The 72,089-nt window shown below is 36.9% G+C and overlaps 6 protein-coding genes across 6 annotated transcripts; 4 read left to right on the forward strand and 2 right to left on the reverse strand.

Annotated features, from left to right (window-relative positions):
* Positions 1-14,273: 14,273 nt before the first annotated feature.
* LOC113349467 (vacuolar-processing enzyme-like) lies at positions 14,274-17,923 on the forward strand. The gene is made up of 9 exons (XM_026593441.1): positions 14,274-14,613; positions 15,422-15,586; positions 15,685-15,841; positions 15,976-16,061; positions 16,165-16,364; positions 16,484-16,532; positions 16,642-16,851; positions 16,965-17,171; positions 17,426-17,923. Exons 1-9 carry the CDS (start codon positions 14,404-14,406, stop codon positions 17,606-17,608), a joined length of 1,467 nt encoding a protein of 488 aa, XP_026449226.1. The 5' UTR covers positions 14,274-14,403; the 3' UTR covers positions 17,609-17,923.
* Positions 17,924-18,909: 986 nt separating this feature from the next.
* Positions 18,910-19,741, reverse strand: LOC113354133. The gene has a single exon (XM_026597559.1). The coding sequence runs from the start codon at positions 19,523-19,525 to the stop codon at positions 19,055-19,057; it is 471 nt and encodes a 156-aa protein (XP_026453344.1). The 5' UTR covers positions 19,526-19,741; the 3' UTR covers positions 18,910-19,054.
* Positions 19,742-24,179: 4,438 nt separating this feature from the next.
* Positions 24,180-25,694, forward strand: LOC113349470 (purine permease 3-like). Its single transcript, XM_026593444.1, has 2 exons — positions 24,180-24,983; positions 25,174-25,694. Exons 1-2 carry the CDS (start codon positions 24,210-24,212, stop codon positions 25,549-25,551), a joined length of 1,152 nt encoding a protein of 383 aa, XP_026449229.1. The 5' UTR covers positions 24,180-24,209; the 3' UTR covers positions 25,552-25,694.
* Positions 25,695-25,910: 216 nt separating this feature from the next.
* LOC113349469 lies at positions 25,911-31,226 on the reverse strand. The gene is made up of 8 exons (XM_026593443.1): positions 31,111-31,226; positions 29,108-29,368; positions 27,735-27,813; positions 27,554-27,582; positions 27,114-27,207; positions 26,914-27,003; positions 26,632-26,809; positions 25,911-26,428 (listed from the first exon to the last, which is right to left on the reverse strand). The coding sequence occupies exons 2-8, from the start codon at positions 29,362-29,364 to the stop codon at positions 25,995-25,997; spliced, it is 1,161 nt and encodes a 386-aa protein (XP_026449228.1). The 5' UTR covers positions 29,365-29,368; positions 31,111-31,226; the 3' UTR covers positions 25,911-25,994.
* A 203-nt stretch (positions 31,227-31,429) lies between these two features.
* On the forward strand, positions 31,430-34,318 carry LOC113349468 (IAA-amino acid hydrolase ILR1-like 4). Its single transcript, XM_026593442.1, has 5 exons — positions 31,430-31,845; positions 31,936-32,061; positions 32,781-33,095; positions 33,380-33,508; positions 33,601-34,318. The coding sequence occupies exons 1-5, from the start codon at positions 31,492-31,494 to the stop codon at positions 34,003-34,005; spliced, it is 1,329 nt and encodes a 442-aa protein (XP_026449227.1). The 5' UTR covers positions 31,430-31,491; the 3' UTR covers positions 34,006-34,318.
* Positions 34,319-37,459: 3,141 nt separating this feature from the next.
* LOC113349471 (IAA-amino acid hydrolase ILR1-like 4) lies at positions 37,460-40,769 on the forward strand. Its single transcript, XM_026593445.1, has 5 exons — positions 37,460-37,920; positions 38,033-38,158; positions 39,163-39,477; positions 39,927-40,055; positions 40,130-40,769. Exons 1-5 carry the CDS (start codon positions 37,564-37,566, stop codon positions 40,535-40,537), a joined length of 1,335 nt encoding a protein of 444 aa, XP_026449230.1. The 5' UTR covers positions 37,460-37,563; the 3' UTR covers positions 40,538-40,769.
* The last annotated feature ends 31,320 nt before the right edge of the window (positions 40,770-72,089 follow it).

Genomic DNA, 72,089 nt, shown 5'->3' on the forward strand with positions numbered 1-72,089 from the left:
GAGAAGAAATGTTATTGCTCGACATAACGGCAAGGAGGTAGGATCAAAACTTCTCTGCACGATGAAACTGACTCAGGAATGGAAGAAATATTTGCATGAATCATAGATTTGGAATCTTGAAGATATATATATCAGGCGATAGTCATCACTCGCGAATAGTCAACTCAGTTACGAGTTTCACTGAAACCCTAGGCTTCAAAGATCGATACTGAAGACGCGGAGGAAAATAAGGCACTGGGGCCTGAACATCACGGGTCAAAGGATAGGCCACGCGGCCTTGTACACGTCAGCCGTGTGTTATTTTACTTCTCATGAAAATCGACAAGCCATGATGAATTTGGATGTATGGACATTGGTCCATGTCATGGATTAGAAGAAATCGGCATTAACAAAATGTTCATCATTCAGAAGAAAAGTCTAATTGAAGTAAAGTCATTTAAACAGTCAAAATAAAGATATCCACTATGAAGACTAAAGGGGAATGCTATAACGTCTAAAAAAGATGGAAGTAAAACTACTCGTCGGACTCATCCGAATTGTCAGATTCATCGTCACTATCCTTCTCGGAATCATCTTCTTCAGAGTCACTGTCAGAATCATTGGTGAAGTCCGGTGGACGGAAGATAACATCATCATCATCTGAATCCGAGTCATCTTCTGCTGCAGCTTCAGCTTCAATTTTCTTCATCATCCTCTGATGCTCTCTTTCATATCGATCAGGCTTGATGTAACGCTCGGATGGTTCCCATGTGATCTCTTCTTCAGAAGCATCAGCATCAGAATCAGAAGGAACTCCATCCAAGAATCGACGCTTCTCCTCAACCCTCTGTCTCTTACGCCGGGTGCGATCTTTCTCACGTTGACGAGCATCCTCCTTTTTGTCTTCAGCTCCTCTTTTCTTGAGTTCAGCAAAAGAGACTCTTCGCTCACCCAAGGTAACATTAGGCTTATCCCCTTCATGGGTAACCCTAGCCTTTGATTTCGCTACAGGAGCGTCGGAATCCTCATCAGAAGAGCCAGAGGAAGAAGAGAAATACCAGTAATCGTAATTGCTGTTATTGTTGGTCGACATTTTCTGGAACCGGAAGATCAAAGATTACTATTATGTAAACAAACCAACATCAGAAAAAAATCATGAAGAACCCATGATACTCATTGACATCAGCAAAAAAAAAAAATGCACGCAACAGGTCGGCCGGAAGTTGGCCGGCGGCAACGGCGACTGGCGACGACGGCGACGGCGATCAGGTGGCATCGGAACTTCAAGCTGCTGGCATGAAGGAGGAGAGGTGATGGAGAGCTGGACGTGAAAAAATTAAAAAAAAAAAAAAAAGAGGATTAATTCCTTTTATACAATTTTTTATTTCCAAAACCTAATTTTCCAAGGATTTCCTTATTGGGCCCGACCCGCAAATCCTAAACGACCAAGGTTCCATCGTCCAAACCAGCGGTTCACACCAATTTATGCTCATCAAATGATGCTCTAATCATGACACTGAAGCCTTCATCAAGTCATGGTTTGCTCATATTCTTGAAATTCGGTAATGTCCTAACTTACGACTAAGTTCAATTACTTGTATAATTTATGGCCGGAAAATCACCATTTAATGCTGACTGAGGAACATGGATTTCCTCAATAAGCAGGGGACTTAATGTAGATGGTGGATTTTCAACAAGGGCTAAAATCGTAAACTCGTGATTATACGAGCCTCTGATACAGCAATCAGACATGAGTATCGAGGCACGGGTCTCTCATGAATTCTCAACGGAGAGTACTTTCTCTCAGAGTACATGTAGATATGTAGTCTCACGGCCGGACAACGACATATCTCATGAATACTGAACACTTTCAGTGATTATTTCTATATAGTATCACGAGATGGACGGCTCCTAGACAGCTTGCTCTGCTAGTATAGAGCGACAACGTCTTCAGGAACAAACAACGAGTTTACCCTGACTATACAAAGGATATGACTTACCGACAAGCTCATATCGGGATAATTAATGCTCCTAGACAGCTTGCTCTGCTAGTATAGAGCCACAAAGTTAATTATTCCTAATTAAGATTAATTTTGTCGTGACATTCACTACTGAATTCCCAGAATAATCTATTATTGCTCCTATTTTATGGTCGAATCCACGACTGGTCCCATGGAATGGCAATAAAAATTGCTCCTATTCCATGGTCGAATCCACGACTGGTCCCATGGAATGGCAATAAACAATTTTTCTGATTCTATGATCGAATCCACGACTTGATCTCATAGAATAGCAATAACTATATTATCTCATTACTCCGATTTCATGATCGAATCCACAATTGTTCTTATAAATGGTAATAGATAAATCTTAATTACTCTGATTCTATGGTCGAATCTACGATCCCATGGAATGGTAATGCTCACTTTATTATTGTGAATTCGTAGTCGAATCCTCAGCTAATCCTATGAATTAATAATAAACATCTTATTACTCAGTTTTGTGAATTATTCTCCACTGAATTCCACAATTAGTAATAAATAATCAACAACCGGGCGTCTGAGCTACCTCTAAGTAAGCCCCGATTTATATGGTGAAAGTGTATTCAACGACGATGCACTAACAGTCACCGCACGAACGAGTATTTCAAAATACGACGAAACGATTAACCTATTACAAAATAGGAAGAAAATAATAAATAATCAAAATATTGACCAAGGAGCCACGGGATTGGACTCTGGACGATCGTGCCATGACCAATCCCACGCCAGTTTTATATTTTATCATATTTTTATTATTTTCCTTCATCTGATGAAAATCCTTTCATTTGAACAAATTTCCTTCGTCTCGAGGAAACTCCTCGACTTCATGGTGTTTTCATAAACTCATGAAAATAATATAAAATTAAGGAAAAATAGTGTGGGGCGTGACCATTGGCCAACCGGCCATGCCTTGGTCCCAGCCGGCCCCACACCTTATGGTTCCTCATTATTTTATTATTTCTCTAATTTCATTAAAAAACTCCTTGATTTCATGGTATTTTGCAAAAAATAGGAAATAAATAATATAAAATTATGAAAAACTTGTGGGACCGGGCCCTAGCCGCCCGGCCATGCCCTAGTCGGTCCCACACGCCCCTTTATTTTATTATTATTTATTTTATTTTCCTTGAATTTATCAAATTCCTTGATTTCATGGTATTTCTCTCAAATTAGGAAAAATTCCCTCAAATCATGAAAAATACATTAAAAAATATATAAAATTAAGAAACTTGTGGGATCGGGCCCTAGCCGGCCGGCCATGCCTCCCACGGCCCACACGCCCTTGTTTTTATTATTTTAATATTTTTGCTTCCTTGAACTCATGAAAACTCATTCACTTCAGGGAAACTCCCTAAATTCATCAAAACTCTTTAAATCCATGATATTTTCATAAAATCATGAAAAATATTATAAAATTAAGGGAAAGGCACCACGGGACCGTGGTCACGACTGGCCGACCATAGCTTGGTTTCACGGTCCCACGCCTCCTCATTCCTTTATTTTATAATTATTCTCCATCATCTCATGGTGTTTTCCTCAGTTTCATCGAAACCCTAATTTTGGCATATTTTCTCGAATGGACGCTCAACTGCACGTCAGAAAATATCAAAATTCTCAGAACTGAGACACAGACGTCTTGGGGACACGAGCATGTTATCTTGATCGACCAAGATTGGATCTTTGGCTTACAGAAGCCGGTCCCATCGATTTTCACGGTTTTGACCTAATTTGCACAATTGCACGTATTAGGTCCAAAACTCTTCCAAACACTTTGGATTTTCATGAAGTGTCATTCAATCCCGTGACCACCTAGGGCCGGTTTCATGACCGCTTGGTCGGTCCCTCACCTCTTCATAATTAATTAGTTTTTTTCACCTAAGGCTCAGACGAGCATTTTTGAATAAATGATTAAACCAACATTTGATCATCTCTTCACCAACTCTTCAGGAGTTCTTTGTATTTGCTCACGTGAGCATATGGACACTACATGGTTGATCCATGGTCCCATGTAGTCGCTCCCTCCTTCGTCCCATGGTTAAAATTCTGACGAACCATGAATTGATCATCAATTGATCAAATTAGGGTTTCTGAATCCAAGGATCATCATTCCAGATTCCAACCTTAATAATTTTACGACGACCTCATGGTCATTAATTTTATTAATTATGCTCGGTTCAACGACCAGTATTCTAATTAATATTTTTGGTACGCTGCCAATAATCCATCAGATGAGCAACACATGCTCAGACGATCAAATATTCAACAATTCATCACATGAGCAATAATTGCTCAGATGATAAATATTTGCTCAAACCAAGGAATATTGGTTCAACAATCAATATTCAATGATCCATTGAATGAGCAATACTTGCTCACTTCGTCGTAAGAACTATACCTCTGTCTCATGACATGTTTAACTCATGAGTTTCATAACATCATGTTCAACTCAACAACTACATGGACTCATCGTCCCATCAAACCACGAAGTCATCAATTGACTAACATACCAAGAGACGTCAATCGTGTCACATTGGGGGGATATCACTTAAGGTTTTGGTCTGGCGGTCTACGGCACGTGTGTTCGAACACACGATGGAATGTGAGCAAGTCGTGCAATCAGTTGAAGGAATTCACGAGGTAGTGGGTGGAAAATCGACCAAGTCTCCACACGTTGATCAACTGGTTTCAAACACGATCTCCACTTCCCCACTCCTTGATTCCATCAACTGTCACACTTCATGGGGTCATGGTGTCTAAAATTCCAGCAATATAAATAAGTCTCTGAATCATGATTGAATCATCATCATCAACAGTATCATCAATCTCACGTCTCATCGACAACACGAGATCATCAACTCATCAATTGAGCAACTAATCTCAATTGAGCAATTTCAATCATTCAGAGCTTATCATATTCAGAATTCATACACCCACAATCTTTGATTACCATTGATTCCACACATTTTCCTGCTTTCCTCCTACAGATCAACCCATCCTCTCTTGTGACCGAATTTACTCTAGAACGGTCATTGTCTTGATTTAGGTCGGAGTACTACAGATTGATCTCTCGAATCTAACGCACCCCCTTTGCAGCGGTGCATCCGTGTGAGGTTTAACATTTCGCTCGGTTCAAGGAGTCTCCTCCGTACGGTCGTCTCCTCAATTCCTTAAAAACCAGCAAATCGTTTTACCCCATCTACACCTACTTTCTTCAGAATGTTGTAAACTTGCAATAATTAATGAAATTTTTCTTTCCTAGCAAAAAAAAGTGTTATCATTTGATTTTTATAACAAAAATTATCATTCAAAGTGTGAGATACAGTGAAAATAGGAGTGTGAAGGGATCTTCCCTCATAAATAAAATTGAATAAGGATGATTAAAGTTACTTGCACTATGTAATTTGGTGGAGGTTATTAATCCAAGATGCGTTCATTTTTCTGCCTTATTTGCATATTGTGTTTCTGCTTTTATCTATGAAGCACGGACACTTCAAAACCGGTGACGTATCTGTGTCGGACGTCGTATCAGTGTTGGACACTTGGGGATACGTATCAGACACCCCATTTAAAGTGTCCCTTTTTATTAATTATGAAAAGGGTAGGGGATACTTCTGGGATGCTTCTCGGATACTCTAGAGGGATACTTCTTATAGTATAAGATATATATATATAATATTGCCAAATATTTATATACACTAGTAATGCCACATGTGTGATGCACATGCTTGAATTTTGCTCTTTTAACAATACCGAATTTGATAACAATGGTATTTTTTCGTAAAATAAAATTTAATATTCTTATTTGTACTCATTACGTATGTATTTCAAAGATCTTTCCAAATATGTTAATTTTACAACAATCCGATGTGTATTTCGAAAGATATCAAGCTTTTTAAAAAATTAATGTATTTTTATAACAATGACATTTATGTGAATATGTGAATATATAAGGTTGTGTATATATGTATTAATTCAATGTACACTTTCACCCTTGAATACATATGTATAATAGTGGTTGATATTTAAGGTCATATTGGTAATATCAAGGTTACACCAAGCTATTTTGTCATTTTGTGACCAACCAAAATACGTCTTTTCTTTATATTAGTATAAGATAATATGTTAAATATTTTTAGATATGTAATGTATTCGTATTTATCAAAAATTATTCTATAGAAGCAGTATATAAATCTTTCACGTGACGAGCCATAACTAGAAGCGATGTTCTTTGATGAAGACAATATTGATGAGTGATGGGTGAGCGAGAGTTTAGATAGTTTTTATCTATTTATTTTTTTAATATTCCAGATAGTATTTAAGAATTTTCTTATTTTATGTGATTCTTTTCACTATTAACAAATTAAATATTTTTTAATTAATACACGTACCCCAACGTATCCCGTATCCCCATTTTTGGAAAATTGACCAATTCTCGTATCAGTATCACCGTATCCGTATCCCCGTATAAGTATTTGTGCTTCATAGGTTTCTATCATATTTGTGTGCAGCGTGCAAAAGTGCTTGAGAATATTGTTCCTCCAAAAAATTGCTTGATTTGCTTAGGACAAATATGCATCAAATGAATACATGTACCTCAAACAGCGACCAAGACCCAATTTGAAGGAATACCATAATATGATTTGGATTTCTTGGGACGATTTTTCATTTTTGTAGGCACACGTACATACAATACATTTAAACAACTTTCCGTTAAAAGTCTTAAAGAGTAAAATACAAAATTCTATCTGGATCGTTCTTCATTTGATCCATTCGGTCGACATAAAAAGCTAACAGACATCCGGGTTAAGAACTCGAATATGTTTGATCAATTAAGATTATCACCGCTAATATGTTTAATTAAAATGATGCCAAATTTCTTTCATATAGTGCGCTGAAGGTGAAGCTTGTGTGATTGGTGTGGCCCATGCCAATTGTTGTGGTAGAGGCTTTGAGTGCACCGGTTTTTTTTGTTATTTTGTGACAATATTGTAAAAAAGTTCTGAAAGTCAGTTGGCTATGGGTGCAACTGAACCACTTGTCCACAATTGGTTTTGTCTGGCCTAATATCACGATATCCATTACCAACAAGTAAAAATACTTACAACACTAAAATATAAGTCACACTTTTTCCCACCCCTATAGATTCATTAATCGAAGTGTTTAGTTTGTTGGACACATATTTTACGCCACTAAATGAATTAGATATGATTCATGAAACAATAAAAACTGAAATCTTAGCCTAATGTATAGGTTTTTTTAATAGAAACTTCATCGAGGTGTTTTCTTTTCTTATTTGACACAGTAATGGTTTTGAAGACAAGAAATAAGGTTAGGAATTGTGATGTTGGTTTACAGGGAAGAAAAATGAGACATCGGTGAAAATTGAGTTATGCTTAATGCATCAAATTGAAAATATGGAGACAAATTCAGAATAACGACATTGTTTGATGTGCTTGACATGGCTAGTCCTTGATCTGCAACAATCTTGGTCATACAAAGTATTTAATTTGTATATATCTACCACCAAAAGCAATTCCAGAAGTAGCAACCATACAAGTCTGAATAATTGTATTTGTTTGCATACTGAAAAGTTGGCTCAAAAAACCAAATTGGTGGTGCCACATATATCCATAACTTGATAAAGAAAACCCAAATGAACTAGCAGCAACATTCGAAGAGGTTGTGTTAAAAAAAATCAGAGAATGTATTATTCCAATAGTAAAATTGAGCTTCATCACAATGAAGATTGTGATATATGAAAAAATCTACTCATCCATATTTATGTAAAGCAACTAAACTTTTCCATGTTGAGCTTCTTATTTGTTTGTTGTTGTAACTTTTAGGTAGAAAATTGAATCAAAGATTTAGAGTGGCGGATATTATACTCCTTTCGACAGAATTATATTAAACGAAGAAGAGATGTTTGCTTGTCCAACAAGATAACCGAAACTCTAATTTCCATGTGGTTTTTTCGATGAATACTCATATTTATGATTTATGGTAGGGATATCACCACAGTTAACTTATGTTTCTAGTAGTAGGGATACAACAACGGGTAAAACAAAAGAATAGATAGATTTATATAAAACATAAGATTTTTTTGATTTTCCACTTCTATATTGGACAGAGGGAGTATGTTAGAGTGATTTAATCCCATGTATTGTTTGTCCCATGAGTTTTATATATGAAAAAAATATTGTAATGTAATCAGAATATTGTGTTTCTGACTTCTACTTCTGGTATCTCATCAAACTTTGATAGTTTTTCTTATCAATAAGTAACTTCTGGAAGCAAAAGGTCAATTTATTTTAGAAACGTAACTTCAGAATGACTTTTAGAAGGAAAAAAGTTAACTTTCTTTGAAGCAAAAATATTGTGCTTCTGTCTTTTAGTTTTGACTTCTGCACCTGGTATCGACATCAAACTTTGATTGTTTTTCTTATCTGTAAGACGAATTTCAATATCATCAAATTCAAATTACATGTACAGTAATTCAACTTTGTTTACTTCGGTCTTGAGTCACCGACAGAGTCTTAAGCCATTTGGATTTTAATCCAAAAATCGCAATTCTGATATACAAAATTCATGATATAACCTTTCTTTGTCATATTGTGCCAAGAGTCTTGGGCTAAAATAATCCTTTTCTTAGTCATCTTCATTGTTGAATTCTACAAGTAGGGGGAATATTTGAAATATTCATTAGGTGGGTTGATGTAGCATCTATCCCCAAAAATCCCTTGATATTTTTGTTTTTGCATTTCCCTTTTGATATCATGTAAAAAAAATTATCACACTAATGTGCTTAACTTGCAGTTTAGTTAGTTGTCCACATCGTCGATATCTTAAATATTCATATCTTTTCAATCAAACAAAATTTGTCCATCTGATCTCATATGCATGCTTATAATTGTTGACTTTGGTTCATTCGAGAAATTATGAAACAATAACTTTTGAAGGGAACATTAGCAGCATTAATGTGACGCACCTAAAACGATCAGTGCTCACGTCAGATTTGTGTCCGACATTTGAAAGCGTACTCTTCGCGTCAGACACATTGGTAAAATCACATGCATATATCACATGGTATTTAAACTTAAATTTCTACTAAAAACGCCCCATTCCTTTTTCTTCTATATGTATTATTGTTTCATTGGCATTTATGCTTATTTTTGCGCAAATTTGTTATTTAAGATAGATCTATTATCATTCTTGAGAAATTATGTTTATCTTTTCGTTGGAAATATTACTTATTTCATAACGTGTCCGCGTCCTAATCTTTTTAAGAATTGGTCGTATTTGCGCCCGTATTGCATCGTGTCCGCATCGGTGCGGTCCATATTAAAAAGTTGTTTGGATGCACCTTTAGTCGAAATGTCAAAAATAATTTGGCTAAAAGTAATAAATGTAACTTTTTATGGAACAACTTCTTTTTGTTGAATAAAAAGTAACAGTTTCGACTTATAGAAGCAAAAAGGTAGAAGTTAGAAGGAAAAAAAAAATAAGAACGAAAATGATATGTTTTTCGAGAGAAAATCCTGAAACACATCCCATATGAGAAAGAGATAACGTGACCATATTCACAATCCAAAAGGTATTGTCGCTGCATGAGAGCCCTTGATTTTTTTCTTCTGGATATTTCACGGGATTGAACACGGTATATGTAAAATCATCGACTTGAGAATGGTTTTCATAAATAAAAAAACTTAACGATTAACACTTTGTGAAGCAAAACGTTTTATTTATGACAGCTGTTTCTAAGCACTTGTACTTCCGGTATTCAAACATCCTCTTACGCTTCTAGTACTTTTATTTTTATATTGTGATAAAAAATTCTTTAAAAATTAGGTTAAAGTAACCTTTTGTTCTTCTCCAGACATGTGGTAAGAAAATTCCGGGGGAAATCAAACCATTCACGGTGACTAATATTCTTTTCCTTTATTTTAACAACGGTGTAAGACAAAATATCAATGTTTTGTAGTTCAAAAAAACCACACCATTTATGGTGCAAGACCAAATATCAATATTTTGTAGCTTAAAAAGACATTCCTGACCATTTAACTATTCCTAGATAACCATCACTATTGAGGTGATATTTAAATTGTCGCCCTCCAAATGAATTGCTTCAGTTAAATACCTGCAAGAATAAAACATGATATGAGTCACACTTCATTTCCTACTTCTTGAGATTCATTATTCAAGTGTTTAGTTTGGTCGATACATATGTTATGCCATTAGATGGTTACCTATGAGTCATGAAATAGCAAACTGAAATTAAACCTAGTATATATAGTGGTTTAATGAAAGCAATAAATAAACTGTCTCACAATTGATCACTCTGCTCAACTAGGCTTTTTTTTATTATTATTATTTGGCGTTGTTACGGTGTTGTAGATAAGAAAAAATGATTATGAATTTTACGATGTTGCTTTAGGGGAAAAAATTGATTGGTGGAAATTGAGTTATGCTTAAGTCTTTCAGATTGTAGTCTATGAAGAAATCTAGTCATCCAACTTTATGCAAACACATCAAGATTAATGAGCTTTTCATTTGTTTGTTGGTGGAACTTTTAGGCAGAAATTCTTTGCAAAAATCAGGCTCATGAGAATTGGTGTTGTACTTTCTAATTTCCATGAATTTTGAAAAGAAAAATAAAGTTAGAATCTCCTAACCATTTTTCCAATAAACATTATTCTTAGGGCTTGAATTACCCAATACTGTAATTCAGTTATTTAACCCTAAATAAATTAGGTATTATTCATTTTTAACGGATCGACTTGTTAATGTATGTAATATACGTATGTCGGCATGTAATACTACACGCTAATAATGTACTTTTACTTAATCTAATATAAATACTTGTCCTAATACCCTATCTAGGGTTAAGGGAATCAATTCTTTCATGGTATCAGAGCAGCACAAGAAGCTGCCGCACAAACCAATCAATTCTCCCTTGATCTTTCATCAAGATTATCCATTTATCCTCCATCAAGGCTAGCTGCAGCTCGGCTACTTGGTCGATGAGTAACAACCTTGTTTAATTCATCTAGTAGTTTCGTTTCGAGTCACCAACTGAGTCTTGGACATTCGTATTTTAATCGACATATCACAATTCTGGTATACAAAATTCACATTATAATCTTTCATTGTCATATTTGTGCCAAGAGTCTTGGGCCATGATAATCCCTTTCATAGTCGTCTTCAATGTTGAATTCTACAAGTTGGAGGAATCTCTGAAAATGTTCATTAAGGGGGTGGTGTAGCATCTAGCCAAAAAAACTCCTTTGATATAATTTTTTTTTATCTTTCCCTTTATTTTTCAAAATCAAGTTAAGAAAATTAGCTTATTAATGGGCTTATGGGCACATCAACTATTTGTCCATATTGCCAATATCTTATAATATATTCTTATCTTTTCAATCATCCAAAACTAGACATTTGATAAGATTCTGACATGTATTATTGTACCGACTGAATTTGGGTCGTTGGAGGATTTTGAGCTCGACTTGTTAGTGAAATAAGAGGCGGTTTGGATACATCGAGAAGTTGCTTTTTGACTTTTGGAACAAAAAAGTCAGAAGTTAGTTTGGGTACAAGATTTCAGAATGATTTCTAGCTAGAAGCAAAAATGTTCACTTTTTGTGAAGCAAAATGTTTCTGCTTCTTACTTCTGCTCCTGGTATCCGATCGCGCTATAAGTTAGATGTTGCCATCTGAAAGAAGAAACATACACCGTTGATTAACATTCCCAATAAGTGGAGGAAGTAATAGATTTAACATCTTGTTTATTTGGGTCTGACTCACGATCTGGGTTTAACTCGGCATCTGATTCGGTCAGGGTTAGATGTCATATTTTATTTCTTTTATTCTTCTGATGTCTGGCTCGAGAACTGACTCGGCTACAACATCTCACTCGAAACTATTTGAATCAGGTATTATTTTGTACATGATTCGCCGGGCATATATCTGAATAAATTAAAAAAAAAAGTTATATAATTTAATAATTTTTGAATCAGATATAACAACTTATATTCAGATGTAGTGAGTTGGATCTTGATAATTCAAACCCAGACGAGTCAGTTGCTTAAGAAAAAACCAAACAACTTGTAGCTGGTTGCACCAAATAGCTAGAGAATCGACTTGGTCTAACTTAGAAGCGTTATTTTAGCCTCCTATTGTAAGTGTTGGAAGTGGACTTATATGTTTGCAAGACACATGAATGCCTTTTTTGGTAAGATGCGAATTCCTATACTTTTATAGTAGTGCAAACACAAAATTCTGTAAAAATGGTTGTGATTTTAGATCCACGTAATTTCGCAGTAACTTTTCACCCAACAATTTTTGAAGGAAACATTAGTAGTGTCTATACATTTAGAATTTACTTTTTAACTCAACTAAGTCGAAAAAATAAAAAAATTATTTAGTAATACATTTAAAGAATGACTTCAAGAAGTAAATTTATTTATTTTGAAACAAAATTTTACTTCTGACTTCTGTTTAAGAAGCATTTTTTGGACTTCTAGTAACAAAAAGGACAAAAGTTAAGATTGAGAACAAAATTTGAGAATGAAAATGATATGATTACCGAATGAAAATCACGAAACATTCCTGATCCTTGAGGTAGAGTAGATGTGTAACTGCCCTTCTTTCCCTCTTCAGGAGATTTCACATGATTAACCCCGTATGTGCAAAATCGTTAATTTGAAAATTACTTTTAGAAATAAAAAGGTGGACTGTAAACCTTTTGTGAAGCAAATTTTATTTTATGTCTTCTACTTCTGGAAAAATATAAATATTTGTCTTTTTTCGTATCCAAACCTCCACTAATGCTTCTGGTGTCCATTTGTTTTTTTTCGTACGCGAACGTCCTCTTATGAGTCCAAATTTGTTCACACTCCTCTAACGAGTCTGATTGGTTGATTATTTAACTGATGACCCCATTATCCTCCATGTTTAGAACCACGACCCTCGTTACATGACTCTCTAAATTAAATCAAGGATAGAGATTGAAATATTACGTGCACACTCATTAAGAGGTGTGCACAAATTCAGACTCTCATCTTATGCTTCTAGTTTCCAAATATGTTGTAAACTTAGACTAAGTCTTATGGGGTGCTAGTCTAGCAGCTAGATTAGCAGTCAGGACTACCTCCAAGTCTTATGGGAGTGCTAATCTAGCAGCTAGATTAGCAGTCCATGTCAGTCCAGCGCTGAACCATTCAGCGCCCAGCGCTGAATCATTCAGCGTAACTATCTAACATGCTAGTTCACATTCTAACAACTGGTAGGAGAGATAACTAGTGTTAACTTTTTTGCCACTCTTTTTTTTTTAATTACAACACTTAAGTGCTAATCTAACACCTCCAATCTAGCCCATAAGACTAAGTCTTAAGGAGTGACGTGCCTCTACGAATCTTTCCAAGTAAGGTCTTAGAAATCGATTCCAAATACACTTGGATTTCCACATAAGAACTGGACTCATAATCACCATTGGAGTACAAATTAGGGGTGTCAACGGGTCCGGGTCCTCCCGCGTATCACTAGACCCGGACCCGGACCCGGACCCTACTTATAAAGGTCAGATCCGGGTCCGGTTCCTACACTTATGGACAGAACCGGACCCGTTTAAATATCCGGGTACCCGCCGGTCCCCGATACCCATTGGGTCTTAAGAAAACTATTAAAAAAACCTCAAAAACTTAATATTTGTCTATTTTTGGCTTGGATTTAAATAACTTTTATAAAATTTATTATTATTTCTTATTAATGTACTAAATAAAGATTAAATGTAAGAGAAAAATTTAAAACGAGTAAAATATCAAAGTTAAAACTAGCAAAAACATGAATAAAAGTATGAATAAACGGGTACCCGATACCCGCAGGTACCCAACGGGTATTACCCTTTTGGACCCGTTTAGATTCGGATCCAATCGGGTAATTACCCGTCGGGTCTTAAATTGCTAATGGGTCCAATTTTAAGACCCGGAACTGGATCCAAATCTACCGGATCCGGTTCCGGATAATGGGTACCCATTGACTAGTCTTGTTGCCCATAAAAGCCTCGCTATGATTTTTGACATCAGCGGACCGAATCTTCGCTATAGAATTTTCGAAAAATAATCAAAAAAATCCACTAATAATTCCCCAAAAATATTAAAGAAGGAAGAATAAAAATCTTGGGTCCCATTTAAAATCCAATCCGAAACAAGAACGGTCTACCTATCGGCCACGAATCATAGCAATTCACTAATTAAAGTCAAAAAGAAGTTTCTTTTGTTTTTCTATAAAACACAAAACAATTCTCTCTTCTGTAGATTCCTTCCTTGCACTGATTTAACAGCACACAAAATCTAAACCTAAAAAATCAAAATTGAAAGGGAAAAAAATGGTGAAATTCTTGTTTTCAGTGATAATTCTGTTCTTTCTATTATCGGTATGTTCTGGTAGGAATATTGAAGAAGATGGTGTAATTAGATTACCTTCTGAAGTCAAAGAATTTATTAATGGTAAAAACATCGATGATGATTCTGTCGGTGGAACTAGATGGGCTGTTTTAATTGCTGGTTCTAGTGGGTATTGGAATTACAGACATCAGGTGATCATCTCTTAATTTTCTTTAAATTTGTTTCACTATTTTATTTTATTTTTTGAGATTTTTTATGCAATTGATTTTAGGTTTTTTTCGAAACTTTTGAGTGAATTATGCTAAATTTTTGTTTTATTTGTATGGGTTTGGGTTTTTAGACATGCGATTTAGGTTTAATCTGAAGTGGAATATGCATGAATTTTTTTGGTAACAATGCCAATTACAATCACTTTAAACACAGATTAAAGCAAAATCCAGTATAGAACAGCTTAAATTAGAGCTTATTTGAAGTGGGTTTCGGATGGTTTGTTTTCTTCACTTTTTGGAGGTGATTTATTGAAGAATTCGGTTTCATTGAGGTTTATAGCAGCATACTTTTACTTGATATAAGCTTTTCAGGAAGTTTTTTAGCTTCAATTATAGCTTAACTAAGATGATTTGGGTTTACAAGGCAAGATGGATTGAAAATGAGTTAGAATAGTCGGCGGGTAGTTTTTCCCTTTGTTGGGGGTTTAATGGATCCTATTAGATGGATGATTTTCTGTGTTTGATTGTAGATTACTTGAATTAAGAAGAGGTTACTTATATTGAGTAGTGGGCTATGTATTTGGTGTGTTTGACTTGTTTTCGGCATCCATGTTTTTGTTAGTATGAACTGGGAACTAAACGAAGCTAATATGTGTTCATGAATAAAACATATTTGAAAGTCCATATTTTAACAGTTTTAATATCGCGTAGCTTGCATGGTGGTTGTTAGTTGCTATAGGATTTCTTGAGTACATATGGTACTTATCATGTGAATTTCGAAAATGTGTAGGCGGATGTCTGTCATGCTTATCAAGTCCTGAAAAGAGGTGGAGTAAAAGAGGAAAACATTGTTGTTTTTATGTATGATGACATCGCGCTCAACGAGGAAAACCCTAGGCCTGGTGTCATTATTAACCACCCTAAAGGTGAAGACGTTTATGCTGGAGTGCCGAAGGTTTGTTTCTGTTTTCCCTTCATCATTCAAGTTTAGTATGTTCTATTCTAATATTGTTAAGCTGACATTTTACTAACTTGGTGATCTTGATGTTGCAGGATTATACAGGGCGCGATGTTACTGCTCACAACTTTTACTCAGTTCTCCTTGGAAATAAAACTGCTGTTAAAGGGGGTAGTGGCAAGGTTATTGATAGTGGTCCGAACGATCACATCTTTATCTATTACAGTGATCATGGTGGTCCTGGGGTGCTTGGTTAGTAGCTTCGTTACATGTTTTTGTCTTAGTTAGATTTGTTTTTTCTTGGTCTCATTGAGATACGCTGATGCATCTTTCTATATGTTGTGGGGAAGTAAATTAATTTGTTGTTCACATTTTTTCGAATGCAGGGATGCCAACCTATCCTTACCTTTACGCAGATGATCTGGTTAATGTATTGAAGCAAAAGCATTCATTAGGAGCATATAAAAGCTTGGTAACTTCCTAAAGTTTCTAATATTTGTGTTTTGTCATCTTTAGGGAGTTTCTTAACATTACAGTAATATATGTTGCATACTAACTTCTCATGATTTTGGTAGGTGTTCTATCTCGAAGCTTGTGAATCTGGAAGTATTTTTGAGGGTATTCTTCCTAATGGGTTAAATATTTATGCAACCACAGCATCAAATGCAGAAGAGAGCAGCTGGGGAACCTACTGTCCTGGAGAGTTCCCTAGTCCTCCTTCAGAATATGAGACCTGTCTGGGAGATTTGTACAGTGTTGCTTGGATGGAAGACAGGTTTGTTATTGTCCCCTCAATTAGTGAACTTAAACGGATTACATTTACGACCTTGACTGGCTTGTTCCTTAATTATATCTCGGATGTTAACTTGTGTTGCACTGTGAATCCATGACCAGTGACGTACATAATTTGCGAAGTGAAACTCTGAAGCAGCAATATCATCTGGTAAAAAGCTTAAGCTCTTTTTCCCATTTTAGATAAAAAGTAATAAGAATGTTTCCTGGTATCTCCAATAAATATGCTTCTTATATTTTTGATTTAACTGATTTTGAAGGTTAAAGAAAGGACTCAAAATGCAAATTCTGCCTATGGGTCCCACGTAATGCAGTATGGAGACCTCGAAGTTAGCAAGGAAGATCTGTTTCTATACATGGGTACCAATCCGGCAAATGATAACAATAAGTTCATTGGACAGAACTCATTGCCTACACTTTCAGGGTCTGTTAACCAACGGGAAGCAGATCTCATTCATTTCTGGCACAAGGTTGCTTATTTTACTTTGTAATTTGGGTATTTTCTTCTGTTGGATTATATATCCCCTTCGCATTAACCAATCTCTATTTCTTAATGCATTTTCCATTTCTCTCATCAACACAGTACCGAAAAGCCCCTGAAGGTTCTCAGAGGAAAGCTGACGCACAAAAGCAGTTTGTAGAGGTAATGGCTCACCGAATGCACGTCGACCACAGCATTAAACTCATTGGAAAGCTTCTATTTGGGTTTGAAAAAGGTCCTCAAGTACTTGAAGCTGTTCGTCCTGCTGGACAGCCCCTTGTAGATGACTGGGACTGTCTTAAGACCATGGTAAGCGATTACATCCTCATTTTTGTTCATGCTTTTCATTTGTCCTTTTTATTCATTTTGAACACTCCAACATCAGTAATGCAAGATGAACTTTTATTTATAAATATTGTAATCTTCTTCTGATGGGCTTGGAATTTTACTGGAGCCTTTTTTTCTTAATGATTGCACAGATGCAGAGTCATTGTTCTCGCAGCTCCTGTGTCATCTCCATGTTGTAAACATGAGACACTGACACGTTATATTTCTTGGTGCAGGTGAGGACCTTTGAGACCCAGTGTGGGTCTCTGTCACAGTACGGAATGAAACATATGAGATCTGTAGCAAACATTTGCAATGCAGGAATTAAGAAAGAACAGATGGCTGAGGCCGCATCTCAAGCTTGTGTTACCATTCCTCATGGCTCATGGAGCTCAACTCACCAGGGTTTCAGCGCGTAATTGAATGCGGAGGATTGATCTTGCTTAAAAAAGATTACCGCAATTTCAGTTACTCTTGTGTAAGTATCTGTCTAGTTGGTGCTTACAGCAATGTCTATATCGGTATTGTTTGTGATGCTTGTTCCATTTTGTAAATACAAGCCCTCGGAACAAACCAAAATATAAAGGTGTGTAATGAACTAATGCTCTGCTTAAAAATGTAAATAATGCTAATTTGCTTTGAAAGTTTACTACTGTTCGAGATGTAACAATATCTGGCTGTTTCGACAATGAACTAAACTTTGTGTATATTATTATTATACTGAGTAAGCAAAACTGGAGAACTAAGAAGAAACTGTTAAATGCTGAAAGGCCACATTTAAAGTAATCATGGAAATGCTGTCATCTCCTTGGTTTGAATCTGTGTAGTGATACGGAACAGGTTTGGCATATACAGAAAACAAGCCTGGAATCTTAATGAAAGTTGACATACTCACTGGGTTTAACAGTATAACTTAGGACTGATGAAATTGGGAGATCAATAGATAGCAGCATACTTGTATGTGATGTGCATGGTATCAAGAAACAAAGAAATGAATGTATCCAAGGATTTGGAAAATCTCCCAACATTCGTTCTGCAAACTTGTATTCTGGGCATTGCTCAGAAAAGCTCTGGGGAGTCTCCCCAACCTCCACATATTATATCTTCATATCTTCAACGATATGATTTTCATGGCAAACTGCAGGACAAAAGCCCGCGTGCAGGGCATTAAACAACATTTTGTTTCATGTTTTTCATCTTTTTAAAAGCTGTTCATTCTGCATCTGTGCAATCAGATAGCATTTTCGCAGTTCTAGACCCGTTGCAAGAAAAAAAATAAACTCTTTTTCACCACCAACATGATTGTCTAGCCTACCAACCATGGAATCTAGGACCCAAAAATTTGATTAATAATTTTGTTTTCTTGCAGATTGTACTTCATTTTACTAATAATCAATGTAAAGATTTAGTACTAAATTGATAATTGTACTAGATTATTAAGATTGGTCGGTCGGTGGTGGGTGTCTTTCTTTGTCCCCCCAAAGAATCTCCCTTCATCCACACACTACACTGCTACAGTACAGACAATAAACCCCTACTTTAGGGCTTACGTCGTTTTACACCTTCATTCAGGGTTCACTGTACTCCCACTCCCACCAAGAGTCGTGCTAGGCAACGGTCGCATTCGCAGGTGGTAGGTTCAGAGTCAGTCAACATTAGTCAAAATAAAGTCAACAACAGTCAAGATCTCATCAAAACATCAAAATAATCAGGAATAACATTGCAATCGACGAAAATTGTTTGATATTATTATCATTCTTACTCGAAATTTACATTTATTTTCCGTTATTCATGGCCTTTCAGGGTTCAGATTCCTTTAATTGAAATCTCTGAAAGGAAAAATTAAGAAAAAACTAAAAATTACATTAATTGGATTTCACTTCAGTTTCACTTCCTTGAGCTACTGATTCTAACTTAATATGATCTGATTTCTCACTAGACTTTGAATCTTCAACTGGGGTTTGATCTGTTTCGTTTAATTCATCTTCTTCTTCTTCTTCATCCTCAGTATCATCATCATCATCAAAATCATCTATGGTTTCTAAACATACTTGAGGAGCAGCAACATAATCTAATAAACCTTCACCAGCTTTTTCAGCACAGGATAATAAAGACTGATCATCTTCATTTTCAGAAGAGGTACTTAAAGGTGAGACCTTTGCAAAGAAAACAACAGTAAAGAGAAAAAGAGCAGTTGATACAAAGAGAGGCCAAAAGTATGAGACAATAGTGAGAAATCTTGGAGCTAACAGAACAAGAGAAAGAAATAACAGAGAGATTAGGGATGAGAAGATGATGTAATACTTCAACTTCATTAATTTCTCTGGGATTTCCATGGTTTTTTTTTTAAAGATTGGAATGATTATGTGATTAGATCAGATGAATGATGCAGAAACTGGAGAGAGTGAGTGGGTGAGTTTTTGTTGTTGAGATGGAAATAATTTGGGTTTTGGATTAGAGAGTTGTGAAATTGAGAGGAGGAAGAAGAGGGAGTTATTATCACTTTCTTTCTTCCTGACAAGATTCTCTGGGACAAATGTTTTTTTTTTAGGACTTTTCTAAAGAAGGAAAAAAAATTGATATCATCATTTTTATTTACTTTTACCGTCTGTTTTTATTTATGTTATTTAACTATATTACCCTTTTTTTCAAATCGCAGTTGACTCGCAGCAGTAATTTTGTCTTACAAAAAGTATTACCACTCTTTCATTTTAGCAAAATAAGTTAAATAGAAAAGGCAACCACTAAATACAACCTACATTGAGGTTAAATACAATCTTTTAAGAATTTTTTTTAACTCTATCAACGGAAGCGTATTTTGAAACATTTTAGTGAAGAGAATGCAAAGAAGATGGCAAGATTGGATGGACAAAAAGAATATTTATTAACTATTGCAGAGACAAAAAAGAAATCCGTGGATTTGGTTTTGGAGAAACATGAACTCGAAGTGTTGGATGTGGTGGTTGAGACCTTGCCGGAATGGAAGCATCAATTTATGTTGGATAAACAAAATAAGATTTTGGAAAAACATGGTTATCCTCATAGAACACTTGGTTATCCTAACACTAGCAATGTTCGTCATTTCAATATATGAAACCATGTAGCTTATGGAACTATGTAGCTTCAATTATGTTTTTTTTTTTTTTTTTTTTTTTTTGCAATTTGATGTAGTGGAATCAATGTAGTTGAAGTATTTTTAGTATCAATCAATTTTATCTTCTTTTTGATTTGATTTAATTCAATATATGAAACCAAAAACTAGTTTGTTCAAGAGGAAAAAAATGAGAGAATAGAAAAAAAACTAAGTATGTGATTGGAGAAGTGGAGTGGCTCCTGAATGTTTTTTGTGGTTAGCGCAATTAAGATTGGCGCTGATAAACGCTATTGTGAATAGCACTGAACGCCATTCTTTTTAGCACTTGTCTTACGCTATTTTGATTAGCCTTCAACGCCATTCATATTGGCGTTTCTTGTCCTCTACTGCGCCAATCTTATTGGTGTTCAACGCTATTTTTATTAGCGTTTAGAAGGATTCCACGAACCCTTCCACCAAACCATGAAACGTTGTTTGGATTTTTTGTGAAAAATTCCAACTTAGAAATCACTAGACTTGACATTCCATGAATTTTCCACACTTGAAATAAGTTGGATTCCACCATAAGACTTGCTCTAACCATGAGTGAACAAAACTCACTATTATCTACCCTTACAAGCATCCCACGTTAAATTATACAGCTGCATTCCGTTAATGGTCAAAGAACAAAGATGGTGATGATATCAATAATTATTGGGATGGTTTCTCTAGAAGTTTCTCTAAAAAACCAGACTTAAATAATCAAAACCCTAATTAAATCTTTACCCATCATATCAAATTTCATGGTCATCATCTTTAATTTATTACTGAACTTGCCAAAGGTATTAAATTCCATCAATTTTCCTATAAATAGTTCAGAAATCATATGTTTAAACACCTCAATAATTGAAAACCTTCTCTGGTTACTGTGATTCAAGCGTAGTCTTTTTTTTTTTCGATTCAGAGAAGAAAATGAACATAACTTAATACTCTAGTTAGGGTTGTTGGTGAGAATTAGTTTTGTCTTTCCGCTACTTTAAAAGAAGAAGATGAAGGCAATGATCTTCCACCGTACTGCTAGAACTCAATTTAGATTGAGAGGGAATTAAGCTTAATGATTTGATTGATTAAGGGAACCAGTGAGTAAGAATCATTTTTGGGGTTATAAGATTTAGGGAAAACTTAGAGCAGTGTGAAAAAAAAAGGACACGATGAAGGTAAGCTTCGTTCACCAACATTAATAGAGTTAGAAATATTCCTTAAAGGGTTGTATTTAATATTGTGTAGGTTGTATTTAGTCACTGCGATAGAAAAAGTGATCGTGATTTTTTCCAGAAATAAACATATCCACGTGAAATTGTAACCTAATCTTCTATTAATAAAATGCATGCTTATTAGTGAATGGATTACGATTTTTACATTCTTAGCATTGCCTTTTACTATTGTTAACAATTTTTTTTTCTTTTTTTTTTCCGCTAAATGACCGAAATACATTAAACATGACTAAATGAACCACCGATTATAACTGGGATGCTTCAATCGATGCCGGTTCGAGCAGATTCCTATAATTTCTAGTTGTTCCTATGCAGGGGTGATGTTCAATCATCCTATAGTTGGTTGGTAGGAATAAATAGATGTAAATTTTTTTTATAAACGAAATATTTACTGAATTTAAATACATTTGTGACACTTTTGATGATTTGCCAATGTTTTACCTTTTATTATTCGAAAAACTCGTTTCTTTTGTTAATTGAAAATTATCACTAATTCAGTGAACAAGAACAAGTGTTCTAAGAAAGTGAATATGCACGTGTGCTAATGTTGGGGTTATGGTGCATGTTTCCCTTTCTTTTTGGGTTTTTAAATAAAGTGTCCACCTTTCCGATATATAATTAAGAAGATGGCGTTTTTTCTGAATCATTATATAAAATGACTGAGTTAGATTTCTTTTTATCCCGTTCTTTTTTCTAAGAAAACGAGTAAAACCAGTTAATTACCTACGTGTCAGTTATACTACATAGTAAAAGACCTTTTAAACCCTTCAATAGGTTGAGTAGGTCGGACCTAATTAAACAGTTCTTAGAAACTGAGTCATACCTAGCTAAATCACCTCTTGTTCATCTTCTTCCCCAATTATGAACCTGAATTGATAACACAATAAAAATATAGAGACACAAATTAACACTTATAAAAATCCAATTGAAAAACTTATTCAACTGAAGTTTCTATTATTCTTTCGTCAGCTATCCAATTACAATATAAACCAGCAACACTATGAAAATCCAAAATGGCCAAAAAGAATGACCATTGAGATCAACAGAAATAAACCCTAGTGAATTTATATTTCAATTTTCTTTTTCCTTCATGGTCTTTGTTATCACCAAGATCAAATCCTTCACAGTTGATAATTTTGGAATCTCTGCAACATCAATTACAATAGAAAATATCATTCGTGCAAATACCCAATTAAAAGCTTTACCGGTAGCAAAATTCGTCCAAATCCAACAAAATCTTCACTGATTCAAACCCAGATCCCTTGCTCTCAATTTTTAAAACCTCATTGTTCCTTACAACTTTCTTAATTAGCCACACTTAATAACTTTTGTGTTATTCTTATTACAATGCAAAACAATATACAAATCAAGGGAATTAGATTCATATAAAAATTAACATTTTAAGTGAACTGGATTCAACTAAAAGTTAATACTTTAAGGGAACTGGATTCTCAAATTATTATTTTCTATTCAATCGAAGATCCCATTCTTGATTTCAAAAATCAAAACCATGTTTGGTCCAAGAATTGAATTCCTGGGCCATCTCCACTTAAAAAACAATTCACGAATTCATGGGCCATTGTCATAAAAAAAGTAACAAATATTCTTGAAGCTTAAATTCTCTTAAGCGAATCCATTGTTAAAGGAAACGAGCTTTCTGATCACTGGTTTAAAAATCTGATCCAATGAAAATTAATCATGAACTCGGCATACCTGTTAGGCTGAGTTTTATGGCTTTCAAGCCGAACTTTAAGATAAAAAACCGTCATTCTACGTGGATTTTTTTTTTTTTTAGAACAAAAGAAGATTTTATTGAATTAGATTACATAGTAGATACATATTTTGCATCCTCATGCAGTAAGGAAATAATCACAGGTGGAAGATTATCAATCCAAATTTGATTGAGTTTGTCTACTCTAGCTAGTTTAGACAAAGCATCAACTACTTTATTTATCTCTTTTGAGATATAAGAACATTGCCATGAGATATTGATTTTAAAGCATAACCTAATATCTTTTACTAAATTTAAAAGTCTTCACTCAATGGAGTAATCATCATTGTTAACAACATTGGCTACTATTCTACGTGGATTTTAGGGAATGTTTCAAGGGTTTTCTTAAACGCTAGCAAAAGGAAAACAAGAGCATGAAATAATATCCCGCATCAAAAATTTTCTATTGCGCTAAACCATATACCGCAAAGCACTTACATTTATTGATTGTTGGAGTTGTTGCCCCATCATTAAAGATCCAACGACTGAAATTCTCTGTGTGAAACCATTAAGCTCAAATGCGCTAAAACAAAAAATATAAACGCATCGTGGAGATGGACAAAACTAAAACCCGTCCGGACTTACCATTTTTCCGGAAAGGGTTCACCATTCAAATTTTGGGATTATTTGTAATTTGAATTGTTTTTAGGTCGGTATGTCCAGAGTTGGACCATTTAATGCATTTTTTCTTGAAACCTTGAAAACAGTGACTTAGGCCCACTTTCAAGCTGCCGTGGAGCATGACTAGAAGGCACATCCGGATTCTCCCATAAGGCTCGGCCCTGGGAGGATACTATTCATCTTTCACCATTCTAGTCTAGGCAATATATATACCGCACCTTCACACCTATACTTCTTTGCAACCCTGTCTCTTAATCTCTTTGCAGTTAATCATCATTTCAATGGCTACATCCGAGATGAACCTTGAAACACTAGACAATCTAGGAACAATCGAGAATTGCAAATCAAAACCAACCAAACACAAAAACTGGCTATTAATCTGTATTAATTGTGCCATAGTTTTTTGTGGTGTAATAGGAAGTCCTCTCTTACTGAGACTATACTTTCTTCATGGTGGCAATCGTAAATGGCTTAGCAGTTGGATTCAAACAGCTGGTTTTCCAGTTCTCATACTTCCTCTCATTTTTCTCTACATTCGGTCTGAATTGTTAGCAACACGAAACAATGATCACGTTTCGCCTTTCTTAATGGAACCACGTTTGTTCCTTTCTAGTGCTGCAATCGGATTTCTGTACGGTGTTGTTAATTTCATGTATGCCTTGGGGTTATCTTATATTCCTGTATCAACTTCATCTATTCTTTGTGCAACACAACTGTGTTTTAGTGCCTTCTTTGCATGGTTGATTGTGAAACAAAAATTTACAGCATTTATTATAAATGCAATAGTTATAATGACGCTTGGATCGGTGTTACTGGGTATTAACAGCGACGGTGATCGACCAGTTGGGGTATCAAAATCTCAGTACTTGATAGGATTTCTTATGACGTTGGGTTCTGCTGCTTTAAGTGGCCTTATCATGCCTCTGATTGAGCTTGCTTTCAGTAAAGCAACCAGAAGTATTACTTATTCTACGTTGTTGCAGTTCCAAATCACTCTTGCGATATCTGCAAATGCCTTGAACATCATCGGGATGCTAATAAACAAGGACTTTCAGGTATACAGCTAACTATGTATAAACATCTATATATACAACTCCAGCAGGGGCTCTAAACAGCCTCCATAAAACTGTAATTCATGCAGGGGTTCTAAACGGCCGACGGGGACCTTGGGGTGTTGATTTTCTTTAATTTCTACACGCCGTTTTTGCAAGTTAATACAGATTAATATTCCGGTTCATTTCACAGGCTATACATAGAGAAGCAAATGAGTACGAACTTGGGAAGACCAAGTACTATATCATACTGTTCTTCACAGCATTTACATTTCAACTGATGACTATGGGAGTCCTTGGCGTGATTCTATGCACGAGTGCTCTTTTTAATGGTATATTCACATCAGCCCTCATCCCATTCACACAAGTTGCAGCCGTCATATTTTACCACGAGCAGTTCACAGGTTTAAAAGGAATGACATTGGCGTTATGTCTCTGGGGTTTTTGTTCTTACTTCTATGGAGAATACAAGATGCTGCATAAGGTTGTCAATAGAGAAGCTCCTGAGAAAAATTATGAAGTAAAACGGCCGTGTACTACTTGGGGTAAAAACTGTATAGATGAAGCATAAAATTATGAGAAAAAAAATGAAGCCTAAATGATTAGAATCAGGCAAAAGCATAAACTGTATAACATGGAACAGATTTTTATATGTTTCTTCTCTTGCCTTTCATGTCATGTAAGTTTATTTATTAATATATAATTTCTGTGATATTATTATCTGGCTTTGTAATGAGGATAACTAAATCACAAGGGTTGCGCTGAATGTGGGCTAACCTGGAGAAAACAGTCAGAAAACGCACCACGTCGCCACCAACGATCAATTAGCTACACGCCCAAATTGTGTGTTCTCTAATATTTTTCGATAATCAAGATCATAATAAAAGTTAAAATTATAGAAAAAAACAAAAAAAAAAAAACAAAGAAGGAAAGATTTTTTTTTTTTTTTTGCATATAAACTAGAAGACTGCAAGCAAACTTGACTTCACAATCCCAAAATATCATGCTCAAAAATTAGAAGAGACTATCCTTTACAGTACCACCAGTGAGTAGACTAAAGAATTGATCTTTTTCTTCCTTAGTTTCGGTAGCAAGGAAATTACCAGTTGGCAAATTATAAAGTAAGCTGCTTTCACTTGTTTGGGGTACTTTCGGCTTCCCAATTGAAATAAATGCTACCTTTCTCTTCAATTCTATTTGAGGTTTTGGAGATTTTGGACTTGGACTAGCAACTACTTCTTTATCAATGCCAGAACTCTTGTCAAATGAGTTTTCATTACTCTCACTGCCTTTATCTATGATAGACTCTTGGAGTTCAACCTTTGCACTCATACTGATATTCATGGGTTGTTCTGCAGATTCACGAATTTCGCTTCTGTAGATGTTTATAGGGTCTGGGAGCTCTCCAATGGAGTTATCTGTGTCCTTCTTGTAACCAGGTTCGTCATCTACACATGGGACAAAATGGAAATATAGATGGTTAAATGAAAGGATCAATGGGGCCACGCGCACCTACTAGATCCGTTAGCGAAAGGGTAGCACAAACCCAAAATAAGCACAAAGAAATATATAGCACAGTTGTTCCTATAAAATAAACGAAAATAAGGGGTAAAACAAACTCTGCCAGATCAAAAAGTTTTAAGTTTCTCACCCCCAAGTCCCAGGAATGCTTCTACAGTCTGATATTTTATATTTGATGATTGCAGATCTGTTTCTCGCTTCTTGATCTGAATTTTATTCACTTTCTCAAGCAAAACAAACTTATCTTTTTCCCATACACACTCCAGTGTTACAACTACATCATTCGAGGGATAGTACTCCCTGATGACCTGCACGAGTAGAAATAAACATTATAACATTGATAAAATCCCTAGGGGAACAGAGTGCAATTTGTTAACCTAGAGGGTTCAGTCGATAAATAAGGTAAAGATACCTCAATTCCTTGCCGATTTAGTTTTACAGAGTGCTCCTTTTGAGATATAGATGAAATCATGTTGTAAACCGAAACGACATCAAGTAGTATCTGTCGACAATGACGCAGAAAGCAAGCATCCATGCAACCAATAAGCATATCTTTCTCGAAATAAAACTGCACCAATGATCATACATCAGGAGATTGGGTATTGTACTTACTTGCTGGACCAGAACCCGCAGACGTCCAAGTATAGCCAGAATTGTCACAGAGAATCCCATGAAAAAAGATCGAGCAAGTAAGGATGATATCTCACTATAAAACAGTTAAGGAATACTGCTGTGCAATTTGATGACTTATTTGCACACCAACAAACTGAAAATTTAGCACTTTTTGAATCGAATACAGCTGAAATCCTATGAGGTGGAGAAGTTCTAATTCTGAAAATATAACTTCACCACAAAGTTCGGTTGTGTTCTAGTTTAAGCTTGGTTTACTGAGATACATAGATTGTCCCCCTTAAGAAGGAAACCTGACAAACTGTATCAAGTAACCAATATTCAACTTTTTACAGATGGATGTATAAATATAATAAATCAACATAATGTCTTGAATCAAACAAAACCAATTTAGCTAAACAATCTAACAAGTCAAAGGATACATAGCTGCCTTCACCATAGGTTCAACCATCTACACAGTTAAGAAATGATATCAGGAAACAGTAACTAGATATATACAAATTCAACAGAACAAATGGAAAAATGAGTCCACATAAAAGGTGACACAATGTAAGGATAGAAGTACCAAAAACAATCAATAAAGAAAAATTAACAAGAGTCCACCTGTGATAATAAACGAGCAACTCCCAAAAGCCGCTCCTGATAATTATATTTTTCAGTGTTACATTTTCTCCTCTTTAAACTGAAAGATACATAGCAACAAGTAGGTCCATTATGCAGATACAACTTGATGAAAACACACACACAAAGACACACCAAAAAAGAAGCTGAGATCCAAGAAACTGCCTGGTTTTTATCGATTGGTAGGATTAGAATGCTGTCAGGATATTTCAAAAAAAAAGGATTCCTACTAGAATAGTCTAACCGCATGGATAAGCTCACACTATCTCTCATGACATCCACAACCTGAGTCTGAGAGTTTCCAATTCAGGTCGTTGGTATCAACATCCATTTACACCAGAGATAGTGAACCAGCTTTACTTTCATTGTTTATCTAAGCTCGATGGAATCTATACACTTTCAAAGGACACATGGCTGCCTTCACACTCTAAACTTAACCCTAACACACTCTGACAAGCCAAAGGACACATGGCTGCCTTCACCTAAGGTTCAACCATCACCCATAGTTAAGAGATAGTGCCGTGACAGCATAACTACAAGCATAATAGGGTAACTGGTATCAACTTCACTATACACAGCACAAGTAGAGGAGACTCAGGACAACGTATGGTCAAAAGTAACTAAAAATTAACCAGAAAGGATACAAATAAGATCCACCAGTGACATAAAACTCATAAAGCTGCCCTTTGCAATAATATTTTTCTCTAGTTGGTTTAACAAAACATACACTTTCATGAACTCATTATCCTAGTCGACACTATTTTTGTATGTAATAAAATTTAAAAAAGGCAAGCAATAACTCCTACGGCTGTTAATTAAAACACTTGAGATAAGAAGTCCTCATCCAAAGTAATTAAAACCCAGCTGATTACAGTTTTCTAGTGATAGGTTTTGCATCTATTCCTGACCAGCAAATTTTGAGTCATGAACTATGTACTATTTATTAAAGTCGTTCTACCCTTATATTACATCTAAACAAAACAATATTCAATTCTTAACAGTAGTGCACACTGGAAACTATATTGCTATCCTATTTGTTCATTCCCCTACTTTTAAAATTCGGTTTTGTGCAGGCTCGGATCAATCTAAATGTCGCTCTTGAGTTAGATCCCTAATTATTTTGGTATTCACAGAGAAATACTTGAAGGCATCATCTTGATTCACATTACAGCGAAATAACTTTAACTTGGTGGGGTACAATTCATTCAAGTTTTTCAATTTTTTACTTTATGGGAGTCAAATAGTTCGTAACAGTTTTCCATTGAGGATATAGAAATGTTATACAAAGAAATGGTGTTTGCAAGAATGGGTACATGCTATTAAGATTAATACGTAATCACGAAAAATAATTTTACCTTTCAAGAAGATTGACCGTCCTTGTAGGTTTCTTTTCATTAATAATTTGAAATAAGAAATCCAACATCTCCTGTAACCCCGCCGATAACAAAAGTTTCACATCCCTCCTCACCTTCATGACATATTGAAAGTAGAAACATCTTCTATGTTGATTCTTTCCTTTGTAAACAATCCTATCAAGGATTCTAAACTCATTTTGAAGTTGAATCAAAAAGGATTTTAGTCTTTCTTCCAAATTCACACTTTCTGAATCCATCAAGCTGAAGAGACAAACAAACATAATGTTAAATGTTTAAGATACAAAAAAATGAAACAAATATGAAAGAACACAGCTCTCGACTCAGGGACGGAGCCAGGAATTCTACCTAGGGGGATATTTATTTTTTTGTTTTTGCCAAAATTTATAATAAAGAATGCAATGTAGGAATACTGCAGCATACATTGTTTATAGATAAATCACATTTGCTTAAGAAAGTCAATGAGCATAAAGAAATTTCTTTTGCTATAGCCATAAAGGATTAATTTCAAAATGTACTCAGACGTTTTAAGTAGTTCTGCCAAACTTAAGCAGGGCCTGATAGCACCCTTACACCTTATGAAGAAAAATGTGCCTTCTGTAACCTAGAAAAGTCAAAACCTCCCCTGAAAAAAGCTAGAAGTTACTTTCGCCAGAATTAATAATCCATACACAGGTACATTACTTTTCAAGAATCTGCAGTAACCAATGGCGTGCGAATAAAAAATGAGCAACGACCGACAGCTGCAAGTTCAAAATTTCTGGTGATAAGAGGCAAGATGACTACAAAAGAATCTTTACAGAACCACTTTCAGTATTGACATACACCTTTGTAGAACCAAAATTCTATCTGCAGAACCACTTCCAATAGGAAAACTACGGTTGCAAGTAAAAATTAAGAAAACAAACCGCATAAGTGAAACAGTTGACTATAAAAAGGAAAATGAAAAGTGTCTAGTTAAAATTTTGCTTAACTAGACACTTTTTAAAACCTAAACGTAACTATTCATATAAAACAATTTTAAGCTTCTACTAACTAAAGGTGTCTAGTTAAAACAAAAATAGTGTAGCTAATATCGAAGGCTCTTTCTACAACCTAATCGTAAGCAATAGTGATTGACTAACAGATGGGAAAGAAGAGTGAAAAGTAAGTCCCTATACTAATTAAGGATAGGATTCATCTAATCAGTTCCTGTTATATATGAAATAACTCATTTTCTACAACGAATTTGAAACTTAATACTACATAGCTAATTTTCTTCTTGCAAAGTTACGTTTCTCATAACTAATTTCATAGATGACATCATGGCATCATTTCATCAATACACAATTCAGTTCAATGCCATTAAGTTAAGTTATAGGCTTTTCCTTGGAAGAACTTCATGGGATCAAGAACATTCTATAACATCAAATCTGCAATCATGGACTAACCGTTTTCTTCCATGATAACAGCTAATTGCATTGGGCATTAACTTAACTTAATGACATGATAACTAAATCCGTCCCTGGGTCTCGTCATTGAAGATGTAGGTTGGATCACCACCTTCTTTGTCAACTAGCTCTAACAGCAAGATTTGCTCATTTGCAGAGGTAGGAGACTCTCCTCCACAGAGAAATGTTAAATTCACAAACTGAAATTAAAGAAATTGAACTATCAAAGATTACACCCGAGGAAACAACTTCCTACCAAGGAAGTGTCTGTCTACATACAACACAACTTCTTGTGCAACATTATAGATGAATCTACTAACCATCACTTCTTTCATTGTTAGACAAAAACATGGTACCAAATTTTTTTTTCCAGCTTCAACGGCTTAAGGCCCAGCTCTACTCAAAAGGGGACTCTTTTACACCATTGATGTCATTGAGAAACTAAAAAAGAAATGCCTAAGATTTTGATAGTAACCCATTAATCAATTACACAAAACAAACAAAACCCATTTCTAATAATTGACGAAATAAAAGAGAGAAGGTGTTGAGAATTACCGAGGTGGCGGCAGTAGTGATGATCTGCTATTGATGGCGGTGGTGATGGCCGCAGACTAGAGAAGAAGAAAGGGATAATGAAGAGAATGGAGATTGGATATTGAGTACCTTAAACCCTTAGAAACGCCCTTTAGAATATTTCTCTGCGTCTTCAATTTGGTATTTTAATGGCGGATGAATGGGTCAGGAAAAAAACCCAACCAGATTCATTTTAAATAAACGGGTTAAGACCCGAATTAACTCTTAAGTGGGTCCCACGGCATTGGCTTCAAAAGTCACACTCTTTCCAGTTTCAGTAAAACAAATTACTTCACTTGAATCCTAAAATTCCCAACTTCTTCAAAGTTCAAACACTCATCAATTTGCAGAGATTTATTCTCAATGGGTATCTGCAAATTTGTGTCTGTGATTTTGTTTTTGAGTTTGTTTTGTCTGCCAATATCCATTTGTTCATTGAGTTCAGCTGAATTAGCTGAGATTTCAACCAATTTCTTAAACTATGCACAAAAACCGGAGCTTGTTAAATGGATGGTTGATGTTAGAAGAAGAATTCATGAGAACCCAGAACTTGGTTTTGAAGAATTTGAGACTAGTAAGTTGATTAGAGAAGAGTTGGATAAAATGGGTATTGCTTATAAATATCCAATTGCTGTTACTGGTGTTATAGGTTGTGTTGGTAGTGGTGAACCGCCTTTTGTTGCTTTAAGAGCTGATATGGATGCTCTCCCTATGCAGGTTTGGTTTTCATTTTTGATTTTCAGATTTTTTTTTTTTTTTTTTGGTTATGTAAATGAGATTTTTGGTGCTATGGGGGTTATGTTTCAGGAGATGGTGGAGTGGGATCACAAAAGTAAAATCCCAGGGAAGATGCATGCTTGTGGGCATGATGCTCATGTTGCAATGCTTCTTGGTGCAGCTAAAATCCTTCAAGATCATCGCCATAAATTGAAGGTATGTCAGTTGTTTTTTAAATTGCCTTACTCTTTTTTATTGTAGAAATGTGTTGGTTTTTTAAGCAATTGATTGATCAGTGTTATATTAGCATCTTCATTATTCATAGATGATAAAATCATTGCTTTTATGACTTTGTTGCTTCCAAGATAGAATTGGCGAAATTCTGTTTCGGAATTGCCTGAAAGACTTACACTGTCAGTTTGCAGATATGATAACCCAATTGTTCCACCTCTAGTGGAGTGATATTAGTGATTCTACCTGCAGTTTTTCACTGTGGAATCGTGAATTGTTGGTTGCCTTTCGAACTTTGACAGCTTTTCAAATAAGTGGAGCTTTACTTACGACTTGAGCTATTTCATTTGAATTGGTCCTTTGTTCGTTAACTTTAGATCACTAGTGCCTAAAGAAATCTTCTCTTCTTTGTTAGGAAATTAGGAAATTTATGTAGAATGCCTGTCTTTCGTAGCACTAATCTTAAGAAACCAAGATGGTTACCTACAGATTTACCTTGTGTGGAGTACTTTGACTTCGACTGTAGAGTTACCATAGTTGTAAGGTTCTTGTTATCTATAATAGGCGGCCTTTGCATTGCAGTGTTTAAAAGATTTCTGCATCAGCTATAAACTATTCAAACTTTTGTAACAAGAGAATTACATTGAAAACTTAGTTTGAAACGACGCCCTAAATTTATGTTAACAACAATGTGCTTCTGACAGGGAACAATTACATTATTTTTCCAACCTGCCGAAGAAGGAGGAGGGGGTTCGAAGAGAATGATAGAATCTGGTGCATTGCAGAACATCGATGCTATCTTCGCGTTGCATGTGACTGCTAGGACACGTGCTGGCTCTGTATCCTCCAGACCTGGCCCTATCCTAGCTGGGTGCGGCATTTTTGAGGCTGTGATTAGTGGAAAGGGGGGTCATGCAGCAATCCCACAGCATACAATTGACCCAATATTAGCTGCATCGAATATAATCCTTAGCTTGCAACATCTTGTTTCACGTGAAGCTGATCCTCTGGACTCACAGGTACTTGCATCTTTCAATGTTTTTTGCTTGATAGGTTCTAAATGTGAGATTCTTATTAGACTTTTCTTCAAACCATTCAGGATCTCTTTGGTCGACATTGAATCCATATACCATATCCATTAAAGGTCTCTCTTGTCATATCTAATTTAGAGTAATTTGAGTTGTCTTTGGTTGTTGACAAGTGACAATGACCCTAATTAGGGAACATATGTATTTTGTACCCAGGAGTTATGTAATTGCTTTGTATTCTTATGAGTTGTTTCATGTTAACACGCGTTTTACAGGTAGTTACAGTTGCAAAATTCCATGGAGGGGGAGCATCCAATGTCATTCCAGATTCAGTCACCATTGGAGGTACTTTTAGAGCCCTTTCGAAGAAAAGCCTTGTGAAGCTCATGCATCGAATCGAAGAGGTAAATCTAAAAATCAGACTTTAGACTTGTTAATATTTTTAACCTTCTATCATTGACTGAGAATTAATTTTCTTCCACCCCTAATATTACAGGTTATCGTAGCACAAGCTGTGGTCCACAGATGCAATGCTACTGTCGATTTCTTTGCAGACGATAGCCTTTACCCTGTAACTTATAACAATGAAGTACTGCATCAGCATTTCATAAATGTAGCAGGCGACATGTTAGGTACCGAAAAAGTGGAAGACATGAAAACAATAATGGGATCAGAAGATTTTTCATTTTTCTCCGAGCTGATTCCCGGATACTTTTTCTTTCTCGGGATGAAGAACGAATCGCTTAAAAAATTTGAGACTGCTCATTCCCCTTACTTCACTATCAATGAAGATGTACTTCCTTATGGTGCAGCATTACATGCATCATTGGCTACTAGATATCTACTTGAATTCGAAGCGTTATCTCATCTCTCGAAAAGAAATGTCCGCGATGAATTGTAAGGACTCTTTTAGTAATTACCTTATGTAGGATTCTTTTCTAGAATAAGAATAGTGCCATTTTGAGAACAATGAAGAAGAGCCAACAGAACTAGCGGAGGACCTTGCTCACAAAACTGACGCTTGTTTCATTCCCACTTGATTCCATGCTGCAAATGTTTAGCAGCTGAATTGTTTGTAAATATCTTGGTCATGGACCACCCATTCTTTCAATCTGTTTGCTTTCATTGCAAACTCGTTTCCATGCGTAAAATGACAATTTTATGAGTACTGAGAGGATACCAACGTGATGCCGCACTTACATGTTGTTTGTTTATTGTGACTCGTCTGGATCGGACTCATCTTAATACGACGTATTATATTGAATGTGACTCTTTATATCTATCTGACTCAAAAATTCTTAAATACTCCGCAGTTGAGTTACAATTTTTTTTTTCTATCTGTTTTTTTAAATTTGACTCTTTACATCTGACTCAAAATTATAAAAATCCCAAATGATAAGGTTACAAATTTTTTGTAGATTTCAATGAGATGCATGTGCTATGTCAGTCAGTTGATTCAAATCAGGAAAAATTAGTAGGAGATCCAAAAAAAATAATATTCTCATTGTCAGGTCCACAATTAATTTTGGGTACCGTGAGATCCATAATTATTTTCCTGACACCCATAAAATGTATGCATGACGGATTATGCATCCGCATGACAGGTTATGCATCAGGGGCATAATTGATAACGCAACTTGGAAATAACATATCTAAAAATCCGCGCCTCAAAATTTTACAAATTTTATATCGTTGGAAATCTTTTTAAAAGAGCTGCGCAACGAGTACAAACAAGAATATCAAATTTTTGTTTTTCACGAAAAAATCGGAGGGGATCATCATTTTAGGCAAAATTTTCGAAAACTTGATACATAACCATTATGCAGCCACCAAAAAGATGCATAACACATTCTGCAGACGCATAACGAATTATGCAACCATTTTTTCCACTGCATAACAAATTATGCATTTGGATAACAAAGTTATGAATCTATAACAAGTTATGTAACCATTGTTTTGGTTGATTTTAGTGCGTAGATAAAAAATTTGATGCATAATGCAGTATGCATCCATATTTACGGATGCATAATGCAGTATGCATCCATATTTACGGATGCATATCAGGTTATGCATCTATTTCTCGATGCATAAAAGATTGTGCAACAATTTTCTCGATGCATAATGAATTATGCAGTCATATTTTCGGATGCATAACATGTTATGTAGATATTATTGTAGGTGCATGACAAGTTATGCAGCCTTATTTTTTGTTGGTTTCAATACTAAGAAAAAAATAGCTGCATAACGTGTTATGCAACCGCTTTCTGGACTGCATAACAAGTTATGCAAAAAAAAAAAAAAAAAGCTGCAGAACGTGTTATGCAATCAATTTCGAGAATGCATAACAAGTTATGCAACAAATTTTGTAGATGCATAACGTGTTATTCTCGGCACCATCATTTCAGCTTATAACCAGTACCACCAATTCTTCTTCCAAGCAACGACTCACAATAGCAACACCAACTCCCATTGCAACTCAACTCAGACACTGTCACAGCCAAACTCAGTCTATCACTTGCAATTCCATTAAACCTGGAATATTTATTACTATATATATCAAAAAATACGTTTACGGAAATGTTGCTTTTACAAACTATTTAACTTGGCTAATGTAATATCATTTATGCATGAAAACACCGCTAGAAGAGGACTACGAAATGATTCCAATTACTGCTCCACCGAGGAGAAGGTTTCAGGAATTCTATGTACCTAATAAGTAATAAACAAACATTTTTGATCAGCCAAATAGCAGCTGTTAAACGTAGAGTTACACCAGGCTAGTACAAATAGAAGATTCTGCTCAAAGATAGTTAGATAGATCAACTCACCGAATGCAAATAGATTAGCTAAAATGCCTGACCTTCTCTCCATAGAAGTGCTCATCTAATACATCATTGAGAGTCCAAGAGAAGACAATACGTATCAAACTCTCCTTTTTAATAGATTCTTCTTTGCTAGAGCAAGATGAATCGGAAGCCATTTCCTGCATAACCACTTATTCATTTCATTCCTCGATTTGTTTACTGCATACACATGACATAACAACAAACCACTAAAATGAGAAGCATAAACAAAGAAGGCTCAGTAAGGTGAAGCTTTTCCAAAAGATCCATATGTCCTCTCATTTTGTTAAGGAAGCGCCGGCTCAATGGGAGTCCTGTCTTGTTCTTCTTCTTCATCTTATTGGAATTACATAAGATCTAGCTCTTTCTGATCCCTTTGCTAGCACAGATCTTTCTACGTGCTTCAGTAAACAAGTTGCAAAAATGAAAAGTCGCTGCCATCGATTGCAGCCAACACAAAGTATTCCCACCATCGTCGGCAGCCTTGAACTGGATCTGGAAACTCCAGTTCAATACAAACCAAAAACCCCCATTTCAATCGCTCTTGTCAAGAACAATTGAAGCAATTGGATGGAATCCCAACCAACACCACTGGCTCAATTGAAATTTCCCATAACGCCATTGCATTACAGAACCCATCTCAAATACTATGCAATCATTACCTGCTACTATCTTCATTTATATCTACAACACCAATTTCCCGATCCTTCAAAATTCCGGCCACTAATCCTCAAATTCATAGCACAACAAATCAATTCAGCCGACATGATGCGTCCAATCATCACCACAAATCCATTGTTGTTGCTGTTAAATTCCGTCAATGAAGTACCCATTCGTTCTCATGCCTTCTAACATCTTCTTCAATCAAACACAACACCAGATCGACTGTTTCCGTTGAATTTTGTGTGATATCTGGAACCGAAGTTCCCAGATCTAGAAAGCTAAAAACAAAAAAAAAACTCGTCAAATCACAAGAAAACTATGAGATATAAAAACCTTGAGATAATAAGTTCATGAAATCAAACCTTGAGAGATTCATCACAAACATCAACATCATCTTCTTCTTCTCCTGGAACTCAAACAAAGACAACACCATCACCTTCGTCTCCAACTAATCAATTTAACAAGCTTCCTAAGAACAACTCACAAGATTTAACTCAATTCTATGAACTGAATTCGGCGGAGTAAGAACGAAAGAAGAAGAAGATAAGAAGAACGAAGAGAGAAAACAAAATTTCATAATTATGAGTTTGAGAATAATTTTTCCCCAAAAAATAGGTGCGCGCCTTCAGTTTTATGTCGGTGGGTTTCTCATTAGAAAAATGTGTGAGAATGGATCTCACTGTAGTTTTCACTCCAAATAACTCCGAGTCAGATGTATGAACGGGATTAGACCTCAAAGTATCAAACCCCAGGCCCACCATGTTGTAACATCAGTTTACACGTGCCTTATTTTACACAAGAGCACAAGAGTAACATGAACAGACTTTTCCGTCCAAAACGATTCTCTCACCCCCCGAATCGTTAAAAGACTTGTTTTTATAGAAACAGAGAATCTTCAACCTAAAACTTAGACTCAGACTGAAACCCAAATCACACAGAAAACAAACCAAACAATGGGATTTTGGAGAACTTTCACATCAATTTTGGTTCTGAACTTATTCTGGTCAAAACCCATATGTTCAAATTCATTAAGTTCAGCTGAATTATCAGAAATTCCAACCAATTTCTTAAACTATGCTAAACAACCAGAGCTTGTTAAATGGATGGTTGATGTTAGAAGGAAAATTCATGAGAACCCAGAACTTGGATTTGAAGAATTTGAGACTAGTAAACTGATTAGAAATGAATTAGATAAAATGGGTATTACTTATAAGCATCCAATTGCTGTTACTGGTATAGTAGGTATGATTGGTACTGGTAAACCACCATTTGTTGCTATTAGAGCTGATATGGATGCCCTTGCTATGCAGGTTAGTTAGTCTTTGGGTTGTGGATTTATTTTATTTTCAAAAATTGATTGTTTTTGTGTATGTTTTTTGATGAATAGGGTTTGATTAGAATTGTGTATGTTGTTTGTTGCAGGAGAGCGTAGAGTGGGAACATAAAAGTAAAGTTCCTGGAAAAATGCACGCTTGTGGACATGATGCTCATGTTGCAATGCTTCTTGGTGCAGCAAAAATCCTTCAAGATCATCGCCAGGAACTGAAGGTTTGTAATTGTAATTGTTTGTATGTGTGTGTTTTGCTTACCTGCTTGCAGTTATGTTGTGAGTTTGTGTTCTGAATGTTTGGTTAGCTCATGTATTTGTTATATAAGTATAATCAATTAGCTCAGAAAATGTTGAATTATGTTTTCATGATTACATTGCCTATTAATGGGTCTAAATACTTGACATGTTCAACATGTTGATTTTGGGCAGCTTCAAATTCCGATTGGTAGTTCATTGTGGTATATACTCTCTGTATATGTTTTCTTTTGTTATGCTAGGCTATTTGCTTGTGTATCGGCTATGATTAATTTTCTTCGTTTTAATAGATTAATCGAACAACAGTATGCCAAGCTAGTCTTACACTGCTTTGTCCTGTTTACTGATCTTTCCAGTTATTTCTATTGTCTTCCCTGCAACCCGTGTGTATGACATGTGTTGTTTGGATAGACAACTAGTAAGAGAAAGACCCTACTATGATATAAATCATCAGTCAAATATCTAGATTTTTTGTTAGATTTCATAAGGCTTAGAATTTCGACTCCCTCATTCATCTACAGCATCTAGAGTCTTCTTATAAAACTGGTTTTAACTCTTGATTTCCACGTTTGAACTACTAAATTACTCTAATTGGTCTTGTTTTCCTTCTGGATTCTTCAAACCCTTCTATGAGGTTTAATGTTGTACGTTAACAGGTAATTCATATGTGCAGTAGGTTACTTTTTTCACATTTTCCTGGCCAGTTTCCGACCTCCTAAAGTTATTCCTTCGGCTTCAATCACACTTCCATATTGAGATTAAACAGATTTTTCTCGACCACTCAAAACTACTTTGATTTCATACCTTCTTGTTGGATAGCTAATTTCTTGACATTATGCAACTTCGCATAGCTTTGTTTGTAAGATTTCTGGTTGTATACAATTCAAACAGTGAGGTTGAACATATTATACACTTAAGTTTTGTTAGGTTGAAAATGCTACATGATTTCAATTTGTGCTTTTGACAGGGAACTGTTATCCTAGTCTTTCAACCAGCTGAGGAAGGAGCTGGGGGAGCAAAGAAAATGGTAGAAGAGGGAGTCTTAGACAACATTGATGCTATCTTTGGGCTCCACGTCTCACATGACCTGCCAATTGGCTCGGTTGCTTCCAGACCTGGGGCTCTTCTTGCTGGGAGTGGCTTTTTTGAGGCTGTAATTAGTGGAAAGGGGGGTCATGCAGCGATCCCTCAACATACAATTGATCCAATTGTAGCCGCATCAAGTGTAATTGTTAGCTTGCAACACCTTGTCTCACGTGAAGCTAATCCACTGGATTCACAGGTATCTGAGTTCCATTATGTTTTCGTGTTAATAGTCAGATATACCTGTCTAATGCAGAAGCCATAAAATATTTTAAGCAACTTAGCTCTTTCATGCAGAACCCATGGAGTTTTGTATCTGTATTTCCTTATTTTTGTCGTTATCCATCTGTTGTTTCTTCGTGATAAATGATTCTTCAAAAACTAAGGTATATTTCAAAATGATGATGCATCTTATTCCCGTAAGTATATTTTAGTAATTTAGAATTAGGTATACCTTTGGTTTGATAACACAAGTATAACTCTCTTTTTCTTCTTCTTCTTCTTTGTCCATCAAATGCAGATAGTTGTTTATTTTTCTGATTGCATCTAGAAGTAGGACGCACGCCTGTTTGAACAAATAAGAGTACCAATTATATATCAACCTCCTTTTTCATATCCGCCAATATAAACAAGCATTGTTTCGCTCAGGTTGTAACAGTTGGAAAATTCCAAGGAGGTGGGGCATTCAATGTTATTCCAGATTCTGTCACCATTGGAGGCACTTTTAGAGCCTTCTCGGCAGAAAGCTTTGCGCAACTCAAGAAACGAATCGCAGAGGTATAACCAATCAGAGCGTTACCCTTATTCCCTGTTACGGGTACTGATTCACTCAACTGATGACACTGTGACAGGTTATCAAGGCACAAGCTGCTGTTCAGAGATGCAATGCTACGGTCGACTTCCATCCAGAGAATAAGATATTTTTCCCCGTAACTGCTAACAGCAAAGTATTACATAAGCATTTCGAAAATGTCGCAGGGGATATGCTGGGGACCGATAACGTCAAAGACATGCAACCATTAATGGGATCGGAAGACTTCTCATTTTACTCAGAGGTGATACCAGGATGCTTCTCTTTCATAGGAATGAAAAATGAAACACTTGGAAAACTTGCATCTATGCACTCACCATATTTCACCATCAATGAAGATGTGCTTCCTTACGGTGCAGCTTTACATGCATCAGCAGCTACTCGGTATCTCCTTGAATTCAAATCAAAATCTCATATCTTTGATCAAAAGATCCGTGATGAGTTGTAAGGTGTTTCTACTAAATGGCAGCAGTAGTGGGTTCATTTCATATGACCATGCTAATTTGCAAAGCCTTACCAAACTTTTCACAGGTCCTAGGCAAACACCGAAATTTGGGGACTAAAAAAACGTCCCGATTGTTTAAAGTAAAAAGATAAGATATGTAATATACAATAAAATTTGCAAATAGGCTTCCTAATAAAAGTTTACCTTCCTAGCCTTCTCGATGCGAATTCATCGATTACTATATCGTGATTCATGTTGTTTATCATGTCGATCTTAATAGATCACATTGCTAGTTATTCAAAAATTTTGCGACATTGTCGAACGAAAGTAAGACTTGATCAGCTTTAACTATCGAAAACTTCTTTTTACAGAGGCAACTATAACGGGAATTGTCAATAAAGCCTTGTATGCAATTTCTACAGTAGTAATATTCCATATTTTCCAAGATGTTAGAGCACTGCTCGGTCGAACTCGCAAGCATTGCTATTTCAAGCTTGTTTGTCAAGTTTAGTTGATCAAAACTACATACTTGATTTCTAGTCTACTTATAGCTATGTCTCGAATTAGAATAGAAATGTGTAGTTGAGCTTTAGACTTCACGGCGTTCACCAATTAAAGAAGAAGATCTACTGAAAAGCTTGGAGGAGCTTCATCAACAAAAGGTATATGGAGATTAAAACTTATCTATCACTTAGAAGTCTATTTCATTCTATCTACTAATGAGACTAAGTCGTACAGCTGTATAGACTTTTACATTATACACATTCGATATTTCGAGCCGAGTTTATCTTGCTTATCTATTTCTCGAAATATGTGTTGGAAGCTTTTAGCTTTATCTAAGTTCATTGTATTCTTGACGAGTTTAGTTGGAGACAATTTATTTGTTGGAAACCAAATATTAAGTCAAAAGATGATCATGTGAAAATTACCTTGAACATCTTATATGATTTGTGTGAGACAATCATTTGATGTCAACTTTGGAAATCACTTGAAATGTACTTGAAGCTAGCGGTATGTGTGAGATTACCATTGTTGTCTTCCAAGGATGTTTCAATGATTAAATGAGAGTTTTAGAACAATCATTTCAGGATATATTACAGGATGCATACTTTGTATGTTAACAATGTAAGTCTAGTTCAAGACCGGAACTATTGTTCGGGAATACTGTTTGCGAACTGGTTTACCTGTGAAAGGGTCCGGTGATTCTGTTCGCGTACACTGTTTGCGAACTGACTAGACAAGGCCAAGTTTGTAGCTGGCGTTCGTGTATGTTGTTTGCGAACGGACCAAGCCAAAGTCCGGAACTCTTGTTCGCGTACTCAGTTTGCAAACAGAGAGGTTAAGTTCTAAAGTCGGTAAAGTGTGACCTTCATACTCATGAACTCATGTTCGTTTGAGAACGCTGTTTGCGAACTAAAGTCCCTGGAACTTTAAATGTATTAAGGCATGTGAACTAGTTTTACAAACCGTGGTATTATGTTCATGAATTGGTTCTTGTATAAGTACTTTGTAAAATTACAAACCAAACCGATTTTGTTTCAAATGGTTCATATACATATTCCTATGAGATGATGAACATTTGAACAACTCTCTTGAAATACATTTAGATTCATTTGATTATTTATCATGATTGATTGATCATCATATTTGATCTAGAAGTGTCAGATGAATATATCTAAGTTATAAGTGTTAATATGGCTAACTTCGGTTAACTATTATTGAGCCAACAATGTATACACATTTGGGTATAATTCATCCATATCTAACTTTAGGTATATTTCATTTGTGTGTATCAAGCTAATACCATCTAACGGTGAAGATTGATTGCTTAGTTTTAAGCAGACTTAGCTTGAATCTTAAATCAGGAGTTCATGTAATGGTGAATATTGAATGCTTTCTTACTAAGCTATCTTAGTATTGATTGAAAACAATCCTGATTTGAAAGGCTATATAAGGGAGAACTCTAGCATCTGGGAAACCTATCCCTACACTTCCATAGTTGCAAACTAGAGTCGATTTTCTTTTAACCTAGGTTTTTTCAAAACTATTATTAGGTTAACGACTTGAAGACTTCATTTGGGATTCGTGAAGCCAGATCCAACTATATTCTCCATAGTTGCGTATTCTGATCTTACTTGTTCTATCTTATTGAGTTTTATCTTCTCTAAGATTTACTCGAGATTTATCTCCGATAGGTAAGATATAGAAAGTAATCACAACAATTCTTCATCTCATACTCTTGTGATTCCGCGATAACTTTTTCTATTAATTAGTTGGGTTATCGGGACTGATATTTCTAGGATGCTCTTCGGGAGTATAAGTCCCGGGTATTAGTTGATTCCTTTTCACCTTGATCTTTGTATCAAAAGACGGAAGAAAAAGAATAAAGGATAGACATATCTGTGGGAGACAGGTTTGTTGATAAGTCTTCGAATTTGGGTCGTTGCAACTCTTACTTATGGGTGAGATCAACTAAGGAAATCAAGCGAGCGTGCAGAATCCGGTGTGGTTATAGAGGCGTAAGGAACGCGACTGTACCTTAATCGGTGTGATACTTGGTTAGGGCTCAACTGCATTCCAGTCCGAAGTTACCTGTAGTAGGCTAGAGTCCGTAGCGGCTTAATACAGTGTGGTGTTCAAAGATGGACTAGGTCCGGAGTTTTTCTGCATTTGCGGTTTCCTCGTTAACAAAATTTATGGTGTCTGTGTTATTTCTTTTCCACATTTTTATTTGCTTATATAATTGAAATATCACAGGTTGTGCGTAAATCAATCACGATTAATAAATCCAACCTTGTTAATTGGATAGAACTTGATTGGCACTTGGGTATTGGTCTTTGGTACCGCCCAAGTTATTCTCTATCAATCACTCTCGCGGACTCTTATCTAGTTGATTTACTGATTGAATTGAGAAAGAGATAAAGCTCTTTAATATCTTTCTTGATTGAGATCACTTTTAAGTTGGTTCTCTCGGAATTATATTGGAGTTTAGTCCATACAGATTGCCGAATGAAAAATTGGGTGTGGTTGTTATACCCCGCGTTTTCACAAGAAATTCAACATTTCAATTTCCCTTTCAGTTTCTTCTGGTAAATAATTGTTTCAGATATTTATTTAGGCATACAAGCCATGTCTATCAGTATTTGATCCCATGTCATGCCTTAGATAATTTTGAAACTTGATATAAGATGTATTTAAAATGCTATCATCAAGTAGCTAGGTTTTTACTTTTGCAAACTTGATATAAGAATAAAAATTTATAGTCCCGACTTGGGCAAGTTATATTTAAGAATAAACTCCATATTGGAATAAGTCATAATTTTTTCTGGTATCCTGTCTTAAGGAACCTATTTACATCATAATATAAATATATAACACTTCTCATACTTCAAAGTTTAAGATGAAGGGATTCTTGTCACCATATTACAAGTTTGTTTTGCTTCAAAATGGATTTTTTGATTTTTTTTGTGCACAACTTAATACGAATATCATCATACTCATTTGATTTTATTGTCAATTTTCGATGTGATAATTGTGATATATGTGAATTATTTTTTTTACAAATTTGTATATACATAAATATTAAAAAATAATAAATCCTTATTTAAATAGTTTTTATACATATTTAGATACATTTTTGTGTTTCTTATGTATATACATGAATATGCCCAACTACATACAGTATATATATATATAAAAATCTTTTGGTATGTTCAAGTTAGACCTCATATAAGAATAACCTCCATAAAAGAATATTTTTTTTGTGGTCCTTAGGATATTTTTATACAGAGGTCTTACTGTAATTAGTATATTAAACAAAAATTTGGGGGGCCCTAGGCAGTCGCCTAATGTGTGTATATTGGATTTTCTTAGTTTGGTTATGACTAAAAGTTGTGCAACTGGGTGAGCTTCTCATCACTTTGTGGAAATTGAACATTGTTGGCATCAATAATATGAATTGCAGCTTCTCATCTTCTCTGTTAGGAATTTAAGTGTAAGCATCTACATTAGATCCATGTTAATGTTGTATTGAATTTCCATCTTGGCAGCTGATAATCCAAAGTTGGGTATTATCTGTCTTTGCTTGAAAATATGCCAGATTAGGATTAGTCTTAAGGTTTGATTGTGCTTGATGCCGGGATGTGCTAGGTGGACATGCTATGACATCCTATTTGTGAGAAAATTTGATCTCGTAGTAAAATCATTTGTGAAATTCGGAAGTTGAAAATACATAAAAAGGTAAAGTTTTGTGAAATTAGAAAGTAGAGAAGGAGACACAAAGTAACGTGGAAGAGAAGAGAGAATTTCATACATGTATGTGTAGAATACAATGTATAACCCTCTATATTTATATAGATAAAAGACTTGGTGTCCAAAGTATGTAAACCCTAAACCGAGACACGAATGACATCTTAATAAATAAACTTGGTTCATAACATTCCCCCTGATAACCACTGTAGATAAGTCATTACAAACGTATTAGGAAAACTCAAAATAGAAAAACTTGAAATTGCATAAGCATGTAAAGACTCGACACTGTTGGACACGCATATGTTGCTTCGTTAAAAGTAAAAATATTGACAAGGAAAACCCATTGGGACAAAAACTTGACGAAGGAAAAAGAGTACATGCGCGATAATCCCAGTAGAATGTACCTTCACTACGGGAAAAACATCGATCAACTACACTAGAAAACAGTTGTCATACGATATACGACGACGAATATCTATAGGTTGTCCCAAATATACGTCAAGCTAAAACTTTTCCTACCTATAAGTCCTTTATCTGAAAATGATTGTTTATGGACTGAGTCGAGACAATGCAACTAATAGATTCACACTTCGTGTGATCGTCTATGGATACGAGATCGAGACAATACAACAACGAAGTATGTTTTACTTGATAAAAGGTTCGGGCTTAACCAAACACAATAGGATTATTATCAAGTAAATAGGAATTAACTTTTGTGTAATTTACTTTAAATTATAATAACAACAATTATAATTGCGAAATATAAAAGTAAATGACACAGCAAGATTTTGTTAACGAGGAAACCGCAAATGCAGAAAAACCCCGGGACGTTGTCCAGAATTGAATACTCTCAGGATTAAGCGGCTACATAAAATTAAACCAACTTCGTATAGTTGAGACCAAGAAACTAAACCTATAGTTCACCTAGTTCCGTCTGTATTCCCACGCGTCCAACTTATGAATAAGTCATGCACTTGGAACAATTCCTTTGGTTCGTATACCAAACAGTAAAAGAACAACAAATCTGTTTTATAGCAACTTTCTTCAACCAAGTGATATGATTTCGACAAAGGCTCTTCTGTTTATCTCAATAAACTCCTTCGTCAGGTTCTTAGATCTATCTTATTCTCAACTAACGAAGTAATTGTTAAGATTTTGTAATCAATACTTTTAATCACAAAGAATTGTATTGATGCTGATCTACACAACTAATCAATCCAATCTACCACAAGGATAAACCGATTATAGTTGGACCCTCTTATACCGAAACAAGTATTGTGCACACCAAAGATTATGAACCCCAAATCAGAAATCTTCAATTTCTTCTTTGTCTTCAAATCTTCTTAGATATTCAATAAACACCTGCACACAACAACTTGAATCTCTTGTGATCAATCACGCACATAACGGAGTCTGTTAACAATGGATTATCAGAAGATCGTATTTATATCTACAAACAGTCTAAAGATCCCTGTCGAAACTTCGATATCATTTGAGTGAATCTTATATCAGAAGAGAATATTCTCAAGCATAAACAAACTAGGTGCAATCAAAGTTCAACCACCGTTAGTCAATCAAATCAATCGAAAACAAAAGATAAACCGCAATTATGTAGTTACCACTAACGGCACTAATAGAGATTCTCAATCCCAAAGAAGACTTTAAACTGAGCGGCTGTAAGATATTTCGCCTAATTAGGTTACTCTCCTCTCCGCATAGGCGGATACACCAGTAACAACACAACTGAGGAAGTTTGCTGTCACGAAGGATTAGTTTGCTAGAAATGAAAACTTCAAGTATTTATAGACAAGGAAGTTTGGACACCAAGGAATTTTCAAAACCGAAAATATTCTCAAGATATGTAATATATTCCAAATTCGGTTTCTATAATTCCTGGAAATGCTCTGTCCAAAATAATGACAGAAAATCTCTTTGGAAAATCTTCAACTAGTAAATGCACATTACTAATTCTCATTTTCCTAAAATAAAATTAAAAACCTTAAATAAAAGATTCTTAACTTATTTATGTTTCGATCCTGGGATTCTCTTCCTTTAGCTATTAAGGAATAACTTTGAACAATAAAAGATAAACATTACTGCATGTATTCAAAGTATGTCGACATCCTTACTTTATAAGTCCTCTTTTATACTTAGAGCTAGCACTATGGTGCACTCTATCCCTTCCATATCCCTCAAAACGCCTACCATCTACTATGGTCTCCTAAATCCCTACATGAGTAGGGAAATCACCCCTTTTCCCTACAAGGAGGATCACATCTGATCCCACTTGTAGGGAAGGGAAATCACACGGCTACTTAGTAGCCGTATTTTTTTACACTTTACGGTTACTCATTAGCCGTAGCATTTTACACGGCTACTGAGTTTCCGTATTTGGTTTTTGAAATTTTACCCTAAAACTTTCCTTTTTCACATTTTTTTTACAAAACTCTTTTTTTGCATATTATATCTTCTTTTTACCTATTATATATCGTTTTTTACTCTAAAATATCTTTTTTTACCTAAACAAATATATTCTTATTGGAAAAAATACTGGGAAAAAAATATACGACAACTCAGTAGCCGTTTAGCACTATTCACACGGCTACTGAGTAGCTGTTTCGTGTAGGGAAGAGATGAGAGGGCACCATAGCAAGCTTGGCTTCCTTGTGCTATCCCTTCCTTACATTTGAGGGATAGGGAAGGGATGGGGATCTCCATAGTGCTAGCTCTTACAACCTTGAAACCGATTTTCCACACTTCCAAACAAGTTTATAATTGGTTCATCTGAATTTCAAGAACTATGTGATTGATCAAGAACACTCAATCACAAATCATGGGTTTAACGGTTCTACCAAAACATGTTTCGGGACCTCCATGTGAGTACTGTGCATAGTCACACTAGCTTTCCAAAATTCGGTGGACTAGGTACTAGGATCGGTTCCCCACATATATATGGTATCTAACTTATATGTGTTGCACATGTCCATAGGATCTGTTCCCCTTTTCCTAAAAACGTGTTGCACATGTCCATAGAATCGGTTCCCCTTTCTGCTACAAACTTGCTGCACCTCATACAAGGATCGATTCCCCTTTGTGATGTGTTGCACCTCTTACTAGGATCGGTTCCCCTTTACCCAGAGTCGGTCATACACAAATCACAAACTCGATCATACCATCTCAGGTGATTACTTAAGATACCAAGAACATAAACAAGTCATGAGCAGTTATACTAAATCACACATATTGGTTGTTCACAAGATATGCAATGAATAACAATACCAATAACGCCTGACGATTTCCTTTTCAATTCATAAACAAGTTTATGAACTTACTTCCTTAAAACACATGTAAAAACATTGTTTCCTAGGATGAAATCCTCACCTCATACCCATACATAATTACAATATCATTTAAATGATTATGTCGATGTCTTATCTACAAAGTTTAATGGTTAAACAATAAACCTCGTATTGTATTCCTTAATACTATGTCTATCTAGAGTGTTCATGCTTCACAGTTTTGTTTTCAATATGCACGACTTGAAAGATACGTTAGGGAATGAAACAGTTCAAGTCAAATAAGACTAACCTCAAGTGGAAGGATGATGTTGTCGTTGTAGCTTCTTACTTCTTCACTTCTTCAAGTCTTCTCAATACTTGTAATGTCTCATATCCTAATACTTTCAAGCTAACCTATACGAAGTTGACTCTAGTACATAATCAAGCGACTCTTAAAATGAGTTTTAATTAAATATGACAACCAAACTTGACATACCAACGCTTGGTGGGTTCAACCGAGCTATGCTCTAAAAATCTCCCCCTTTGTCAATTTTAGTGACAGAACTCTTACAATCATATGGATAAACAAATTACAAAAATTCATTACACATACGCTTGATTCCCGAATACAACAACACAATAACCTGTATACATTCAATCCTTAAATACAGTTGATGACATTACAATAACAAAGCTAATACTCTCCCTAAAGGTGAGATAGGTAGATTTTATCAATTCGTACGTCTTTGTTATACCAATTAATATGATATGCTACTCCTCCTTAGTCTATGCTTTTCCTCTTTCGTAAGATAAAAGTTTAAGCACAATTGTCCTTTCCCTTAGTGATACCAATCAATATAAAATCAATACCCGTATCACTTGTTTACTCCATATACTTCTCCCCCTTTTTGTCACAAAATGACAAAGAAACGAAAAAATAAAGGACAAACCGAAAGGATCTTACAAATCTCAAAATAGACTTGCAAACCTATAGAGTTAAGCACGAGGGTTACACACACCATTTTTGATAACCAATATCAAAACCGAAACTACAAAGTAATTTGTTTTGGTATGTTATCAAGGAAATAATTGCCTGAAGCAATTTTCCCAATTTAGTTTAGGAAACCAAAAATCAACTAAGCACCTTAGTTCCTTTGCTAAATCGATTATACAAATACAACCGCTTTGTTCAATAAAACCAAAATAAAGATAACTCTATTTTTCTCATCAGGTTCTAATTATCCATATAACTTAGACCTTCCTCTTTTTATACAAGACAAGTATTAGGTTAGTTAACTAGTATTTCTTGTTAAGGCATTCGATTAGACTTGAATAACCGAAACCTCCACTTTGATAAGTCTAACTAAGATCAATATAAACTTAGTTTCTCTTATCCGGAATCGAATTGGACTAAACAATTCATCCCGTAAACCTTTTCTTTCGTTAAGCCATACACAATTCATACAAACCAAAATAAATCAACTTGCATAATTATTCACCTCAACCGAGGCACCGTAAGTAAACCGAAATTTTGTAAGCCTAAACAATTGATACCACACAATAAAGCAAGATAACAATAGTTTTTCTTAACCGGAACCGATTGAATCACACACACATCCATACACACATAATGGAATAAAACATCAATTATACCGAAATTTTGTTAAGCAAAAGCAATAAAGATATACTCAATAAAATCATACTTTTCTTAAACAGGAAAACAATTAACTAACAAGATTGCCACCTCAAATTTCGCATCCTCTTCTCCAATATGTTTGCATCTTCTTCCAGGGAGAATTGATATTGAAATATCATTATGTTGTCATCCTTATGCAAAACAAAATAACTACAACCAAACTTTACCAGAGAAAGGCTGAAAACCGGTTTTTAACTATTGCAAACAAAAGTTGAAAACCCTCGAAACACATATGATTTTATGCTAAACCAAAACCGATTCAACATATTGTGAATTTTTCACATATTGTTTCTATCAGAACCCCTCATGATCCTTTGATAAATCCTACCAACATGGGCAAGAACTTAATCCTGCTAAATCAAAAAGTCACCCAAACCATAAGGGTTCACAACATTATGAGATCGAATATCAAGGTAATAAAACCGAAATCAAACATCCCATAAACATCCATAGCAATAATAAAGCATTCAAGCACATGCTATGTAAATCAAAAACTATCACAAGAAAAATTATAAATCAAATAATTTTATTCATAATAGACTTAATACAATCCTTGAAAGCAATCAAAAATTGATGTCTATTTTCCTTGATTAAGTATTACAGCATATAACTTAATCTCTAGTGGTTCTCTTGTTGTTCACTGAGGTTTCTTCAGTGTTCAAACTTTTGAAGCATGTCTCAAGAGACTTGTCAGCAACCACTTCCTGTTTTTCAAGATTTTCAACTTGAATCTTCACATCAGCAATATCATCTTTTGTTTCCTCAATCTTATCTTTGAGCCAATCTTGATTTCGAACCGTTATTATGAGATTGGTTCTTAGTTCCTCAAAACCTTGGATATAGTCAATCATACTGTCATAACGAATCCACTTGGTTTTGGTTGGATCTTGTAGGTTGTAAGCCAACAGACATGACTCATCTTGTGATCCAACTGAACTATCAGAATCATAATCAGACATGATATTTTATATGATTTTCTTCTTCCTTTCTGTATTGATTCCTTGACAATCTTTAACCTTTTGAGCTTCCTCCTTATTAGCCTTTGAGATACTGCGAGTTATTGAAGGCATGCTTGCTTATATATAAGGATTGATCAGGGTATCAGAATATATACAAGAGATAGTTTCCCTTTAAAAAGAGACAACTTTCGGACCGAAAGATATCAGGGGAAACCAAAAATATTAAAGAAATATATTTCATTTCCTTTGTCCGAACTTCTCAAGTTGGAAGGTTTATTAAAATTATAAAATTCGAAATATAACCTATTTTTGGAAGATCATGATAAACATGAACATTTTTTAGACAACCATGGATTCGCAGCTATCCATCAAAAATTTTTCTGATAAACCACTACACAAACAAATGTGCTCCAGTTTTATTGTGCCTCTCTCATCCATAACTAAGAGCACGGAAAAAGATGAGAGTGCACAGTTTCGATACAACTAGGTTGCATCGGAGTAAGCTTTTTCTAGCTTACAATGATTATCAAAAAAACAGAGTTCATGTTTCTCTTAGGGAATTTCTGCCAAAAATATTTTCTCTCAAGACCACGATATTTTCTAACTCTAGAGATATGATCATGTGGGAAACTGTACTATCATGAGAATTTTCGGAGATAGATAAATCTCTCTTAATTCTTTCAATGAGATTTTCATAAGACTTTCTGATTCTAAGGACTTCCTTATGATTCACATCAGTGTGATTATCTGAAACAATTATCGAAAACTCCTGATTGTTTATTTTGGCAGAGATTATATCTTTCACTTTCTTCTGGAGTCGTTCTTCATCAAAAAAAGGACTGTTTCGATATGGGTGAGGAGGAACCTTTTTCCAGAAGCAATTATCAACTCTTTCCTCTGATTCATTTGAGTTGATCTTATCGGGTAGTGGTATAATCTGTCTTTCTACTGAGGAATGGTCTTTCAGTTTTTTAAGACAAGAAACTTCTTTCATTATTTTTTACCACAGTATGTTGAAAAGTATAAGTTTCCTGTCAAGTGACTGAAAGTTATATTCGTTAAGATCACGTTCACGGAATCGGTTCAAAGTTTCCTTTGTACAAGATTTCGTTTGATCATCAGTAGATCTAGAAGCTGGTTTTTCATCCTCTTCTGACTTGGTGTAGTTAGGAAAACTACCATCATCTTGATCTGTTTCAGATGTGACTAAACCGGTTTTATCACAGTCTGTAAAAGTCGAGCAAGGACTTTTAGTTTCCTCAACATCAGAAGAAATCACAATAACATCATTAGTCAGAGTCATATGACGTGTCTCTTTATCAAAAATAAGAGATTTACCAAGAGCTTCTAGTTTGACAGTGAGATCCATATTCTCTTTGGCCAGCCAATTCAGTTGAATGTCTTTATCTCTGATCTCCTGTTTAAGAAGATTTGTCTCTATCTTTAATAACACTACTTTAGAAGACAGAGATTTTATAGGCTTTAAGAGTGTTACCAACTCTTTATCAGCATCTTATTTTCCATCAGAGATGGACATAGATTTTTTCGCTACTCCTGGATCATGAGTTAACGAAGTAGTAACATCTTCAACTTTTGAGTAACCAAACTCTTGCAAAACGTTAACTGAATCAGACATAGATTCAATTTCTTATAGGTTGGATCGCACCAAACACAGATTGTTAGATCTTTTCGTGTTTTCCTGCTCTGATACCAATACCAATTGAAAAGGCGAGGGTACCCAAATATACCTCAAGCTAAAACTTTTCCTACCTATAAGTCCTTTCTCCGAAAGTGATTGTCTATGGACTGAGTCGAGACGATGCAACTAATCGGTCACACTTCGTGTGATCGTCTATGGATACGAGATCGAGACAATACAACAACAAAGTATGTTTACTTGATATCAAAGGTTCGGACTTAACCAAACACAATAGGATTGTTATCAAGTAAATAGGAATTAACGTTTGTGTAATTTACTTTAAATTATAATAACAATAACTATAATAGCGGAAAATAAAAGTAAATGAAACAACAAGATTTTGTTAACGAGGAAACCGCAAATGCCGAAAAACCCCGGGACCTTGTCCAGAATCGAATACTCTCAGGATTAAGCGGCTACACAAAATTAAACCAACTTCGTATAGTTGAGACCAAGCAACTAAACCTATAGTTCACCTAGTTCCGTCTGTATTCCCACGCCTCCAACTTATGAATAAGTCACGTACTTGGAACAATTCTTTGGTTCGTATTCCAAACAGTAAAGGAACAACAAATCTGTTTGGAAGCAACTCTCTTCAACCAAGTGATATGAGTTCGACAAAGGCTCTTCTGTTTATCTCAATAAACTCCTTCGTCGGGTTCTTAGATCTATCTTCTTCTCAACTATCGAAGTAATTGTTAAGATTTTGCAATCAATACTTTTAATCACAAAGAATTGTATTGATGCCTATCTACACAACTAATCAATCCAATCTACCACAAGGATAAACCGATTATAGTTGGATCCTCTTATACCGAAACAAGTATTGTGCACACCAAAGATTATGAACACCAAATCAGAAATCTTAAATATATTCTTTGTCTTCAAATCTTCTTAGATCTTCAATAAACACAGGAACACAACAACTTTAATATCTTGTGATCAATCACGCACAGAACATAGTCTGTTAACAATGGATTATCACAAGATCGTCTTTAGATCTACAAACAGTCTAAAGATCCCTGTCGAAACTTCGATCTAGTTTTAGTGAGTCTTATATCAGAAGAGAATATTCTCAAGCATAAACAAACTAGGTGCAATCAAATTTCAACAACCGTTAGCCAATCGAATCAATCGAAAACAAAAGATAAACCGCAATTATCTAGTTTCCGACCAACGGTACTAATAGAGATTCTCAATCCCAAAGAAGACTTTAAACTGAGCGGCCGTAAGAGATTTCGCCTAATTAGGTTACTCTCCTCTCCGAATAGGCGGCTACACCAGTAACAACACAACTGGGGAAGTTAACTGTCACGAAGGATTAGTTTGCCAGAAATGCGAACTTCAAGTATTTATAGACAAGGAAGTTTGGACACCAAGGAATTTCCAAAAACCGAAAATATTCTCAAGATATGTAATATATTTCAAATTCGGTTTCCATAATTCCTGGAAATGCTCTGTCCAAAATAATGACCGAAAATCTCTTTGGAAAATTTTCAACTAGTAAATGCACATTGCTAATTCTCATTTTCCTAAAATAAAATTAAAAACCTTAAATAAAGATTCTTAACTTATTTATGTTTCGATCCTGGGATTCTCTTCCTTTATCTATTAAGGAATAACTTTGAACAATAAAAGATAAACATTACTGCATGTGTTCAAAGTATGTCGACATCCTTACTTTGTAAGTTCAGACCCACAGAAATCTATCCACGTGCCTTGCACCCCGCTTCACTCAGTAAGTAGTCCATGGCCTTTCTACAGCTGGGGACTTGATATTATTGGGAAAATCAATCCAGCATCCTCAAAATAGCATGAGTATATCATAACTGCTACGACAATGAAGGGAGATCAACACAACAAGGAGCACCAACTGTTGTAAGCGAATATAGGCGGACGAGCAAATAATAAAAGAGGGAAGACGACCCCTTTTTTATATGTACATCGTTTTTGGAATTCGAGTGGAAGAGGGTTTCCTTTTGTACGATGCACGGAGGAATGCCGCTAAGCCCGCGACGCCAACGCTCCATGGACGAACTAACAATGCGCGAGTGCCGCTCATACCTATTGCCAAAAGTCGATCAAGTTCTGGTAGTCCTCCCATGCCTTGCCTTTTAAATTTATTCTTGCCTGTCACCATCTATTGCTTCCCCCGCAACAATGTCACTGTTACGTGATAAGCAGGGGACTTAATGTTGATGGTGGTTTTCAGTTCAGGGTTAGAATCGTAAAACCCTATATTTAACGTTGTCATCCTGCAAATAAATAAAAGTCATTTAAAAGTAATGAGTGTCCATCCTTCTTTTACTTACATATGTATTGAGCAATTGAACATATTTATGAAATTTATTTGGAATGGTGTTGAAGCAACAACCCCTGATATTCTGTAAATTTAATCTATTGCATTATTTACTAATGCATTGACTTTCCTAGTATTTTCCAGCTATGTTCCCAGCCGAACTCTCGATATTGGCATGACATGACGATTAAATGTTCACTCTCAGCAGAGTAGCGTGAATCTCCTGAAGTGTCAATATTGAGATCTGTATGAAAATACTCACACAGGCTGCGTCGTTCTCTGATAAAGATATTTTCGTATCGATGCACTTTTAATTAAAAGATATCTAGATCAAGTTCCTTAAAGAAAATCTAGACTGTTCATATCAGTCTCAAAAATGATGACGGCCACACGACTTGGCCGCGCGATTCAACAAGCCTAGCAGAATTAGGAAATCATCACGATGACCGCCGGTGGGCCCACTAGCATCCCGACCGAGCGGAACCCATCTAATACATACGCAGTGCTTCAAACGATTAGCCCAAACATGGATGATCGCTCTGTTGAAGAAGAGAGCTCAAACGAGCTAGACCGGACAAAACGGTCTCAGAAACATCACGACCGTCCAACTTCGTTAGCCTAGTTGGACTTATACCTGGTTTGGCTCAGCTTATTGCTTCATCCACCCCCTTGCTGAAGAAGGGAGCAAGTTTCATTTGGAGCACAAAGCAACAAGAAGCGTTTCGAAAGATCCAGCAAATATTGTCATCACCCGCTATTACGAAATCTCCAAATATTGTCATCACACTTCCTCTAGCGATGCTGCTGTTGGGGCCCTCCTTGCCTAAGAGGATGATGAGGGGATCGAACACCCTATATACTATATCAGTCATACTTTGAGGGATGCTGAACTCAGATACCCCAAAGCAGAGAAAACATGTTTAGCCCTAGTTCACGCTGTGCTGAAATTCAGACATTATCTACTGTTGAAAAAAGTGGTGTTAATATCCAGAGCTGATCCTATCAAATTCTTACTCTCAAAACCGGCCTTGATAGGCAGACCGGCCAAATGGCTACTCCAAACGTCAGAGTTTGATATAACGTTCACTCCTCCAAAAGCTATCAAAGGGCAAGCGGTAGCAGATCCACTAGCATCATTCCCAAGAGAAGGAACTACCGCATTACATGAAGACCTTCCTGGGGAATTTCCAGAAATCTATTTTGTTAAGGAGGAGGCGTGGCTATTATATTTCGACGTTTCTGCTACTCCTAGTAGTAATAATGGAGGAGCGGGTATAGTTCTAGTATCTCCAACAGGTGAATTCTTTTCACATTCTTTCAAGATGGACTTTCAGTGCACCAACAATTCGGCAGAGTACGAAGCTTTCCTCATAGGATTGTCACTAGCCAAACAAGATGGAGCCACACACCTGGAAGTAAGAGGCGACTCTAAATTGCTGGTCAATCAGATGAATGAAGTATACTCACTCAAAGAGGTGACGCTGGCCCCTTATAGATCCGAGGCGCAAAAGCTATTGAACTACTTTGCTGATGCGACCATAACCCATATTGGCCGAAATAACAACAAACATGCCGATTGCCTAGACACATTAGCCTTGAAGATGCAATTCGAAGGCTTGGAAGAAACTTTGGTCGTAAGGAGACGGATTGTGGCGTCAACATGGCTCTCACAATCTAAAGATGCTGGAACCAACGACCGGAGAACTCTAATTTTTCAAGAGCTAAACAGTTCGCTCTTCTATGGAAAGGTCAGTCTCAAAACCCTGCAGAGATTTTTCATGCTTCATGGAGTGTTATACCTGGTGGCTCTCTAAAAGAGTCACAAACTATACCTGCAAGTGCACAGGGTCTAGTGTATAGAACAGGGCAAGCAGGGTCGAACCACAAGGACTTGGGTGTGTATTGAAGCTACAATTTAACTACTACTGATTCAAATTGAGGGTAACCAAAAAGGGGGGGTTTGTGTCGATACGACAAAGACGTTGGCAGAGATTACAACAGTAAAATAAAGATGCAATTACAGAGATGTTAACACTGAGAATAGAGATACTAGGAATGTCAAATCCACCACTAACTCACTCTATATATATTCAGCTAATCATACTACCCTTGTCCTTGTAACAGATAAGGGAGATGTGTCAATTCTACCACTTACCTAAGGTGTTTCACCAATGGATGTCTCAATTGCAGCTAAAATATCAACCCAAAGCACTAATTGTCTATTTAAGTACAACTAGTCAAAGGATTCATCACAGTCTCTAAGGCATGAGCTGCAGCACTATCAACACAGTTTTATCCTAACTACACTGGATGCCTGACATACAATGTGAGAGTAAAGCATTGATGCACTGAAAGTGAAACTATCCTAACAATTTTAAACATTCAAGAGTAATACAATTCACATGAATAACATAGCTGAGACTCAGGGTTTCATCTACACCCTAGTAGAGTAAATTAGAACATAACTAACATGATGAATCACATGAACATTAACATAACAAGAACATGAACATAACAGTGAAAAATAGAATTGCAAAAAGCATAACATAACAGGACATTGAAATTAAAATTGACCCAATTAGGGGGTATCTCGGCTAACCAAGAACACCTCAACAGTAATACCCAGCCCTCAATTTATACAAAAAAGGAATGACGAACCCTAATTCCCAAAACCGAGAAAACTAGGGTTAGGGTTTACCTAAAATTCTTCACCCACGTCGACGACCCATGCTCTCTTCTTGTTCCTCCTGCTCTTCCCATGCTTCTATTGCTTCTTCTTCCATCTCTGTCATGCCTATAACTCTATTTCCCTAATTTCAAAACCCTAAATTTGAGAGGGTTTGTGAAACTAGCGAAATAGGCTAATAGGATGGATGGGTTTCGATGTCTTTGATGTAGGGTGGCTATGGTGTTTGGTGATGAAGCGGCAGTGGCAGAGGTGGTGTTCTGGTGGTGGCAGGACATGGTGGAGGTGATGGAGTTGCAGAGCAGCTCTCTGCAACAGGGTATGGAGGAGAAGAGGTCGAGTGATTTTGGGTTAGGGGGCGTTTGGCTAGGGGTATAGGGTGTTCGATACTTAGGTGTTAGGCGGGTTCAGCGAGGTTCGATGATCTGCGACAAGGAGCGATGGATGGGAAGATGGTAGGTAGATCGGACGGCTAAGAGAGAAGCAGTTTGTAGCGACCGTTGGATGTGGAACACAACGAAGTCAACGGTGCTAGATTAGGTTAGGTGCTGTAGTGTTGGGCGGAATCATCGGGATTTGATGCACAGTGATGAGGTGACCGCTGGATTCAACTACCATCTAATCTGAAGGCTTGGAATTTCAGCGCTGTGGTGCTTGGCAGAGACTTCCGATTTTGATGCTCTATGAAGGAGCGACCGTCGGATGTTTCTGAGAACTGATCTGATGGCTGAGAACGGAGGCGCTTTTGTGTGTAGAAAATGAGGTTGTGCGCACCATTCTTCGCGGCTTCCTTGCGTGATTTCTCCCGGCTTTTCACTACTTTTCTGCTCTTTTCGCTTCGCCACTCATCCAGACTTTATTTATTACCTAAAAATGCAAAATTAAGTAAGAAAAATATTTATTCTTGAAAACAATGAAAATACAGAATATGGGATAAAATGTAGAATTAATGCACAAAAGATGAGTTAAAATGCCAACAAAAAGGGATAAAAATATACAATATTTGGCACTCATCAAATACCCCCAAACCTGAATTTTACTTGTCCTCAAGTAAAACAAAACTAAGGAAATCCTAACTATACCACTGTCGCTGGTCTCTCGAATGCATTTAGCGTATGCACTAAGCCTTTTAAACCACTAAGTGTCCCTAGTGGACGAGTTGAAGTCTCGTGAAGGTTTACCAGAGGTGTGCCTACAAAACCTAAGGACAAAATATGAGCTCAGATTCCATCAAACGTGACATGTGCAAAACAGTTAAGCTCACAGCAAAATGGAGATGTCAATCTAGCTATCAAAGGCACAATCCTAGCACTGATAACAAAAAAAAGACATGTGATAAGAGTGTAAAGTGTATCTACACATGTGTAAAGAAAGATCTGAAGTTATGACTACTAATCACCAAGAGATAGTTTCTCAGGCTAAGAACTGAGGTCGAAATCTAGCTAGCTGTCCGGACTTTACGAGAATTGTGAATGAGTTGGAGGTATTTCACAATTGCTCGCGTTGTACATCAATGGCATACACCCTCCTTGCTTATTACAACGAAACAACAAAAGATGACTATTTACATGACTCTTATTTACATTGACAATCTCTTTTTATTTTTGGAACAAGAGATGATGGAATTGATAAATACTTGATTTTTTTTTTTTTTTTGTATTTTTCTGATTTTTTTTTTTTTTTTTTTTTTTTTTTTTTTTTTGAACTGAGAAAACACTTTTGATACAAATACAAAAGGAAACAAAAGATTACATGACACTTTGCAAGAGGTAGCCCTTTTTGATGCACCCAGTTAAATTCGATGGTTGTCTTTCTTAATGTAACCTCCACCTTCTATCCCAACCAACCAAAGAACAAGCTAGTCCAGTTTCGTTCAGTATTCTAAAGTGATTGGCAATCGTAACTTCCTATCCAACACCTTGAAGATCGAGGCCATACATGTATTGGTAGATCGTGCGCGTGCAAATTTCTTATCACTATGTGAATTGTGCTAGAATCAGGGTGCCTAAATATCTAGACTAAGACTCCTAATAAAAATACATATTTGCACAAGAGTCAGCATTTCAAGGTAAATGAGCTCCATTTTTTTATGATTTTTTCATTTTTTAATTTTTTTGAATTTTGAGTTTTTTAATTTTTTTGGAATTTTTCATTTTTTCAAAAAGAAGAAGGAGTTCGTTTTTAATTATAGCATATTATCGTGGTATCTACTCTATACCCCCAAACCTAAACTAAACATTGTCCTCAATGTTTCAAAATATGGAAAGAATTAAAATGCAACATATGGAAAGGGACTGCTGAGTAGAGTAAAAGGAGAGAGAATACCCGATTCGTCGAAAACACGAACCGAACTCCATTATTCACCGGCTAGAATCCAACATTTTCAACTTAGATTATATTGGATTAGCAAAAATATATACAAAAGAAACCAAAAAGTTTTAAAATTTATCTACTGGATTATATACAAAAAATTCACCATACACCAAAAGTCTAAAGAGTTGAGGATCAACCCAAAAGACAAAGTGTAGCGGTTTCAACAACTTCACACATGAAAGAAAAGCACGTGAAGCTGTGAAACCAAATGAGCTACCCCCAAACCTGGATTTTACAGAAGATACAATTTTGAAAACAAAATCGCGCAGTTTTGGGGGTTCATCATGCACAAGATCTAACTCAAAGTGAACTGTGCTATGGACGGGCAAACATGCAATTTCCAACTGTGGTTCCTCAAATGTATTATACTTAGAAGCAAAATAGTCCAAGAGGACTTGGGAAGCACACAGTTCCAAACCTAGGTTGGGGACTCTCAGAAAAGTCGGTTTGTCAATATGGGTACAAACCAAATCTAGGTTGGGTGGAAGGCCATCAGATTGTGACTTATGTAGGACGATAGGCACATCATTATTAATCAAATCAAAATCTCCTAAATCATCTACACATGTCACATCATGCTCACAATCATCAATCAAATTAGCAAGTTCACACTCAGAATCATCAACATCATCAACAAATTTATTCTTATGCATTGGCAAATCAGGAGAAATATCACAATGTGACCTAGGTAGAGAATCAGACACATCAAATATATTTTCATGCATATTAGTGTCTACAGAAGATTCAACTATTCCTATGTCATGCTCATCTTCACAGAATAATTGTACGAATCCCATGTCAATATCAAAATCATATGAATTACAATGAGTATTAGAAAAAACCATTCATGAAGGTCGAGGGCGAGAAGCCATATGTTATTGAACCAACAGGTTCCACAATATTTTCATGTTCTTCTAACACATCATTATAATCATCATAATCATCATCATGGTAGCATGCATATTGGTCCTCATTAAAAGTGGTGGTGTCGTTAGTCGATTCATGTTCCTCTAAATTAGGTTCATATTCAACATCATTTACATGGGGACTAGACACTTCATTAGGGACAACATACATTTCCTCATGAATTTCCTCCTTTTGTAGGTGAAGCAAAATCTGATCTAAATATGCCTGAATTCGTGATGTAGATCTATCGAAGTTTTGCTCACTAAGTCTTAAAGCTTCTGTGGTGGAGTCTAAATTCATGGGAGTACAAAATTCTTCATGTTCAAATTGTGGTGAATGGTACATGTATGCATGGTCATTAGGGTCTATAAATGATTGATCGCAACCCTCAAAGGATTGATTACGGTCCCAATGACTACCATTCTCACAATTTATGGGCATTTCATACCTTGGATTTTCTCTAGATTGCCTAAAATTATGCAAAATATGACAATTCTCAACAGGGTGGTCTAAACTACCACATGCAGGACATGCATAGATTTTAGGTTGCCTAAGAAAATTAGATGTGACAGATTCCTCATGTGATTGCATTTCTAAAGCTGCGATTCGAGCTTCTAATTGATCCACAAGAGATGATTGTGTGAGTGAGGCACTAGCAAAATGTTCATTTTCACGTTGTGGCGAATGATGCATGTGTGAATAGTCATTAGGGTTCATGTATTGAGGCTCGGGACTTTGAAAATGTCCATAATAATTCCTATAACTATTGACATCATGGTCTGTGGGAGGTTCATAACGTGAAGTTTGTCCACACGCAAGTTCTCTAAGGGATTTGTTGTATTCCCCAACTGTAGAAAAAGATCTATACATGATTGGCTCAAAAGCTAAGTAAAGAATGTACAAAGCTCAGAATTTGGTTTTTAATGGGTTTGGATTTTTGGGAAGAATTTGGTTTTTAATGTTGGGAGCAAGCCCACATTGGTGGGAGAAATTGTGTTGCCAAGGGAAGGTGAACTAAGCCCACAATGTGTATGCAAACTGAAGCCCAATGTAGCTTTTGAAATAGCCTAACTGTTGCTTGTTTGGTCGGAGGCCCAGTTGGGCTTTCAAAAGTTCAGTTTTTCTAATTTAAAACTACAGGCCCAAATCAGTCTAACATCACAAGCCCACAAGCAATTAAACAAACAAGCCCACAAGTAATTAAGATTACAGGCCCAACAGAAAAATGGAAAAAATTATTACAAGCCCACAAATTAAAAATGGAAGCCCACAGGTTGGGTTCTCTTAATGGGTTTAGGCTTACTTGCTTAAGCACAGCCCAGCTGCTCAGTTTGGTTGCAAAAGCCCAGTTGGGCTTTGGATCATCCTAAGCTTTGGCTTCAACACTCAAGGCCCAGTTGGGCTTTGGTCTTTCATCAGCTGCAGCAGCTTACAGCCCAGTCAGGCCTAGCAGCAGGAGCAGATCAGCAGCAGCAGCAACAGCACAACAGCAGGCTTTGCAGGTTCACAAGGCCACAGCAGAGGGCAGCAGCAGTTAGCAGGAAGGCTTCAGGCAGCAGTTCTTGGCAAGCAAGTCTCAGGAGGGGCAACAGCTTCAGCAACAGGAGCAATTCAGCAGCAACAGCAGCTGCACCAGGGTCAGGCAGCTTCTCTTAGCACCAGCTCCAACAGCACCTACAAGCAAGAGAAACAGCACCAGTTCAGTGCAGCAACAATGCCTAACAGTAACATCCCAACAGGAGTTTCAGCAAGCAGCAAGGCAGTGCACCTGTTGGTTTCGGAAGAGAAGTAAATTTCTTGCTAGAAGCTAAGAAATTCAGCTGCACTACACAGCAGCTACTAAAACAGCAAGTTACACTAAAATGCAAGAATGCAATGCATGATGAGTATGCTAGAATGAAACAATATGCAAAAGAGTATGCAATGATGCAAATGAACTAACATGCAAAAACAGCCCAGAAAAAAAATTCAACACAACACAACCAAGTCCCCGGCAGCGGCGCCAAAAACTTGGTGGCTCTCTAAAAGAGTCACAAACTATACCTGCAAGTGCACAGGGTCTAGTGTATAGAACAGGGCAAGCAGGGTCGAACCACAAGGACTTGGGTGTGTATTGAAGCTACAATTTAACTACTACTGATTCAAATTGAGGGTAACCAAAAAGGGGGGGTTTGTGTCGATACGACAAAGACGTTGGCAGAGATTACAACAGTAAAATAAAGATGCAATTATAGAGATGTTAACACTGAGAATAGAGATACTAGGAATGTCAAATCCACCACTAACTCACTCTATATATATTCAGCTAATCATACTACCCTTGTCCTTGTAACAGATAAGGGAGATGTGTCAATTCTACCACTTACCTAAGGTGTTTCACCAATGGATGTCTCAATTGCAGCTAAAATATCAACCCAAAGCACTAATTGTCTATTTAAGTACAACTAGTCAAAGGATTCATCACAGTCTCTAAGGCATGAGCTGCAGCACTATCAACACAGTTTTATCCTAACTACACTGGATGCCTGACATACAATGTGAGAGTAAAGCATTGATGCACTGAAAGTGAAACTATCCTAACAATTTTAAACATTCAAGAGTAATACAATTCACATGAATAACATAGCTGAGACTCAGGGTTTCATCTACACCCTAGTAGAGTAAATTAGAACATAACTAACATGATGAATCACATGAACATTAACATAACAAGAACATGAACATAACAGTGAAAAATAGAATTGCAAAAAGCATAACATAACAGGACATTGAAATTGAAATTGACCCAATTAGGGGGTATCTCGGCTAACCAAGAACACCTCAACAGTAATACCCAGCCCTCAATTTATACAAAAAAGGAATGACGAACCCTAATTCCCAAAACCGAGAAAACTAGGGTTAGGGTTTACCTAAAATTCTTCACCCACGTCGACGACCCATGCTCTCTTCTTGTTCCTCCTGCTCTTCCCATGCTTCTATTGCTTCTTCTTCCATCTCTGTCATGCCTATAACTCTATTTCCCTAATTTCAAAACCCTAAATTTGAGAGGGTTTGTGAAACTAGCGAAATAGGCTAATAGGATGGATGGGTTTCGATGTCTTTGATGTAGGGTGGCTATGGTGTTTGGTGATGAAGCGGCAGTGGCATAGGTGGTGTTCTGGTGGTGGCAGGACATGGTGGAGGTGATGGAGTTGCAGAGCAGCTCTCTGCAACAGGGTATGGAGGAGAAGAGGTCGAGTGATTTTGGGTTAGGGGGCGTTTGGCTAGGGGTATAGGGTGTTCGATACTTAGGTGTTAGGCGGGTTCAGCGAGGTTCGATGATCTGCGACAAGGAGCGATGGATGGGAAGATGGTAGGTAGATCGGACGGCTAAGAGAGAAGCAGTTTGTAGCGACCGTTGGATGTGGAACACAACGAAGTCAACGGTGCTAGATTAGGTTAGGTGCTGTAGTGTTGGGCGGAATCATCGGGATTTGATGCACAGTGATGAGGTGACCGCTGGATTCAACTACCATCTAATCTGAAGGCTTGGAATTTCAGCGCTGTGGTGCTTGGCAGAGACTTCCGATTTTGATGCTCTATGAAGGAGCGACCGTCGGATGTTTCTGAGAACTGATCTGATGGCTGAGAACGGAGGCGCTTTTGTGTGTAGAAAATGAGGTTGTGCGCACCATTCTTCGCGGCTTCCTTGCGTGATTTCTCCCGGCTTTTCACTACTTTTCTGCTCTTTTCGCTTCGCCACTCATCCAGACTTTATTTATTACCTAAAAATGCAAAATTAAGTAAGAAAAATATTTATTCTTGAAAACAATGAAAATACAGAATATGGGATAAAATGTAGAATTAATGCACAAAAGATGAGTTAAAATGCCAACAAAAAGGGATAAAAATATACAATATTTGGCACTCATCAATACCACCGGAATCCAGATGGGTCTCTGTCAAGGTGTCTTGGATACGAAGAAGCACAACTACAACTTAACAGTATTCACAGTGAAATATGCGGACAAACGTTGGTAGTGACTCTTTACCGACGTCTTCAACGCCTTGGCTATTACTGGACGGATATGGAGATTCAATCCCGATCACTCCAAGGTTCTTGCTCTAGCTATCAGGCGCCACCACATCAATTGGAGGTCTTTAACGTTGGTTATGCTGGGGATTGGCAAGAACCATACATCAATTATATTCGCGATGGTGTGATGCCTGCCAACAAGAAGGATGCAGCCAAGTTGAAATAGAAAGCCAAAACATTCGTATTTCATGAGGAAATCCTATACCGCAAAAGTTTTGGAGGCAATATGCTACGATGTTTGGAAAAATATGAAATCCCAATTATGTTAAAGGAAACGCACGAAGGCGAACAGCAAGGAAAGAAGAAGCTGTTGCTCCAAGTACACAAAAGGTATTACTGGCCAACTATGGAGGATGATGCAGCAGCGTTTGTTCAAAAATGCCGTGAATGCCAGACCCACGAAAATCTCATCCACGTGCCTTGCACCCTGCTTCACCCAGTAAGTAGTCCATGGCCTTTCTACAACTGGGGACTTGATATTATTGGAAAAATCAATCCACCATCCTCAAAACAGCATGAGTATATCATAACTGCTACGATAATGAAGGGAGATCAACACAAGAAGGAGCACTAGCTGCTGTAAGCGAATACGGGCGGACGAGAAAATAATAAAAGAGGGAGGACAACCCCCTTTTTATACGCACAACGTTTTTGGAATTCGAGTGGAAGAGGGTTTCCTTTTGTACCATGCACGGAGGAAGGCCGCTAAGCCCGCAGCGCCAACGCTCTATGGACGAACTAAAACTGCGCCAGTGCCGCACATACCTATTTCCAAAAGTCGATCAAGTTTTTCCTGGTAATCCTCCCATGCATTGCCTTTTAAATTTATTCTCGCCTGTCACCATCTATTGCTTCCCCTGCAACAATGTCACTGTTACGTGATAAGCAGGGGACTTAATGTTGATGTTGGTTTTAAGTTCAGGGTTAGAATCATAAAATCTTATATTTAGCGTTGTCATCCTGCAAAGGAATAAAAGCCATTTAAAAGTAATGAGTGTTCATGCCTCTTTTACTTACATATGTATTGAGCAATTCAACATATTTAAGAAATTTATTTGGAATGGTGGTGAAGCAACAACCCTTGATATTCTGTAAATTTTAATCTATTGGATTATTTACTAATGCATTGACTTTCCTAGTATTTTCCTACTATGTTCCCAGCCGAACTCTCGATATTGGCATGATATGACGATCAAATGTTCACTCTCAGCAGAGTAGCGTGAATCTCCTGTAGTGTCAGTATTGAGATCTGTATGAAAATACTCACAAATGCTGCATCATTCTCTGATAAAGATATTTTCGTATCGATGCACTTTTAATTAAAAGATATCTCGATCAAGTTCCTTAAAGAAAATCTAGACTATTCACATCAGTCTCAAAAATGATCACGGCCACACGACTTGGCCGCGCGATTCAACAAGCCTAGCCTATGCCTGGAAGAATTAGGCAATCATCATGATGACCGCCGACGGGCCCATTAGCATCCCGACCGAGCGGATGCCATCTAATACATACGCAGTTCTTCGAACGATTAGCCCAAACATGGGTGATTGCGCTGTTGAAGAAGAGAGCTCAAACGAGCTAGACCGGCCAAAACAGTCTTAGAAAGATCACGACCGTCCAACTTCGTTAGCCTAGTTGGACGGCTTGGATCTTCCCACAAGCGATTAAGGAAGTGCCGACGTATTCGTTGTCGGTCCAACTTTCCCCTTGGTCGATCGACCTGCCCGAGGAAAGCCTATAGGGTGTTAAATTGTTTGCTCGAACTAGGACAAACATGTTGTTTCAAAACCCTAATTTTGGGTTGCGACAGTATATTATTGTCGCAAACCATCATATTCATCCAACTTCGCCAGCCTAGTTGGACGGCTTAGATCGCGTTCCAGATGATCAAGGAGGTGCCAATGCGTTCACCATCGGCCCAATATTATCCCCGACCAATCGACTTTCTCATGGAAGTTAATGGCACACCAAACCGTTCGATTGAACTAGGGTGGACGCGGATGCTTCGAAACCCTAATCGGTGTTTGCGACAACATATTACTGTCGCAAATCGATCATGACCATCCGTATTCGCCAGCCGAATCAAGTGGCTTAGATTAACTTTAGATGACACGGGAGATGTCAGTATGCTCACCGTCAACCCATCTTTGCACATGGTCGATTGACCTGTTCGAACTAGCACTCAGTGCCTCTAATCGCTCGCCCAAAAGAGGGTTGGACGCGCGGCCCCTAAACCCTAAAACTGCGTTAAACGACAATACACAACTGCGGCAAATCATCTCGTCCATCCAACTTCACCAGCCTAGTTGGACGGTGTTGATTTATTTCAGAAAACTAACAAAGCAGCATTGTGATCACCGACCATTCTTCCTCCACAGGGAGCGATCGACCCAGTGATAGCACGCCCATAGGGTCCTCAAACGATCACCCGAAGATGGCCGGTCGTGCTACTTTTAAGACACTCAATCCGTGACTGATTCGATCGAGATCAAAAACAGCGATGCTTCTAGCACATCGATTATTTTCAGCTGCTTGCTTAAAAGCGATGCTTCATACATATCGATTATAAGCGATGTCTTATAAATATTGGTTTCGCAAATAAATTATTATTTAACCTAAACACACTGTGTGATGCTTTCAGCGACGAGTCTCACGACTCGACCCACTTACTCGAGACATTAAACATGTCACAAACTGGGGGATGCTCATTGGGGTATTGGTCTGGCGGTTTACAGCGTGCGGCGTGCGATGAGCCCATTACGAGAACGTGTCAGGAAAGAACGGACGGTTAACATCAATGAGATAGTGGGTGAAGGCGTGACCAGTTTCCCCTCATAGTGGAAACTTGGTGATCACCACTTATACACAACTCCACTTATCCATTTCCTAATCACCTCCACTTCCTATGAGATCAGGGGGTGCTCGAACATGACTTGTATAAATAGGTTTTTAATCTATTTCGACAAAAAAACAACAAGTGTGATCAACACAAGTATCCAGAAACCATATTCTGATACAAGTCATAAAACAACCACACCTTCATAATTCAACATTATGATCTTAAACACCTTCTTCGCTTCCCTCCCTAAAATCAACCCTTCTCCTTCACCTTGTGACCGAATTGAATCTGGAACGTCCATTTCTTGGTTTAGGCCAGAGTCTTACAGATTGATCTCTCGAATCTATAAGTACTCCTGTGCAGTGCATTTGTTTACGGTTTGAATTCGTTTCTCATCAATACACCCAAATTTACCAAAAAAAGCAGAATCAGTTTTTACCCTCAAACAAACCGATTTTCCACACTTCCAAACAAGTTTAGAATTGGTTCATCTGACTTTCAAGAACTATGTGATTGATCAAGAACACTCAATCACACATCATGGGTTTAACGGTTCTACCAAAACAAGTTTCGGTTCTACCTCCATGTGAGTACTGTGCATAGTCACACTAGCTTTCCAAAATCCGGTTGACTAGGTACTAGGATCGGTTCCCCACATATATATGGTATCTAACTTATATGTGTTGCATATGTCCATAGGATTGGTTCCCCTTTGCCTAAAAACGTGTTGCACATGTCCATAGGATCCATTCCCCTTTCTGCTACAAATTTGCTGCACCTCATATAAGGATCGATTCCCCTTTGTGATGTGTTGCACCTCTTACTAGGATCGGTTCCCCTTTACCCAGAGTCGGTCATACACAAATCACAAACTCGATCATACCATCTCAGGTGATTACTTAAGATCGGTTTCACTAATAAAAAGTCATACCAATACATAAGTCAGGCCTTTGTGAATAGTTTTACCAAGAACATAAACAAGTCATGAGCAGTTATACTAAATCACGCATATTGGTTGTTCACAAGATATGCAATGAATAACAATACCAATAACGCCTGGCGATTTCCTTTTCGATTCATAAACAAGTTTATGAACTTACTTCCTTAAAACACATGTAAAAACATTGTTTCCTAGGATGAAATCCTGACCTCATACCCATACATAATCACAATAGCATTTAAACGATTATGTCGATGTCTTATCTACAAAGTTTAAGGGTTAAGAAATAAACCTTGTATTGTATTCCTTAATACTATGTCTATCTAGAGTGTTCATGCTTCGCAGTTTTGTTTTCAATATGCACGACTTGAAAGATATGTTAGGGAATGAAACAGTTCAAGTAAAATATCACTAACCTCAAGTGGAAGGATAATGTTGTCGTTGTAGCTTATTACTTCTTCACTTCTTCAAGTCTTCGCAATACTTGTAATGTCTCATATCCTAATACTTTCAAGCTAACCTATACGAAGTTGAATCTAGTACATAATCAAGCGACTCTTAAAATGAGTTTTGATTTATTAAAATATGACAACCAAACTTGACATGTCAATGCTTGGTGGGTTCAACCGGGCTATGCTCTAACGGGGGGGGGGGGGGGGGGGGGGGGGTTGGGGTTGTATAAGGTCTTCAATTCTTTGCAACTGTTCAATAATAGTCGTAAACACGGTTGTCATTCCATTGTATACCACGCTTGGCTCAGTTGTGAAAGTGAATCCAAATTACTGGGCAATGTCTCACACAACTCTTCAAGTAGTTTTCATCATTAGTTTCACAACTAAGTTATATGTATTATAAATTTCTAACGCAACTCCACTAACAGTTGTGTATACACTCTTCTCCCAACCCTTATTTTAGTTGTATGACATACTCAACTCTTGTTTCACAACCAAAGGTATGTGTAGAAAAAACTCGCATCACAACCTTTTCTAGCGTAGTGTAACCTCTTTTCACAATTATAATCTTAGTTGTAATTATTTCTTTCACAACAAAATCCTTTGTAGCAGAAATAGGTATGTCAACCTTTGTTAGTGTAGTATAACCTCTTTGCACAATTATTATATCTTAGTTGTAATTATTTCTTTCACAATCAAAGCATGTGTAGCAGAAACAGGTATCACAAGCATGTTTTGTGTAGTATAATTTGAATTTCACAACTCCATTATTATGTAGTTGTTGATGGTGGTTTTTAGCTTAGGGTTAAAATCGTAAAACCATACATCTGACATGATGTCACTATGACCACTAGCGCATTTATTGAATCAATCAGCATGCCTGCGTAAGAATTACCAGGGTACCTTTTTTTGTATATGTGTGATGTTCCACGGCAGAACCCTTAGTATTGACCGACATCATCTTCGTACATACCAAACCCTAATTCTCATGCTACACCGCAAAGGCATGCCAACCATGCCAGCTGCACCACCGTGCCAATGGAAAACCATGCCAGCCACATCTCCGCGCCAAGGAATGCCGACCATGCCAGCCGCACCACTGCGCCAATGACAAACCATGCCAGCCACATCTTCGTGCCAAGCCATACCGACCATGCCAGCCGCACCACTGCGCCAATGGAAAACCATGCCAGCCACATCTTCGCGCCAAGGCATGCCGACCATGCCAGCCGCAGCACCGTGCCAATGGAAAACCATGCCAGCCACATCTCCGCGCCAAGGCATGCCAAACATACCAGCCACACCACTGTTCCAATAGCAAACCATGCCAGCCACGTCTACCGCGCCAAGGCATGCCAACCTTGCTAGCCGCACCATTCGCCAATGGCATGCCAAACCCTTGGCCCCACCATGCCAAGGAAACCTCACCTTGCATTGGCCCCAACCATGCTAGCCGCACCATGCACCAATGGCATGCCAAACCCTTGGCCCCACCATGCCAAGCCAACCACACTTTGCCATGGCCCCACCATGCCAAGCCAACCGCACCTTGCCTTGGCCCCACCATGCCAAGCCAACCGCACCTTGCCTTGGCCCCACCATGCCAAGCCGTCCGTGCCAAACCCTTGGCCCCACTATGCCAAGTCGTCTGTGCCATTCGCCTTGGCCCCACCATGCCGGCCTTCCCTATGCGGCTACCAAAACGAAGGTGTGCGACGACCAACGACCACCCTTTAATCCTAGATGCAAATACTAGCCGTACAAGGTCGCCAAACAACGCATGGTAACCTTTGGCCACGCCAAACCGTGCCAAGGCATGCCATGCCACATGTGCCAATGGCATGCCAACCACCTTGCCGCGCCATACCATGTCGGCCTTACCTATGCGGCTACCAAAACGACCACTCTTTCATCTAAGGTGCAGATCTTAGATGTCCAAGGTTACCATATAACGCATGGCAACCTTTGGCCCTAGTTTGGTCGCGCCTAAACAAAGCCAAAACCTTAAATTTTAGCCGCGCCTAAACTAGGCCATATTAAATCCATACTGATCATGATTTCATGTCACTGGTTACCAAACGAAGGGTTGCAATAATCAACGGCTACCTTTCCTCTTAAGATGCAAAATCTCGACCGTCGAAGGTCACTACCGAGCCGGCAAGTCTCCCAAGCTCAACTTACCAGACAAAAACAACGTGCTACATGTTTTCCATGAAAACACTCGAGACATCAACACATGTCACAAACTGGGGGATGCTCATCGGGTGTTGGTTTGGCGGTTTACAGCGTGAGGCGTACACTACGCCCGTTATAAGAAAGTGTCATAATGATGAGGCGGTTAGTAAATACATGGAGTAATGGTGAAACACTTTCTTTTATGGAACATCAATTCCAGGCGTTACCGGTTACCACCTCCTCCCATTTACTCACCCGTTTTCCATTTCTTAATGAGACCAGAGTACGTTTCACTTCGACTTGTATAAATAGACATTACATATTTCCACCGAACAACAAGTTCAGGTCAGGAGCATACAACACTCATAAAATATTTGCTAGCTTTCCATCTGTTAGCTTCCCACTTTCTGACACAAGTCGTAAAACAACTACTCTTCCAGAATCAACTATTCTGGTCTCAACACTCTCTTCGCTTCCCTCCCCAAAACCAACCCTTCTCCTTCACTTTGTGACCGAAGCAAGTCTGGAACGACCATTTCTTGGTTTAGTACGGATTTGTACAGATTGATCTCTCGAATCTAAAGTACTCCCTTGCAGTACATTGTTTAGGGTTTAAACTCGTTTCTCACCCACACACCCGAAATTACCAAAATCAGCAGAAATCGTTTTCACCCTCAAACAGTTGGCGACCACAGTGGGAGATTGATCTTTCGGTTACATTGTCAATTTTCAATCCTCGATCCCATACTTCGACCCAGACGTCAGGACGGTAGAGGCAAACGATCCGCTCAGGGATCAACGACTCAGCTACTAGACGACCCGATACGATCCGCTCAGGGATCGACGACTCAGTTACCAGATGACCCGATTACCAGTCATGACACCGCAAGGGGAGACTGGGGACTTCCCGGAGGTTAAAAGCAA

Source organism: Papaver somniferum, chromosome 2 (assembly GCF_003573695.1).
Source record: "Papaver somniferum cultivar HN1 chromosome 2, ASM357369v1, whole genome shotgun sequence".
Taxonomy (NCBI): Eukaryota; Viridiplantae; Streptophyta; class Magnoliopsida; order Ranunculales; family Papaveraceae; genus Papaver; species Papaver somniferum.

What these genes read in the sequence shown, in the direction of transcription:
- LOC113349471 (XM_026593445.1), top strand. Translation starts at nt 37,564, where the DNA reads ATGGGATTTTGGAGAACTTTCACATCAATTTTGGTTCTGAACTTATTC. An exon ending in TGGATGCCCTTGCTATGCAG is followed by an intron (nt 37,921 to 38,032) that starts GTTAGTTAGTCT and finishes TGTTTGTTGCAG; the next exon opens with GAGAGCGTAGAGTGGGAACA. An exon ending in TCAAGAAACGAATCGCAGAG is followed by an intron (nt 40,056 to 40,129) that starts GTATAACCAATC and finishes ACACTGTGACAG; the next exon opens with GTTATCAAGGCACAAGCTGC.
- LOC113349470 (XM_026593444.1), top strand. Translation starts at nt 24,210, where the DNA reads ATGGCTACATCCGAGATGAACCTTGAAACACTAGACAATCTAGGAACA. An exon ending in TAATAAACAAGGACTTTCAG is followed by an intron (nt 24,984 to 25,173) that starts GTATACAGCTAA and finishes TTCATTTCACAG; the next exon opens with GCTATACATAGAGAAGCAAA.
- LOC113349468 (XM_026593442.1), top strand. Translation starts at nt 31,492, where the DNA reads ATGGGTATCTGCAAATTTGTGTCTGTGATTTTGTTTTTGAGTTTGTTT. An exon ending in TGGATGCTCTCCCTATGCAG is followed by an intron (nt 31,846 to 31,935) that starts GTTTGGTTTTCA and finishes GTTATGTTTCAG; the next exon opens with GAGATGGTGGAGTGGGATCA. An exon ending in CTGATCCTCTGGACTCACAG is followed by an intron (nt 33,096 to 33,379) that starts GTACTTGCATCT and finishes CGCGTTTTACAG; the next exon opens with GTAGTTACAGTTGCAAAATT.
- LOC113354133 (XM_026597559.1), bottom strand. Translation starts at nt 19,525, where the DNA reads ATGGAAATCCCAGAGAAATTAATGAAGTTGAAGTATTACATCATCTTC.
- LOC113349469 (XM_026593443.1), bottom strand. Translation starts at nt 29,364, where the DNA reads ATGGATTCAGAAAGTGTGAATTTGGAAGAAAGACTAAAATCCTTTTTG. An exon ending in ACGGTCAATCTTCTTGAAAG is followed by an intron (nt 27,814 to 29,107) that starts GTAAAATTATTT and finishes TGTATCTTTCAG; the next exon opens with TTTAAAGAGGAGAAAATGTA. An exon ending in AGCATTCCTGGGACTTGGGG is followed by an intron (nt 26,429 to 26,631) that starts GTGAGAAACTTA and finishes TCCCATGTGTAG; the next exon opens with ATGACGAACCTGGTTACAAG.
- LOC113349467 (XM_026593441.1), top strand. Translation starts at nt 14,404, where the DNA reads ATGGTGAAATTCTTGTTTTCAGTGATAATTCTGTTCTTTCTATTATCG. An exon ending in ATTGGAATTACAGACATCAG is followed by an intron (nt 14,614 to 15,421) that starts GTGATCATCTCT and finishes GAAAATGTGTAG; the next exon opens with GCGGATGTCTGTCATGCTTA. An exon ending in GTTGCTTGGATGGAAGACAG is followed by an intron (nt 16,365 to 16,483) that starts GTTTGTTATTGT and finishes ATCCATGACCAG; the next exon opens with TGACGTACATAATTTGCGAA.